We start from the raw sequence: 72089 nt of genomic DNA on the forward strand, positions 1-72089 counted from the left end.
GCAGTGTAAAGTTATAAAATTATCCCTACTACTTTTCTGAGACCACACAGATTTTTTGCCTCAGCACAGGAGCCAAACATGTCTGTGCCTGCACAAACTAATTTACTTTCAGGCTCACTAATTTAAGCTATATTTGTGCTGCTCTGTGTTATTCTTTTTTTGACTTTGCCCTGCTGCTAAGCCTTAACTCTGCATGTAAATTCCCTTTCTGGATACACTAATGAGAGGAGTCCCAGTGCAATACATGCTCTGTATGCCATTTCCTTTCTGTGAGTAGTGTGAATGAATGATGCAACACCAACTGGAGGCTGATTGTAATGCAAATCAAACTGAATAAAGTTGCATAAATAATTCAAAGACACAATGCACAGACCAAGCGAGTGCTAGACGAGGCAGTTACACTGTGGACAGAGAACAACAGAAAGCAAGGCAACAGAGGATGTAGACCAAGATGAGGTGAATATGGGATGCTGCACTAACAGCGGGGCGCTGTGCTTACAGGAATCATGAGTCAAAGAATCAAGGCTATGATGTTGTAGAATGATCTCCGACTCATGCTCCCTGAAAACATGGCTTCCCTGCTGAAACAATTACTATTGCGCCGTGAGTTTCCCCATTGCGAGCCCAGAAATTGCTGGATTTATGCCATTAGTGTGAATTATTTAGGGTTGGTAATTCATGTTATAAGGACCCTGTTTATGGTCCTGGCATGACATTAAACCTTGGTTGCCCAGCAAGGGGACAATGAAACTGCTGTGTCTCATTCCAGCAGATAGTGGTGAATTGTATCTAGAGGTTTTTTATACATTATATGGGCCAGAACTTCGGGTCCCCACGGGTGAGTACGCGCTGGGTACTCACGCGTAGGCCCAACGAAAGTGCTGGTTTTGTGCATGCACTGCGCATGTGCGGGAAACCGGAACTTCCGTTCCCTTAAAGGAAGGGGTTCACAGGTCGAACGCGTGCACCGGAGAGGCAGCGCGTATGCCTGGAACTTCCGTTTTTTTTGCAGGTTTCTTCGGGAGGGTAACTCTCCAGGAGCTACGCTTGTAAAAAGCAGCCGCAAGGCCTGCTTTTAACAAGGTAAGTGGTGAATTAAGTTAAATTAAAACATTTTTTCCACAGGTTTATTTTTAAATACTTTAAGAAAGGTAAGTTTATTTTTAGCCCCGTTAGAAACTGTAATTAATGTTTTCAAAAATTTAAATTAGTGTTTAAAATAGTTATATGTAATTTATAGTTATTTTAAAAATGTGATGTTTTTTAAAATTTATTTGAAGTTTTAGTGATGTTTTGGGACTGAATTGTATTCATAGATTTGACAGGTCTTCCTGTCAAATCTATGAATACAGATTCCCTGCTACCATTGGCTCCCCATGGCCCACGTGATCCCAGGGGACGCCCCTGGGATATGCAAGCACTGCGCGCCGGCAGTTGGAGCAGGCCCAGGATCAGGATCCCACGCGGGCCCACAGCACAACGGCCGGTGCGCTAGGTAAGTGCAGGTCGGAGGCTTGCACCTGCGGGAAGCCTCCGACCCGAATTTCTGAGCCAAGGTATCTGCTTTGAAAGTATTTTTGTGCCAGTCTTGCCATCAACACTCCTGTTAATGTCCGAAAGCGATAATTTTCAGGATACAAAGCTGTTTCCAAATTATGGGAGCAGCTCTGAGGAAATTTTGGGCTATGCTCTTTGCTTCAACCACTAACTCTGCGTGTTCCACAGCCTAACAACCCTCTGTGTAAAACAGTTTCTGCTGCTCTTTTGCATTTAATCTTATAACTTGAGCCCCTAGTTTTAGATGCTTCAACCATTAGAAACAACCTGTTTCTATCTACCCTGTTTCATTACTATATCAAATTACCCCATAAGCTACTTTGTTCTAATGAAAACAGCTCCAATTTTTCACTAATAAATAAAAACAGAAAATGCTGGCAATACTCAGCTGGTCAGGGAGCATCTGTGGAGAGAGAAACAGAGTTAACGTTTCAGGTCGATGACCTTTTGTCAAATTCTTTCGTCCAATTTTTCAAGTCGTCCATTGTATTTGCATTTCCTCATACCAGAGAGCATCCTAATGAATTTATGCTGTACCCAGTTTATTGCCTCAACATCCTTTCTATATTTCGGAGCCAAAAATGCACACAATACTTCAATTATGATCTTACTAAGGTTTTATATAGCTTTATATAGACTGGGAACAGTAGCATAGTGGTTATGTTACTGGACTAGCAATCCAGAGGCCTGGACTAATGATCCAGAGACATGAGTTCACAATCCCACCACCACAGCTCGGGAATTTAAATTAATTAAATAATTAAATAAATCTGGAATAATAAGCTAGTATCAGTAATGGTGACCATGAAACTATCGGATTGTCGTAAAAACCCATCTGGTTCACTAATGTCCTTTAGGGAAGGAAATCTGCGGTCCTTACCTGGTCTGGCCTATATGTAGGAACATAGGAACAGGAGTAGGTCATTGAGCACCTTAAGCCTGTTCTGTCATTCAATGAGATCATGGCTGAGCTGTGACCTAACTCCATATACCCGCCTTTGGCCCATATCCCTTAATACCTTTGGTTACAAAAATCTATCAATCTCCGACTTAAGATTAACAATTGAGCAATTGCCGTTTGTGAAAGAGAATTCCAAACTTCTACCATCCTTTGTGTGTAGAAGTGGTTCCTAATTTCACTCCTGAAAGGTCTGGCTCTAATTTTTAGATTATGCCCCCTAATCCTATAATCCCCAACTAGTGGAAATAGTTTCTCTCTATCTACCCTATCTGTTCCCCTTATTATCTTGAAAACTTCAATCAGATCACCCCTTAACCTTCTAAATTCTAGGGAATACAATCCTAATTTGTGTAATCTCTACTCGTAACTTAACCATGGAAGTCCTGGTATCATTCTGGTAAACCTACGCTGCATTCCCTCCAAGGTCAATATATCCTTCCTGAGGTGTGGTGCCCAGAACTGCTCATAGTACTCCAGGTGTGGTCTAACCAGGGTTTTGTATAGCTGCGGCATAACTTCTACCCCCTTGTATTCGAGTCCTCTAGATATAAAGGCCAGCATTCCATTAGCCTTTTTGATTATTTTCTCTACCTGTTCATGACATTTTAATGATCTATATACTTGGACACCCAAGTCTCTTTGGACCTCCACTCTTATAAAGTACCCTGTTCTATCCTTTTTAGGTCCAAAGTGGATGATCTCACATTTGCTTACATTGAAATCCATTTTCCACTGTTTTGCCCATTCACTTAATCTGTCGATATCCCTTTGTAATTTTATGCTTTCATCTACAATGCCTACAATGCTGCCTATCTTTGTGTCATCAGCAAATTTGGATATATGACTTTCTATGCCATCATCTAGGTCATTAATAAATACTGTGAATTGTTGAGGTCCCAACACAGATCCCTGCAGGACACCACTAGTCACATCCTGCCAGTTTGAGTACCTGCCCATTATCTCTACTGCCTGTCTCCTGCTGCTCATCCAATTTCCTAACCAGGTCAATAATTTGCCCTGGTGGGCTTCTACTTTAGTTAACAATCTCTTATATGGGACTTTATCAAATTCCTTCTGGAAGTCCATATAGATAACATCCATAGACATTCCCCTGTCCACTACTTCAGTCACATCCTCAAAAAATTCAATCAGGTTTGTCAGGCATGACCTCCCTTTCACAAATCCATGCTGGCTCTCTCTGATTATCTGAAAATTTTCGAGGTGTTCAGTCACCCTATCCTTAATTATAGACTCTAGCAATTTCCCGACAACAGGTGTTAGGCTAACTGGTCTATAATTCTCTAGTTTCCCTCTCTCGCCATTCTTAAATAATGGAGTGACATGCGTAATTTTCCAATCTAAAGGAATGGTTCCTGAATCGAGAGAACTTTGGACGATTATAGTTAGGGCATCTGCAATGTACTCACCTACTTCCTTTAAATCCCTGGGATGGAAACCATCTGGCTCTGGGGATTTGTCACTCTTTAGTGCCATTATTTTCTTCATTACTGTTATTTGACTTACTTTAATTTTATTGAGTCCCTGTCCCTGATTTAATATTAGTTTCCTTGGGATTTCTGGCATGCTATCCTCTTCCTCTACTGTAAATACTGACACAAAGTAATTATTCAATTTGTCCGCTATTTCCTTATTATCATTGACAATATCAAAGCTTTCAGTTTTTAAGGGGCCAAAATTGCTCCTGACAAACCTCTTTCTCCTAATATAATTCTAAAAATTATTTGTGCTGATTTTGATATCACTTGCAAATTTCTTTTCATACTCCCCATTTGTAGCTCTTACTATCTGTTTTGTGACCCTTTGCTGTTCTTTGTATCTTTCCCATTCGCCTGGGTCTGTGCTATTTTTTGCATTTTTGCACGCTTTTTCTTTCAGTTTTATGCTATCCGTTACCTCTTTAGTCGTCCATGACTGTTTTTTTTTGGAAAGTAGAGGTCTTGCCCGTCAGGGGTATAAACTGGTTCTGTATCATCTTAAATTCTTTTTTGAACATCTCCCACTGATCTTCTGTTGTTTTACCCATTAACAGATGTGACTCCAGACCCACAGCAATGTGGTTGACTCTTAACTGCCCTCTGAAATGGCCTAGCAAGCCACTCAGTTGTAACAAACCGCTACGAAAAGCAATAATAAGAATAAAATTGGACGGACCACCCGGCATCAACCCTGGCACCGGTTTTGGACATGACAATGGCACACCCAGCCCAGTTGACCCAGCTAAGTCCACGCCACTAACATTTGGGGACTTGTGCCAAAATTGGGAGAGCTGTCCCACAGACTAGTCAAGCAATAGCCTGACATCGTCATACTCACAGAATCATACCTTTCAGCCAATGTTCCAGACTTCTCTATCACCATCCTATCTTGTCTTGTCCCACCAGCAGCACAGATCCACCAGAGGTGGCAGCACAGTGGTATACAGTTGGGAGGGAGTGACCCTGGGAGTCCTCAACATTGACTTTGGACCCCATGAAGTCTCGTGGCTTCAGCTCAAGCATGGGCAAGGAAACCTTCTGCTGATTACCACCTACCACTCTCCCTCAACTGATGAATCAGTACTCCTCCATGTTGAATACCACTTGGAAGAAGCACTGAGGCTAGCAAGGGTACAGAATGTACTCTGGGTGGGGGACTTCAATGTCCATCACCAAGAGTGGCTCGATAGCACCACTACTGACCGAGCTGGCCGAGTCCTGAAGGACATAACTGCCAGAATGGGCCTGCGGCAGGTGGTGAGAGAACCAACATGAGGGAAAAACCTACTTGACCTGGTCCTCACCAATCTACCTGTCGCAAATGCATCTGTCCATGACAGCATTGGTAGCAGTGACCACTGCACAGTCCTTGTGGAGACGAAGTCCCATCTTCACTCTGAGGACACCATCCATCGTGTTGAGTGGCACTACCACCGTGCTAAATGGGATAGGTTCAGAACAGGTCTAGCAGCTCAAAACTGAGCATCCATGAGGCGCTGTGGGCCAGCAGCAGCAATCTATAACCTCATGGCCCAGCATATACCTCACACTACCAGTATCATTAAGACAGGGGACCATCCCTGGTTCACTGAGGAGTGCAGAAGAGGATGCCAAGAGCAGCACCAGGTGTAGCTAAAGATGAGGCACCAACCTGGGGAAGTTGCAACACAGGACTACATGCATGCTAAACAGTGGAAGCAGCCAGCTATAGACAGAGCTGAGCGATCCCACTATCAATGGATCAGATCAAAGCTCTGCGGTCCTGCCACATCCAGTCGTGAATGGTAGTGGATCATTAAACAACTAACGGGAGGAGACGGCTTCATGAATATCCCCATCCTCAATGATGGCGGAGCCCAGCACGCGAGTGCAAAAGACAAGGCTGAAATGTTTGCAACCATCTTCTGCTTGAAGTGCCAAGTGAATTATCCAACTTGGCCTGCTCCTGAGGTCCCCACCATCATAGAAGCCAGTCTTCAGCCAATTCGATTCACTCCACGTGATATCAAGAAACAGCTGAGTGCACTGGATACAGCAAAGATTTTGGGCCCCGCCAACATCCCAGCTGTCGTGCTGAAGACTTGTGCTCCAGAACTAGCCACACCTCTAGCCAAGCTGTTCCAACACTGGCATCTGCCCGACAATGTGGAAAACTGCCCAGGTATGTTCTGTTCGCAAAAAGCAGGACAAAACCAATCCGGCCAATTACCGCCCGATCAGTCTACTCTCAATCATCAACAAAAGTAATGGAAGATGTCATCAATATTGCTTTGAAGTGGCACTTACTCACCAATAACCTGCTCAGCAATGCTCAGTTTGGGTTCCACCAGGGCCACTCCGCTCCAGACCTCATTACAGCCTTGGTCCAAACATGGACAAAAGAGCTGAATTCCAGAGGTGAGGTGAGAGTACATGCTCTTGGCATCAAGGCAGCATTTGATCAAGTATGCCATCAAGGAGCCCTAGTAAAATTGAAGTCAATAGGAATCAGGGAAAAATCTCCACTGGCTGGAGTTACACCTCGCACAAAAGAAGATGGTTCTGGTTGTTGGAGGTCAATCATCTCAGCCCCAGGACATCGCTGCAGGAGTTCCTCAGGGCAGTGTCCTAGGCCCAACCATCTTTAGCTGCTTCATCAATAACCTTCCCTCCATCATAAGGTCAGAAGTGGGGATGTTCGCTGATGATTGTTCAGTTTTCAGTTCCATGCGCAACTCCTCAGATAATGAAGCAGTCCATGCCCGCATGCAGCAAGACCTGGACAACATTCAGGCTTGGGCTGATAAGTGGCAAGTAACACTCGCAACAAACAAGTGCCAGGCAATGACCATCCCCAACAAGCGATAGTCTAACCACTGCCCCTTGACATTCAACAGCATTACCATTGCTGAATCCCCCACCATCAACATCTTGGGGGACACCATTGACCAAAAACTTAACTGGACCAGCCACATAAATACTGTGGCCACAAAAGCAGGTCAAAGGCTGAGTATTCTGTGGCGAGTGTCTCACCTCCTGACTCCCCAAAGCCTTTCCACTACCTACAAGGCACAAATAAGGAGTGTGATGGAATACTCCCCACTTTCCTGGATGAGTGCAGCTCCAACACTCAAGAAACTCGACACCATCCAGGACAAAGCAGCCCGCTTGATTTGCACCCCATCCACCACCTTAAACATTCACTCCCTCCACCACCCATCGTCGCCGGGTCAATATCCTGGAACTGCGAGTACCTTCACCACATGGACTGCAGCGGTTCAAGAAGGCGGCTCACCATCACCTTCTCAAGGGCAATTAGGGATGGGCAATAAATGCTGGCCTTGCCAGCGACCTCCACATCCCAGGAACAAATTAAAAAAGAAATCCACCATTATATCTTGACTTTTATATTCTACTCCTCTTGCCATAAAACCAGTATTCCGTCAGTTTTGTTATGGTGTTATCCACTTGAGGTGTTGCTTTTAATGTTTTATGAACCTGAACCCCAAAAGCTTTCTGCTGTTCCACATCATTCAACCGTTCCCTATTCAAAGTTTACTTCTTACTTGTAATTTTTTTTAAGCAATACATATCACTTTACATTTGCTAACTTTGAATTTCATCTGTCACTTTTTTGCATGTTCCACCACTTTATCAATGTTCCCTTGCAACTTTCCTTGGACCTCAGGGTTATTTACTATGCCTCCTTTTTTAGTAACAGAAAGGGTAGACAGGGGTAATGAAGTGGATGTAATATATGTGGACTTTCAAAAGACCTTTGATAAGGTACCACATAATAGTCTCAAGACTATGTTCAGAGCATGTAGGTTCAGGGGACAAGTAGCAGAATGGATAATAAACTCACTACAAAACAGAAAACAGAAAACAGAGAGTAGGGGTAATAGATAGTTAATCAGATTGGCGGAAGGTGGGGAGTAATGTTTCGCAGGGTTCGGTGCTTGGACCATTGTGTTCACCATTTATATAAATGATTTGAACTCAGGAATTGAAAGTACAATATCAAAATTTGCAGGTGACACCAAATGGGGGTATAGTTCACACCGATAAAGACTACGACAAAATACAAGAAGACATTGACAAACTTGCAGAATGGGTGTGTAAATGGGCAAATGAATTTCAATGTAGGTAAGTGTGAGATGTTGTATTTTGATAGGTGGAATAAGGAGGCCACCTACTCCTTGGAAAACAAGAGCCTATATGGGGTAGAGGAGCAAAGGGATCTAGGGGTACAGAATCACAAATCATTAAAAGTAGCAACATAGCTTAACAAAGCCATAAAAAATGTAAACAAAGCACTAGGGCTTATTTCTAATGGAATAGAATTCAAAGACAGGGAAGTTATGTTAAACTTATTTAGAACTTTGGTTAGACCACATTTAGTACTATACACAGTTCCAGTCTCCCTATTCAGACCAGAGAGCAGCGAGGCGAGGAGGAGCCCGGTATAAAAACCGGCGTGAGTACCGAGGCCCGACCAGTTCGGACCAGGGAGCAGCGAGGCGAGGAGGAGCCCGGTATAAAAACCGGCGCGAGTACCGAGGCCCGACCAGTTCGGACCAGGGAGCAGCGAGGCGAGGAGGAGCCCGGTATAAAAAGCGGCGCGAGTACCGAGGCCCGACCAGTTCGGATCAGGGAGCAGCGTGGCGAGGAGGAGCCCGGTATAAAAACCGGCGCGAGTACCGAGGCCCGACCAGTTCGGACCAGGGAACAGCGAGGCTTACCAACTCAGCAGCAAGGAGAGAGGTAAAAAGTAATCAGAGTGTGACGTCACCAGGGAGCAGGTAAATGCTACTTGGTGAGTCTTTCTCTTCTCTTTTTTAAACTTTAACTCTGTGGTTTATAGCTGCTAAGTTCTTTTCTGGTGTAGCGGGGACTGTTGGTAAACCATACAAGCACCTTAGAGTTTATCTTTAATTGGTGATAGTGAATTAATTTAAATTAATTAAAGGGTAAGTCATGCCAGGAGAGCCCAGCCCCATGTCATGCTCCTCTTGCTCTATGTGGGAATTCAGGGACACTGCTGGTGTCCCTGATGACCACGTGTGCCAGAAATGCATCCAGCTGTGGCTACTATCAGACCGCATTTGTCGTAAGGGGAACAGATAGCCGTTTCTGTGGCCGTAGACGTGACTCCAGGATGGTTTGTTGCCTCCCTGGTGCCAGGGTCAAGGATGTCACTGAACGGCTGCAGGGCATTCTGAAGGTGGAGGGTGAAATGTCAGAGGTCGTGGTTCACATTGGGACCAATGACATGGGTAGGAAGAGGGATGAGGTCCTGCAGCAAGAATTTAGGGAGCTAGGTAGCAGATTAAAGAGCAGGACCTCAAAGGTTGTAATCTCTGGCTTACTCCCGGTGCCACGTGCTGGTGAGTATAGGAATAGGAGGATAGAGCAGATGAATGCGTGGCTAAAGAGTTGGTGCAGGAGGGAGGGCTTTAGTTTCCTGGATCACTGGGCCTGCTTCTGGGGAAGGTGGGACTTGTACAAGTCGGACGGGTTGTACCTGAACCAGAGCGGGACAAATATCCTTGCGGGGAGGTTTGCTAGCACTGTTCGGGGGGGTTTAAACTAAAATGGCAGGGGGTTGGGAACCTGAGCAGGGAGACAGAGGAAAGGGAAACAGAGATAAAAGCAAAAGATAGGAAGGAGAAAAACAAAAGTGGCAGTCAGAGAAATCAACGGTTTAAATCAAACATGGCCACAGTAAATAATAAATCTAATAGGTCTAAGAGCATTAAAAAAACAAGCCTGAAGGCTTTGTGTCTTAATGCGAGGAGCATTTGTAATAAGGTGGACGAATTGGCTGCGCAAATAGAGGTAAATTAATATGATTTGGTTGGGATTACGGAAACGTGGCTCAAGGGTGGCCAAGACTGGGAACTCAACATCCAGGGGTATTCAATATTCAGGAAAGATAGGCAAAAAGGAAAGGGAGGTGGGGTATCATTACTGGTTAAAGAAGGGATTAATACAATTGTAATGAAGGATATTAGCTCTGATGATGTGGAATCTGTATGGGTAGAATTGAGAAATACTAAGGGGAAAAAAACATTAGTGGGAGTGGTATATAGACCTCCCAACAGTAAGGCGGAGGTTGGGGACGGCATGAAAAGGGAAATTAAAGAAGCATGCAATAAGGGCACAGAGTCATCATGGGTGACTTTAATCTACATATCGATTGGGCCAACCAAATTAGTAACAATACTGTGGAGGAGGAATTCCTGGAGTGTTTACGGGATGATTTCCTGGACCAATATGTCGAGGAACCAACCAGAGATCAGGCCATCTTAGACTGGGTATTATGTAGCAAGAAAGGATAAATTAGCAATCTTGTTTAACAAGGCCCCTTGGGTTGGAGCGATCATAATATGATCGAATTCTTCATTAAGATGGAGAATGAAGTAGTTGACTCAGATACTAGGGTCCTCAATTTAAATAAAGGAAACTACGATGGTCTGAGGAGCGAGTTGGGTAGGATTGATTGGGGAATGACACTCAAAGTGTTGATGGTGGATAGGCAATGGCAAACATTCAAAGACCGAATGGATGAGCTACAGAATTTGTTCATCCCAGTTTGGCATAAAAATAAAACAAAAAAGGTGACTCAACCGTGGCTAACAAGGGAAATTAAGGATAGCATAAGATCCAAGGAGACGACATATAAATTGGCCAGAAAAAGCAATAATCCTGATGATTGGGAGCAGTTTAGGATTCAACAAAGGAGGACAAAGGGATTAATTAAGAAAGGGAAAATAGAATATGAAAGTAAACTAGCAGGGAACATAAAAACTGACTGTAAAAGCTTTTATAGATATGTGAAGAGAAAAAGATTGGTGAAGTCAAGCGTAGGTCCCTTGCAGTCAGAATTGGGGAATTTATAATGGGAAACAAAGAAATGGCAGACCAACTAAATTCATACTATGGTTCTGTCTTCACAAAGGAGGACACAAATAACCTCCCAGAGATGCCGGGGAACATAGGGCCTGATGAAAGGGTGGAACTGAAAGAAATCAGTATTTGTAGGGAAATGGTGTTAGGAAAATTGAGGGGACTGAAGGCCGATAAATCCCCAGGGCCTGATAATCTACATCCCAGGGTACTTAAGGAAGTGGCCCTAGAAATAGTAGATGCATTGCTGGTCATCTTCCAGAACTTGATAGACTCTGGAACAGTACCCTTGGATTGGACGGTAGCTAATGTTACCCCACTATTCAAAAAAGTTGGTAGAGAAAAAGCGGGGAACTATAGACCGGTAAGCCTGACATCGGTAGTGGGGAAAACGCTAGAATCTATTATAAAAGATGTAATAGCAGAGCACTTGGTAAGCAGTGACAGGATCGGACAAAGTCAAAATGGATTTACAAAAGGTAAATCATGCTTGATTAATTTACTGGAATTTTTTGAGGATGTAACTGGTAAAATAGATAAGGGAGAACCAGTGGATGTGGTGTATTTGGACTTTCAGAAGGCTTTCGATAAGGTCCCACATAAGAGATTAGCATGCAAAATTAAGGCACATGGGATTCGGGGCAAGGTATTGACTTGGATAGAGAACTGGTTGGCGGACAGAAAGCAAAGAGTTGGAATAAACGGGTCGTTTTCCGAATGGCAGGCAGTGACTAGTGGGGTACCGCAAGGATCGATTCTAGGGCCCCAGCTGTTCACAATATATATTAATGATCTGGACGAGGGAATTGGATGTAATATCTCCAAATTTGCAGACGACACAAAGCTTGGTGGGAGGATAAGCTGTGAGGAGGATTTCGTGAAACTCCAGTATGATTTGGACAGATTGGGTGATTGGGCAGAAACATGGCAAATGCACTATAATGTGGATAAATGTGAGGTTATCCATTTTGGTGGCAAAAACAGGAAGGCAGATTATTACTTGAATGGCAATAGATTGGGAGAAGGGGAAGTGCAAAGAGACCTGGGTGTTCTTGTGCACCAGTCGCTGAAGGTAAGCATGCAGGTGCAGCAGGCGGTTAAGAAGGCAAATGGTATGTTGGCCTTCGTAGCAAGAGGGTTCGAGTACAGGAACAAGGATGTCTTGCTACAGTTGTACAGGGCCTTGGTGAGACCGCACCTTGAGTATTGTGTGCAGTTTTGGTCGCCTTACCTGAGGAAGGACGTTCTTGCCATGGAAGGAGTGCAGCGAAGGTTCACCAGGCTGATACCTGGGATGGCAGGAATGACATATGAGGAGAGATTGTGTCGATTGGGCTTATACTCACTGGAGTTTAGAAGATTGAGAGGGGATCTCATCGAAACCTATAAAATTCTGTCAGGCCTGGACAGACTAGATGCAGGAAGGATGTTTATGATGGCCGGGGAGTCCAGAACCAGGGGTCATAATCTTAGGATAAGGGGTAAGCCATTTAGGACAGAAATGAGGAGGAATTTCTTCACCCAGAGAGTGGTGAACCTGTGGAATTCTCTGCCACAGAGGGCGGTGGAGGCCAGTTCATTAAATATATTCAAAAAAGAGTTGGATATATTTCTTAAGGCTAAAGGGATCAAGGGATATGGGGAGAAGGCAGGGACAGGGTACTGAATTTGAATGATCAGCCATGATCTCATTGAATGGCAGAGCAGGCTCGAAGGGCCGAATGGCCTACTCCTGCTCCTATCTTCTATTACAAAAAGGATATGAACATTGGAGAAAGTGCAAAAAAGATTTATAAGGATGTTACCAGAACTAAGAGGGTACCATTATCAGGAACGATGAGCAGGCTGGAGCTCTTTTCTTTAGAAAATAGAAGACTAGGAGGGGACCTGATAGAGGTCTTTAAAATTATGAAGGGGTTCGATAGGGTAGACATAGAGAGGAAGTTGCCACTGCTAGGCAAGTCCAAAACTAGGGGCTATAAATACAAGATAGTCACTAATAAATCCAATAAGGAATTCAGGAGAAACTTCTTTACGCAGAGAGAGGTTAGAATGTGGAACTCGCTAACTCACGGAGTGGTTGAGGTGAATAGCATAGATGCATTTAAGGGGAAGCTAGCTAAGTACATGAGGGAAAAAGGAATAGAAGGATATGCTGATAGGGTGGGATGAATTAAGGTGGGAGGAGTAAGGTGTGGAGCATAAACACTGGCATAGACCAATTGGACTGAATGGCCTGTTTCCGTGCTGCAAAATTCTATGTATTTCTATGCAGTATCAGCTGTAAATTTGAACACCGCACTTTCCAGCCTTATATCTAAATCCGCTTCATCACAAAGATGCCTACTTCCACCTCCGTAACATCACCCACCTCCACCCCTAGCTGAGACTTTGGGTTGCTTATGTCTTTGTCACCTTCAGACTTAATTAGTGCAGTCGTGTCCTGGCTAACTGCCCATCCTGTAACTTCTGTAAACCTCGGGACCACTGCTGCCATTATCGCGTTCTTACTGTTACCTTCCCGGGATGTGCTGATAACTGGGAAAGTTGGGAAGTAAGTGGGACGGGGACCTCTGCTCCATTGACCCCACCAGCAAGAACCTGCAATGAGTGGGGTAAGGGTGGCCAGTGGCTATCCAGGTGGGGTGTGGAAGGAAAATTGAGGTTGAAGTAGTGAGGCACTGGTCTGATTTTATGCATGTTCTCTGCCACTATCTTGCCACCTTTGGGCTGGATTGTGGAGGAGAATCCAGTCCCTACATAAAAAAAATTCTGGCACTCAGTGCAACAGCAGGAACCTTCTAGACAAAAAACAGAAGATCTGTTCACTTATAATTGAAACTACCTATGCAGAGTGGTCATGCTTTAATTATACATTCCTGTCAGTGGTGGCACTGTAGAGCCTCAGTTTTACACCTCCCAGTACCTCAAGCTATACTGCAGAGAAGTTACTATGCTCCAAACAGCTCTACTTTTCTGCTTCTCAAATTCCCATATTTTACAGTTTAACTCTAGGTAATAACTTTCAATCATCAAAATATTATATAGAAATAATAAAGACAGAATATATGACTTTAAAAGGACTGAATTATGCCTGCATGTCTCGGTCGAATTATCCCTTCCGCCCTAACCCTACTTCATCTGAAGACAACGCTTCGTCTTGACCCCCTGTGATGGGCTAGTAACTTTGTAAAAAGAATTGCATCTTCTTCCTACTGTTTCTCCATTTCACAAATTTACCATACATTCCAGGTACTTTTTCACTGGATTTATTCAACATTAAACATATTTACAACATTGTGATCATTCCATTGTGCCATACAATCGTTACTTTACCAGTTTTAGCTATAGAAATTAAAGTCATCATTGAAGACATTAACAACATCGTTATTATTCTGTTATACTGTATAGTCATTTCTTTACTATTTATTAGCATCAGATATTAAAGTTCAATTTGTCTCCTGTGAAATATATTGAACTTCAATAACTGGTGAAAAAATGCCATCCTTAAATTTCTTTCTGAATAACAAATCCACAAAGCCTTATAATGCTCTTTAAACCTATGAAAGGGTGAGGAAAAAAATGAAACTGTGTGAAGCATGGGAACCAGGGTGGGACTGGGTGAAACAGATTTGAAAGCGAGTGCTGTAGTGTGTTATAGGCTGTCAATAGAAATTATATTGACCATGAGTGGAGCAGAATATAGATCTAAAAGGCCTGATCATTTCTGTTATCATTGTACATAAGCTTGTGTTTTCTTTATGGCTTCTATTTCTGGACCTAAATCTGGTCAGTTAATTCAGAATCTGAGCCCAGCTTCAGGGTGGTTTGTTGGTAATACTACCCAATGAAGTGGGTTGGAAAGAAAAAAAAGCATGTAGGCTCCAGTATTCCAGGATGGTGAGTCCTAAAGGGCTAAGAGGTCTCAGAAGGGGTTGAAAACTATAAGGCTGCTGCCTCCAGTTCATAGGTCATGCAAAGTCTGCTTATAGGAAGTGCAGCTAGATCATTGCAAGAAGGAATGGCTCATCAAAATACCCTGAAATTACGTTACGTTGGTGGCAGTGAGTGGAGAGATATCTTTCCTGACAGCTTGTATGACAGAACTCCAAGAAGTCAATGCAAAATTTCACAAAGGTTTAGCACTGTCATATGACGGGCTTTGTTACGGACCTGGTTGTCGGGATCTATATGTTCAGTGGTTGAGTTGCACATTCACCATCATGAAACAATAAAAATGGTAGCACCACAGAACTGTTTAATAGTAACCTGAACAGCACTGCAGAGGTGTTAAAACCAGCCTGGACAGTTCTACAGATTGTTCTGAATCAGCCTGGACATCACTATAAAGCAGTTCAATATCAGCCTTATTAGCACAACAGAGTTGTTTAAAACCAGCCTGACCAGCACTGCAGATCTGTTCAAAATCAGCCTGAACAGCAGTACTTTGCTGTTCAAAACCAGTCTGGACAGCACGACAGATCTGTTCAAATCAACTTAATTGCCACAACAGATTTGTTCAAAACCAGCCTGGAGAGCACCACAGTGTTGTTGAACTGCAGCCTGAACAGCACAAGGCAACTGTTTAAAACCAGCCTACAATGTACCACAAACCTGTAAATACCATGCTTAGTAGCAAAATGAAACTATTCAAAACAAACCCGCATGACACCAACCACCGTCATTTGTCATTGTATCATCATTTATAATTAATTTATTTAGGTGAAAATCCTACTATCAGAATATTATATCCAGTGTTTTTTGATATAGAAAGGAGATTAATGCATTAGTAGAATGAAGAGGAGGAGATGATTTTCAGGCTTTGGCCACTAAGCTATAGAAAACAGACTGCACAAATGAGAACATTTCCCCTCAGAAATTGATAATTGAAAGGAGATACAATTAAAGTAAAAAAATATAACGAGAAGAGCAGATAAAATGAACACTAATAAATACATGCCTTTCCATGTTAATGTACCATTTTTCAATGAGAAGACCGTCAGCTAGCCTGCTCGAAGACATTTGCCATTGTGACATTATGATGAGCCATTATGAGGTTCAGAATGTCAGTTGACTCAACATTAATCTAATTGTTCTCTGCCTTATTCTCAGGAAATGCCTCACCTCACCTTGCATTAAGCTAATTCAAGCCCACGTACCACAATTTCAGGCAAAGCAGGTTGGTATGCCAATGTATTACATTATTGGCCTACCAACTTTGAAGTTCACTTTTATTATCTCATTAATTTTTGACCACTTTTGGCGCCTGACCCTTTTTTTAAAACATGGATAATATATGCAAAACGTAATGTGTTTAGTTATTTTACAATGCTGTTGCTGAATATTAATATAATATATCCAAACAGAAAACATAATAATTTATTATATTTTCCAACTAAACTACAAAAAAAAAGGAAGACTTGCATTTATACAGTGCCTTTCATGACCACCGGATGTCCCAAAGCACTTTACAGCCAATGAAGAATAGTCACGGTTGTAATGGAGGAAACACGGCAGCCAATTTGCACACAGCAAGCTCCCACAAACAGTAATGTGATAATGAACAAATAATCTGTTTCTGTTAAGTTGATTGAGGGATAAATATTGGCCACAACACCAGTGTTAACTCCCCTGCTCTTCTTCAAAATGTGGAAAATGGTCCAGGTATGTCCTGTCCACAAAAAGCAGGACAAATCCAATCTGTCCAATTACTGCCCCATCAGTCTACTCTCAATCTTCAACAAAGTGATGGAAGGTGTCACTGACAGTGCTGTTAAGCAGCACTTACTCACCAATAACCTGCTCAATGATGCTCAGTTTGGGTTCCGCCAAGACCACTTGGCTCCCAACCTCATTACAGCCTTGCTCCAAACATGGACAAAGGAGCTGAATTCCAGAGGTGAGGTGAGAGTGACTGCCCTTGACATCAAGGCAGTACTTGACCGAGCATGACATCAAAGAGCCCTAGTAAAACTGAAGTCAATGGGAATCAGGGGGAAAATGTTCCAATGGCTGGAGTTATGCCTAGCACAAGGAAGATGGTTGTGGTGATTGAAGGTCAATCATCACAGCCCCAAGACATCGCTGCAGGAGTTCCTCAGGGCAGTGTCCTAGGCCCAATCATCTTCGGCTGCTTTATCAATGAACTTCCCTCCAATATAAGGTCAGAAATGGGGATGTTTGCTGATTACTGCACAATGCTCAGCGCCATTCGCAACTCCTCAGATAATGAAGCAGCCCATGCCCGTATGCAACAAGACCTGGATGATGTTCAGGCTTGGGCTGATAAGTGGCAGGTAACATTCGCACCACAGAAGTGCCAGGCAATGACTATCTGCAACAAGCAAGAGTCTAACCACCTCCCCATGACATTCAACTGCATTACCATCACCAAATCCCCCACCATCAACATCCTGGGGGTCACCATTGACCAGAAACTTAACTGGACCAGCCACATAAATACTATGGTAACAAGAGCAGGTCAGAGGCTAGGTATTCTGTGGCGAGTGTCTCACCTCCTGACTCCCCAAAGCCTTTCCACCATCTACAAGGTACAAGTAAGGAGTGTGATGGAATACTCTCCACTTGCCTGGATGAGTGCAGCTCCAACAACACTCAAGAAGCTCGACACCATCCAGGACAAAGCAGCCTGCTTGACTGGCACCCCATCCACCACCTTAAACATTCACTCCCTCCACCACCGTGGCTGCAGTGTGTACCCTCTACAAGATGCACTGCAGCAAATCGCCAAGGCTTCTTTGGCAGCACCTCCCAAACCTGCGACCTCTTCCGCCTAAAAGGACAAGGGCAGCAGGCGCATGGGAACACCACCACCTCCAAATGTGAAGGAATAAGCCATATAACCTATTCAGAAAAAGACACCATTCTATGAAAGAATTCTGGCCTTATTAAAACATGACAAACTGGGTCTGGAAATCTAGAAACCTAACGATGAAAAAGCTGTGATAGCATTCTGGCTATTGAGATAACCTTACTGAAACTGAAGGTTAAAGGCTCCTGACAGTCTGAACCTTTGGGAACAAGACAATAGTTCACCCTGTATAAGGTGTTCTAATTTACACCTTGTAAAGAAGCACATAAAAGTAACAAACATCTGCCTTCGTAAAATGATACCAAATAAAGCGCACCTGCTGTTACACCGCTTTTTATGATAAACTTAGAACACCTAGAGGAGAGACATGGTTCTGTAGTGCTACCAGCTGAGGTGACTAAGAGTTGCAGGGGTCAGCAGAAAAATGACTCGAGATAATTAGCTTACATCCGCAGAAAACCTTAAAGGAAATACCACTGGAAAAGGGTATCAATATTGAACTCTCAAATGGGATAGTAGACTCGCTTAAATGGGCAAAACGATGCTCAGCTTCAGAGCCAGCTCTGTAAGTCTCCAACTCTTTGTACCTCGGAGATCAAAGGTACTGTATTTGATTTTGGTTGATGTCCTGAATAAAACTTTAAGAACTGTAAAACTGTAGCAAAGTTAAGATTTGAGAGTAGATTCTCTGATAATAGAATTGTAAGCTTTCTTTTTCTGAACTGTTAATGTTGCGATTGACTCACCAACTGTAAATTATATGTCGGTCTTTAATAAATCTATTTATTTTTAGAATTGTCTCACATAATACTTCTGTATCAAACTCGCAAACTCAATCTCTGTACACTCTTTGGCGAGGAGTAGCAGAATTCTGGAGGAGTTTTCCAGACCCTCATAGATACATAGATACATAGAAGATAGGAGCAGGAGTAGGCCATTCGGCCCCTCAAGCCTGCTCTGCCATTCAATGAGATCATGGCTGATCATCCAAATTCAGTACCCTGTCCCTGCCTTCCCCCCATATCCCTTGATCCCGTTAGCCTTAATAAATATGTCCAACTCCTTCTTGAATATATTTAATGAATTGGCCTCTACTGCCTTCTGTGGTAGAGAATTCCACAGGTTCACCACTCTCTGGGTGAAGAAATTCCTCCTCATCTCTGTCCTAAATGGCTTACCCTTATCCTTAGACTGTGACCCCTGGTTCTGGACTCCCCGGCCATCGGGAACATCCTTCCAGCATCCAGTCTGTCTAGTCCTGTTAGAATTTTATAAGTTTGAATGAGATACCCTCTCATTCTTCTAAACTCCAGTGAGTATAAGCCCAATCGACCCAATCCCTCCTCATTCGTCATTCCTGCCATCCCAGGTATTAGTCTGGTGAATCTTCGCTGCACTCCATCCATAGCAAGAACATCCTTCCTCAGATAAGGCGACCAAATCTGCACACAAAACTCAAGGTGTGGTCTCACCAAGGCCCTGTACAACTGCAGCAAGACATCCTTATTCTTGTACTCGAACCCTCTCGCTATGAAGGCCAACATACCATTTGCCTTCTTAACCACCTGCTACACCTGCATGCTTACCTTCAGCAACTGGTGCACAAGGACACCCAGGTCTCGCTGCACTTCCCCTTCTCCCAATCTATTGCCATTCAGATAATAATCTGCCTTCCTGTTTTTGACACTAAAGTGGATAACCTTGCATTTATCCACAGTATACTGCATCTGCAATGCTTCTGCCCAATCATCCAACCTGTCCAAATCATACTGGAGTTTCTCAGCATCCTCGTCACAGCACACATGCCCACACAGCTTTGTGTCATCTGCAAACTTGGAGATATTACATCAAGTTCCCTCATCTAGATCATTTATATATATTGTGAATAGCTGGGGTCCTAGGACTGATCCCTGCAGTACCCCGCTAGTCACAGTCTGCCACTTGGAAAAAGAACCGTTTATTCCAACTCTTTGCTTCCTGTCTGCCAACCAGTTCTCTATCTAAGTCAGTACCTTGCCCCCAATCCCATGTGCCTTAACTTTACACGCTAATCTCTTATGCAGGACCTGATCAAAAGCCTTCTGAAAGTCCAAATACACCACATCCACTGGTTCTCCCTTATCTATTCTACCAGTTACATCCTCAAAAAATTCCAGTAGATTAGTCAAGCATGATTTACCTTTTGTGAACCCATGTTGACTTTGTCCGATCCTGTCACTGCTTACCAAGTGCTCTGCTATTACATAATTTATAATGGACTCTAGCATTTTCCCCACTACCGATGTCAGGCTTACCGGTCTATAATTCCCCGTTTTCTCTCTACCACCTTTTTTGAATAGTGGGGTAACATTAGCTACCCTCCAATCCATGGGAACTGTTCCAGAGTCTATCGAATTTTGGAAGATGATCAGCAATGCATCTACTATTTCTAGGGCCACTTCCTTAAGTACCCTAGGATGTAGATTATCAAGTCCTGGGGATTTATCGGCCTTCAATCCCGTCAAATTCCCTAACACCATTTACCTACAAATACTGATTTCTTTCAGTTCCTTCCTCTCATTAGACCCTATGTTCCCCGACATCTCTGGGAGGTTATTTGTGTCCTCATTTGTGAAGACAGGACCAAAGTATGTATTTAGTTGGTCTGCCATTTCTTTGTTCCCCATTATAAATTCCCCTGATTCTGACTGCAAGGGACATATGCTTGACTTCACCAATCTTTTTCTATTCACATATCTATAGAAGCTTTTACAGTCAGTTTTTATGTTCCCTCCAAGCTTACTCTCATAATTTCCCTTGTTAGCCATGGTTGAGTCACCTTTTCTGTTTCATTTTTATGCCAAACAGGGATGAACAAATTCTGTAGTTCATCCTTGCGATCTTTGAATGTTTGCCATTGCCTATCCACCGTCAACCCTTTGAATAACATTCCCCAATCAATACTACCCAACTCGCGCCTCATACCATCGCAGTTTCCTTTATTTAAATTCAGGACCCTAGTCTCTGACTCAACTATTTCACTCTCCATCTTAATGAAGAATTCTATCATATTATGATCGCTCCAACCCAAGGGGCCTCGCACAACAAGATTGCTAATTAATCCTTTCTCATTACATAATACCCAGTCTAAGATGGCCTGATCTCCAGTTGGTTCCTCGACATATTGGTACAGGAAACCATCCCGTATACACTCCAGGAATTCCTCCTCCACAGTATTGTTACTAATTTGGTTAGCCCAATCTATATGTAGATTAAAGTCACCCATGATAACTGCTGTGCCCTTATTGCACGCATCTCTAATTTCCCATTTAATGCCATCCCCAAACTTTGCATTACTGTTTGGAGGTCTGTATACCACTCCCACTAACGTTTTCTGCCCCTTGGTATTTCTCAGTTCTACCCATACAGATTCCACATCATCAGAGCTAATATCCTTCCTTTCAATTGTGTTAATCCCCTCTTTAACCAGCAATGCTACCCCACCTCCTTTTCCTTTTTGCCTATCTTTCCTGAATATTGAATACCCCTGGATGTTGAGTTCCCAGCCTTGGTCACCCTGGAGCCATGTTTCCGTAATCCCAATCATATCATTTCCGTTTACCTCTATTTGCGTAGCTAATTCATCCACCTTATTACGAATGCTCCTCGCATTAAGACACACGGCCTTCAGGCTTGTTTTTTTAACACTCTTACACCCTTTAAAATTATTATTTACTGTGGCCATGTTTGATTTAAACCCTTGATTTCTCTGACTGCCACCTTTGTTTTTGTCCTTCCTGTCCTTTGCTTCTATCCTTGTTTCCCTTTCCTCTGTCTCCCTGCTCAGGTTCCCAACCCCCTGCCATTTTAGTTTAAACCCTCCCCCAGAGCACTAGCAAACACTCCCCCTAGGACGTCGATCCCGGTCCTGCCCAGGTGCAAATTGTCCAGTTTGTACTGGTCCCACCTCCCCCAGAGCTGGTTCCAATGTCCCAGGAATTTGAATCCCTCCCTCGTGCACCATTCCTCTAGCCATGTATTCAGCTGAAATATCCTTCTATTTCTACTCTGACTAGCACGTGGCACTGGTAGCAATCCTGAGGTTACTACCTTTGAGGTCCTATTTTTTAATTTACCTCCAACTCCCTATATTCAGCTTTTAGGACCTCATCCCATTTTTTATCTATATCTTTGGTACCTATATGCACCATGACAACTGGCTGTTCACCCTCCCCTTCCAAAATGTCCTGCAGCCGTTCTGAGACATCCTTGACCCTTGCACCAGGGAGGCAACATACCATCCTGGAGTCATGTTTGCAGCTGCAGAAACACCTATCTATTCCCCTTACAATAGAATCCCCTATTACTACAGCTCTCCCACTTTTTTTCCTCCCGTCCTGTGCAGCAGAACCACCCACGGTGCCAGGAAGTTGGCTGCTGCTGCCTTCCTCTATAAGCCACCCACCCCAACAATATCCAAAGTGGTATATCTGTTTGAGAGGGGGATGGTCACAGGGGACCCCTGCACTACCTGCCTCCGCCTACTACTCTGCCTGGTGGTCACCCATTCTCCTCCTGCCTGTGCAGCCTTTACCTGTGGTGTGACCAACTCCCTAAACATGTTATCCACGACGTCCTCAGCATCGCAAATGCTCCAGTATGTATCCACTCGCAGCTCCAGCGCCACAATGTGGTCTGTCAGTAGCTGCAGCTGGATACACTTCCTGCACACATGGTCGTCAGGGACACAGGAAGTGTCCCTGATTTCCCACATAGTGCAGGAGGAGTATACCATGGGACCGAGCTGTCCTGCCATGACTTACCCTTTAATGAATTCATAATATCCAGAACGTTACAGTCTAGCTAAACTTATTAAAAGTGCTATCTGGAGGATGGTAACATTTTCAGGTTGTTCCTTTCCTTTAGGGAGAAATTATCTGGACCTTTAGACCCAATTAAGCTTCTTTAGGATTCGGCTTCCTCAAACTTTAGTTGAAAGTGAATGTCTAAGGAATACGCCTGATCCGGGGTAGCCCTAAAGGGGCTAGGACTAGTAATTATCCCTTCAGAAGTTCCCCTCAAAATCACACACCACCCTGACTTAGAAGTATATCGCCGATCCTTCATCGTCACTGGGTCAAACTCCTGGCACTCCCTACCTAACAGCACTGTGGGAGTACCTTCACCACATGGACTGCAGCAGTTCAAGAAGGCGGTTCACCACCACCTTCTCAAGGGCAACTAGGGATGGGCAATAAATGCTAGCCTTGCCAGCGACGCCCAGATGCCATGGACAAATAAAATAAAAATTGCTGTGAGATCTTTCACTTCCACCTAAGAGAGCAGAGAGGGCCTCGGTTTAACGTCTCACCCGAAAGACAGCACCTCCGACAGTGCAGCACACCCTCAGTACTGCACTGGATCATCAGCCTAAAGTTGTATACTCAAGTCTCTGGAGTTTGAGTGTATAAGTCACATAAGGGCCTAGAAATTCGATTGCGCTGGTTCCCGTTTTACAGATGCACAACAGGCACCTAAGGGTCCAATATGGCAGGTGGCATGCGCATATTCATTCCGTGCCAAATGTGTGCCATTCATCATATTGGATCGGGCTGCTCTATAGGCATCCAGGGCGCGCACCACAAGCATTAAAAACGCTCATTATATTATTTAAATATAGGTAGTGGTTATGTTACTGGAGTGGGACTTGAAACCCACGACCTTCTGACTCAGAGACAAGGGTGCTACCAACTGAGCCACAGCTGACACTTAGTATTATTATATAATTTTTACTTACTATTAATATGGTTTAAAATATTACAACATTTTTCAAAGTGGTTGAAGTAGTCCTAACATTTAATAAGGAAAATCAAGCAGCAAAGATAAAATGACAAAAAATGCACCAACATGTTACTTTACTAAGTCTGTAGGATAACCTGTGAATCTATGTTAAGTGCAGCTTTTATTTCATTTGGAAATTGACACTATTAACATCTCATTCAAAATAATTAATTCTGTTAGAGCTTCTATTACTGATTTTATTTATCAAAATGTTGCTAAACCACTGCTGTCAAGGTTCAGCTTGTGTCATTATTTAATGAGCAACAGCAATGCCCCATTACATTTTCCTGCAGTAACTATGGTGGGAAAATGAATAGTAAATAGACTAATGAGATTGTCAAGATAAGTTGGATTCTGTCAGTCTGAATGTATAAGCCACATATGGGCCTAGAAATTCAATTGCGCTGGTTCCTGTTTTACAGGCGTACAACAGGCACCTAAGGGTCCAATATGGCGGGTGGCATGCACATGTTCATTCCGCGCCAAAAGTGTGCCATTCATCATATTGGATCAGGCTGCTCCATAGGCATCCAGGGCGTGAACAGCAAGCATTAAAAACGCTCATTATATTATTTAAATATAGGTAGTGGTTATGTTACTGGACTAGTAATTCAGAGGCCTGGAATAATGATCCAGAGATATGAGTTCACGGCAGCTGGGGAATTTAAATTCAGTTAATTAAATCAATCTGGAATAAAAAAGCTAGTATCAGTAATGGTGACCACGAAACTACCGGATTGTCATAAAAACCCATCTGGTTCACTAATGTCCTTTAGGGAAGGAAATCTGCCGTCCTTATCTGGCCTCCAGACCCACAGCAATGTGGTTGACTCTTAACTGGCCTCTGAAATGGCCTAGCAAGCCACTCAGTTGTCCGGTATGAAAAACTGCAGCAGTTCAAGAAGGTGGCTCACCACCACCTTCTCAAGGTCAATTAGGGATAGCCAATAAATGGTGGCTGTGCCAGCGATGTCCACATCCCGTGAATCAATTGAAAAAAAGTCTCTCAGCGAGATACTATGATCGCACAGCTTTTGGAGGAACAGGGCATCTCAGACAACAGCTTCCTGATTTACGCATTTAACTGCGCATGTGCGATTGCAGAACTCTGACAAAAGGTCATCAACCTGTAACGTTAACTCTGTTTCTCTCTCCACAGATGCTGCCTGACCTGCTGAGTATTTTCAGCATTTACTGTTTTTATTTCAGTTTCCTATAATTTTTGTAGGTGTTTTTTGTTCTAGTTTAGCTCAATTTTGGAATAATAAAGCTTTATTGCTTTAATGGTAGTGTTTCTGGCAGGTGAAAACCTCCAAACAAGCTGTCCTAGGGAGATTTTGAATCTCAAGTTGGTGAGATAAGAGTGACAAGATTTTTCCTTATTCAGACAGCTATGTTTGTCTTAAATCAGTCCAAATGTCTACTCTGAATTGCTTTTGTTATTGGTTTCATATAATCATGTTTTCCTTTACAGCTCAGAAATTCCATTTTACCTTTATCTTTACATTAGGAAATACACTCTTTTGTTTTCTTCTGTGAGAAATAAATATTGCAGGATTTTTCATTACTCCAAATCATATTTGGATTGATTTTCAGAAGTTAGTGTTGTGTCGGTCACGTTACTTTCGTGCTGTGCTTTCTTATGACTTTGCTTACAGTTGTTATTTTCAGTTCCCTTGCAGTGACTTCCTAAAATACTCAAGGACACTCTTAACTTCTGTACTATTTATGCAACAGAAATGGTGACACAAATGCTCTAAGTACGCACCATTTGTCTCATTCCCTGATTGGTTATTAATATCTCTCAAATTCTATATTTCCGGAGAGAAGAGGAATTAATTGACAAAGAAATCTGTATGTATCAAACCTAGACCATGGCTCACTATACGGCACAAGTTTGATATAATCTTTATTCATTTGTTTCCTTCACAATATTTGTCTGACACAGTGATGTTAACTATGCAACTTTCAAAAGCATTTAAAATTATGCGTGTCTTATTTGATTCAGGCTAGGTACAAGATAAGATCACCATTGGAAAGTTTAAATCAAATAACATCCTGTGGGTTAAATTGGGTAACACCCGTAAATGGACGCAGGTATCACGATGTGCGATTAACCCGCGCCCATTCACTGTAATGCAGGCAGGACACCAACTTTGTGTTGCTTGCTCATTTGCGTGATTGATGCATGCAGCCAGTGCTCCCCACGATGTTTATTGGCTGCATGCATTAGCAGGGAGCCCAAAATCATTAGTACCTAGCACTGCTTAAAGCTAGCCTGCACCTCTTAAAGGGGAGGTGCATTGTGGCCGCTGGTGGTGCTGAGATCATTCTGAATATTGTGCTGTGGAAGTATTAACAATGGCTGACCATGGGGAAGAGCATGGACAAGGATATTTGGATGCTGTATTGGTGGTCTTGATGGAAGAGGTGGAAAGGAGAGATGTCCTGTACCCTCAGGTGGGTCAGAGGCCCTCCAGACACATGCTCAGAAGGCAGTGGCAAGAGATAGCCGTGAAGGTCAATGCCAGGAGTGTAGCTGCAAGGACCTGGATGCAGTGCAGGAAGACGTTTAATGATCTCACATGAGTTGTCAAGGTCAGTGATTGCATCTCCAAATGCCATAACCCAGCAACTCCACCACTAGCCTCATCCACTGCTCAATTCACTACACCCCCATCATTCACCTACCAGCAAACTCTATCAATCAGGACTCATACCTAACATTTATATGCTTTACCGCATGCTCACACACTGTTGCAAACCTCACATCCACATCTCACAGCTTGCACACACTGGCAGCTATTCATCCATGACAGCCACATTACCCAAACATATTGCACAACACTCACTGACACACTTCCCTTTCTCTTGCAGGAGAAGGTGGTGCACAACAGTGGCAGCAGGAATTAATGGGAAGGGGAGAGGAGTGCCTGCATGTTTTAACCCCCATGGATGAGACAGTGCTGGCAATTATGGGAAGGGCCATTGCTGAGGCCATGGCCATTAGCGGAGCTGAAGCGATTGAAAATGAGGGTATCCGCATACTTAATTCTCCTAATCTCATCTCACTTCTCCCTCATCCCTCAATCTGTTCTGATTTACAAGCTGCAGATGATGTAAGCATACACTTCTTACTTTGTCCTCTCCCCTCACTAAAATTCAATCTTTGTCCCTTTTTCATTTTGGATACTCAAGAACTGGAAGCTGCCCAGGCAGTGGAGGAAGAGCAAGAAGAAAGTGAAGATGAAGGGACACTCACTCAATTTCACAGTCGCAGCCACCGGCTCAGTTACTGACACTGCGCATATTTTAGAGGAAGGAAATAGGACGGATCTGCACGTGGTGAGACACCAGGCAAAAGTGCACTGAAGCCAAGGCTGGGGAAAAATATAGCACAGGTGCCAGCTCGGCGGAGGGTGAGGTCACACACGAGTTCTGCCACAGAGGGCACAGATGAGGACTTTGTTGGGCCAGGCTGCAGAAGAAGGCTGATGGGTGTATGCAGCCAAATGCTTGGTGGACTGGAAAGCCTGCATTCAATATCAAGGAGCATGGTGGTGACCAGCACCAACTTGGTGCAGGGCTTGGAGACAATCCTTTCCAACACAGAATGGGTGGTCACCTCCATCAACACACCTGTTGAGCCAATCATGATGCAGTGTCTGATGGTCGATGCCTCAGCTTCCATTGCAGCACAAGCAACATCCACCCAATGCCTGAGTGCTGCAGTGGAAGCTCAGACTACTATCATGTAATCTCAGCTTGCTGCCATGGAAGCTCAGACTGCTGTCATCATGGCTCTGAATACCAGTGTTCAAAGGGGCTTCCAGGGCATCACAGCAGTCCATCAATCTATTCTCCAACAGATTACTAGGATTGCTGAGGAGCTGCCCCGGGAGAGTGGCAGTGGCTCCATGGAGTACGAGCCTTCTGCCCTCTCTCAGGATCACAGCATTCATGCTCCCATCCCTGCCACTCCAGCAATGCCCTTGCTGTTGCCTATCAGCCAGCCAGCCCAGATTGCTGCCACCCATGCTGAGATGGTGCAGTCCGAAGCCAGGCCTTCTAGGCCCGGATATCCTTGAGGTTGCCATCCGAGGCCATCTGCAGTCTTCTCCACTGAAAGTCAGCAGCCTTCCACCAACCATCCTGTAGCCACTGGGGAAGCAACTTGAAGGAGCACAGGGTTAGGCAAAGGCACATCAAAGAGCCACTAAGGGAATGCACAAGGGTGAATTGTTTATTTTTTGTCTGCACTATGGCATGATTTAATTTCTAATTTGGATTGGAATGTGTATTTTGTGCTGGCTTTTATTTTTGCATTGTGGGAAACATAATGATGTGATGGTCAGTGACAGAGCGATGATAAGGGCCTAGAAATTGAGTTTGCCTCCGCCAGGGCTGTAGCGCCCGAAATTTAGCGCCAGCGTTAATTGCCGCTGCGCCCGCCAAAAATTCAGCTGCGCCGCGCCCAGACGGCTGCGGGCGCTAATGGAGGGTGTCAGCGCCTCGCAATGGGCGCTGAATGCAGGATTGCGGCGCTAATCCCCCGCTGCGGCACCCGATGCGGTGCGGCAGGCTGGGGTACTGCAGGCCTCCTCCTTCTGTTAAGGAGGAGCTGCCTGCAGCCGACCACTGGCTGGTGGAATCGCACGAAAAATGAGCCCGGCACCTCGGAGAAGTGCCGGGCTCGAGGCCCACACACACCTGTGCCGTGGGGGGGTGGTGGAGGAGTCCGGGGAGGGAGGTGCGGGCAGGCGGCCGCCGGGAAAGCGGCCGGCCGCCGCGCCACCTTAATGCGCCGGCGCTAAGTCCAGCAAGAAACTTTTGAAAAATCGTTGGTTGCGGCTGCCACGGGCGAGGCGGCCGCAACTGAATTTCGGCATCCGGCCGCGTTACCATGGCAACCGGGACGCTGCACACACCGATGACGTCATCGGTGCCGGCGCAGCGCTACCGGCTAACGCCGATGGAAGGGCCCAAATCAATTTCCGAAGCGGCTATAATTCCGGCGCAAGGCCCTCTAGCGCCTCTAATTGGGCGCTAACCCCACTCAATTTCTAGGCCAAGGAGTGTGGGACTGTTGATGAATGGAGAATTGGGGTTGAGGTTACTTGTATCACTCATTAATTATTTGTTCATGTAGAGCCCGGGCAGAAAGGGGCTGTCTAGCCTGGTGCCTCCCTTTCTCTTCCTCCTCTTCCACCTCCTACTCTTCCACCTCCTCCTCCTCCGCCTTCTTTTCCTCGTGTTCCTGCTCCTCAACTTCTCTCCTGATAGGTGGTGGCAAGGGTCGTTCCCTCATGATGGCAAGGTTGTGCAGCATATCACCACAAATCTTGAGACCCGCTCAGCAGAGTACTGCAGGGCTCCTCCAGGCAACAGAATTGTTGTATGAGGATGCCAATTGTCTACTCTATAACATTTCTTGTGGCATCATGGCTCATGTTGTATACTTGCTGTGCACGTATACATGGGTTCTGGAACGGAGTCATGAGCCATGTCAAGAGTGGATGACCCTTGTTGCCCAGTAGCCACCCTTATATTTGCTGCAGTGGATGAAATACAGCTGGCACAGCGGACTGCCGCAGAATGAACTAATCATGACTGCTGCCGGGATACCGAGCATTGACCTTCATGATGCGTTGCCTTTGGTCACACACCAGTGGCACATTGAGAGAGTGGAATACCTTTCAATTCAGGTAAATGGCCAAGTTCACATGAGGCTGTAGGGGGTGGCGTGCACCCAGTCAGCTCTGCCCCGACTGTCTCTGAGCGGTTGGAATCGCTCCCACACCCCTGGGTTCTAGACACCGAACTTAGGTACAGGCGGCGATACAGAAATAGAGTAGACAACTGGTTTGGTGCAAGAAAACCGTATTATTATTAAAGGCGCAATAAAATCACAACACTGAAAATCACTAGAATAATTACAGGCATATAAAAGTACACTTATTTGGGAATGGGGAACACACGGCACAATGAGGGAACAATCACATTAATAATCCCCCTACCATTGTCCCACCCGCAATACCTAACTAGATTGAGCTACGAGGGGCCAGGGATTTATGCTCACCAATGGGGTTCCTTTTTACGGTTCGAAACCTGTCGATTAAGCCGGTTGTGGTTTTGGGGTTCACTCTTTGTGTCCTTTGGGGCCTGTCGTCGTCACATGGTCCCAGGGTGCGGTGGTGGAGTTGTCTTAGTAAAGTACCCTCTTTTCCTCCATTAGAGATAGGGAGTAAAGTCTTTGTTGGGTACTTTACCTTGCAGAATGGTTGTTCTTCTGGTGGTGGTCTGGTCATCGAAGGTTTTGTTGCAGTTGGGGTTCGGTTGGCGGTCTATGGTGTTGGCTTGAGTTAGTTACGGCAGTGCTCATAGTCGTCAGCTGCTCCTTCTACCCATGCATCGAACGTCAGCTTACCGGGGTGTGTGCCCGTTCGTCCCCAACACTCCTTTACGCTGCCCTTCTCTGCTTATCGGCCTTGCCGTTCCTCTTGTCTCACCTGCCCACTTGCGGCCCCGTGTGTCCTGTATGTGTTGAGTCAGGTCCCGTTCTCCTCCCGTGTTTGGCTCCCGGTGTTGTAATGGGCGCCCTCGGTGTCGAGCAGCGCGGGATGGGAGGAGAGGAAGAAGAGAACTTGGCTACCAGTGGGCCTACAATTATACCGGTTCTTCACCCCTTATCTGCGCACCAAATCAGGTCAGTTCTTTGTTTAATTTTGGCGGGCTCGTCTAAAGTGATTACAGTCATTCACCTTAACGGCTTTTGGGGCGGTTGTCTCCTTGCTTAACGCCTTCAATATCCTGGCTGTTTGTCATTTATGAAGTTTAATCATCTTTTCCTGGCTTGGTGGCTCCTTTGAGCTGTTACCGATTATTTATGCAGAAAGTTAATGGCCTCAAGATTACGTCTATCCTGAGTTAAACTGTTTCAAGATGAAGGATGCATATTCTGTGTTTATCTAGCTGTCTGGCTTTAGAAATGACAAAGTCTTTCACACAGATCCATGCATGTTAGGTTTCGTTTCAAGATTTGAATGGGCCTGCTTTTGCAGGGCCTTGCTTTTTAAAATCCTGCAGGCTTCTTTCACGAGGTTTCAGAAGCCATTTTCTTTTGGGTACCCTTTTTAATAACTTGTCCATTCAGGGTCCCTTTTATTGATAACTTTTGGGGAATGTGGGATTTTTGAGAACCCTACACTCCCCCCTGTTGATACTAAACTCGTTTTAAGTATCATCCTTTCAAGGTGAGCAAAGTTCCCGACCCTCCATAGTCAACCTTCCCCTGTAATTACCTAACTATGATCCCATGACACATGCATTTTCCATTCTGTAAAAATGTAGTGTACATTAGCATACATAGACAGAATACAGTCGTTTACACACATCCAAGCATGGAGGGGGTTCAACACCCCTGCACCACTTGGTACACTAACATCTTTATTAAAATAACGCGTCGAAAGTCTTTATTAAAAACAAAAAAACACAAAAAAATAACAATCTTTATTCAGAAACACAAAAAATTCAAACAGGTGTATCTCCCTCCACCTTAACATAGTGCTCCTTTGGTTTCGGAATTCTAGTATTTGGCTTTTTCCCTTGCACTGAGTGCACACTAGGTACAATACTATTCCCAGCTGGCAAACCACGAGGATGTGGAAAGCCAGTCTAATCCATGAAGGGACCTCGATATTTTCAAAAATGTCCCACCAGGATGGAACCACAATATCCAATATTTTGGCCCCTATCTCTACTGTCTTCTGCTCCAGAGTGTAGAAATGTTTCTGTAAGACTATTACTGCTTTTAGTATTTTGGTAAGATGTTCTGGGAGAGGGGGGATTTCGTAGCTGAAATGTGCTATATATTTCTGCAGGTTGGTGAAATTCTCTTTTAGACCGTTTATCTGTGTCTGCAGTTCTATGTCATCCAGACTGTTGATGACAGAGGACCCTGTGTTAAACGCTGTGAAAGCATCATTCCAGGCACCCCTTCTTTGTCTCCCCTTATTTCCAAAATACTCATTGTGTGTGGTGTTAGGTTCTGTTTTGTCTACATTGGCAAAATCAAACTCGTAGAATTTCCTAAACATCTCTTTTAACAGGGCCTGGTATAGCTGTTCTGTCTCTTTGGGGCACCACTCAGGTAAGTGTACTTCGGTGTGGTTTAAAATCACGGAAGCTACCGCGTAGTGTACCCCCTGGTATAGCACCTGATCCGTCGGCACTAGTACCAGCCCATTCCCTGGTCCCTTGGTGGTGGCAGGGCACCCCTCTCTGTGTATCCTTGCTGCCTGGGTTGTGGGCAGGGGCTTTCGGGGGCGGGTCACAAGTTCAGTGGCATTCACTGGGATCGCGCACGCCTGCAGCCTGGAATCCCACTCCACCCCCTGCCCGACATCTTGCCATTGCCGGTGGAAAATGATGGATATGCCTGTGGGGCAGACCTTCTCTGACCCCCACATACAGGCATAATCCCCATATCCAGTTCCCACCACTTGTCCCAGCACACACTCAATCCCTCGTGAGTCCCTGTAATCGTCCGATGGGTATTGTTCCCCAATCGTTCCCACTCGACTGCGGGGTTTCCCATATCCTTGCTCAGTTTTGTGAGCCACCACCACCTATCCAAAGGAATCTGTCCCTTGCATGTTAAACATACACGTTTCCCTACGGTGACACTGACCCTTGTAGCAACGACCTGTACCCTGGGGCACAGGAGGGAGGCTTCCCTGTACGTGAACCCGGTCTGGCTGGAGTACTGGGTCGAATTGGACCCCAACCACCTGGCCACCTTCCCTCGTGGAAGTAAATGGCGAGCTCCTCCACACCCCGTTCGCTACCAGTAACGATCAGTGCTCTCTCTCCTGTGCACCCATAAATGTGGGAGTCCTCCACGTCACCTCGCTTTCCAATGCTCATTCCTATCAGGGCAAGTAGGAGTACACCCCACCTCATCTTGAAATCCTCTCCTGCAAAGAGACACAAAAGCATATAGCCAGGTCCCGAGGAGATTCTCTGGCTTGGTTGAAGCATAGTCGGGTCTTGCGACCTCGATTCAATACAGACACTCATAACAATACTACTACTTATATAAAACTACCAATCACCTTGTTTAAACTTAAACTAAACACCCAAACTTAACAATATCAAAACTTAAAAATTACGTAAAACTATGTACATCCACCGCCCGCCTCTGGGCGGCCAGCCTAATTCCTGCTCGGGCTGCGGCACACCGCTCCCTTCGGTGTGGCCACACTGTCCTGTACTTTCGGTCCCTCACAGCCTGTGGCTGCTGGCTGGGGACCTCTGTCCTTAGATTTACCCCTGACTCGAGAGGCTGCCCCTTTAAAATGGGGAGCCGGTGACCACGGTTTCCTTGGCTGGGGCGTCTGTGGGGACCTTCTGGGGACTTTGGCGGGTGGGGTTTTTCTGGCTGGTGGGCCTTTAACACGAGCCACTGCCCCCTCCTGTGCGGTCTGTGCACTTACCACTACTGCTGGCTGGGGATCTTCATCCTCAGGCTTTACCTCTTCTGAACCTGGGCTAGGGGCAGGTAACTCTTCGCAGCCTGGTGCTGCAGGCTGAGGGTCCTCGCCCTCAAGTCCCACCTCCTCTAAACCTGGGTCAGGGGCGGGGTCTTCGCCCTCGGGTCCCACCTCCTCTAAACCTGGGTCAGGGGCGGGGTCCTCGCCCTCGAGTCCCACCTCATCCGAATCCCAGAAGGGTGGGGGAGTGTCCCAATCGGTGGGCGGAATGGCCCCTCCCCTTAAACAAGCCACTGCACCTGCCTGTGCAGTCTGTGAACCTGCTCCTGCTGCAGGCTGAGGATTTCTATCCTCAGACCTTACCCCAACTGGCTGTTCTCTTTTCTCGGGCTTAAACAATTTGCATTGATTAATATGGAACCATTTGGTGCGCCGAGGCATCTTCATGGCATATACCATGGGGCTTGCCTTGTCTACAATGCTGTAGGGCCCCATGTATAACGGTTCTAGACTTCCTACCCGAGCAAAATTCCTCACCATGACCTGATCCCTATTTCCCACTCGTGGTGTTTTTGGGGTTCTAACAGCAATCAGTTACTCCAATGCTGCTTTCCCATGTTCCCAGCCGCCTGCCCGTGGACCTGCTTAAGGTGCTCAAAGAGGTTCCTGGCGAACCTGTCCTGGTTTACCTCCCTGAGCTGACCTCCTGTGAGCACCGGGGCTAGTACATGGGTGGGGGTCCGCATAACCCTGCCAGTCATCAGCTCGTGCGGGGAGTACCCTGTGCTTTTTGACTGGCTGGCTCGGATCCCCATCAGGACCAATGGTAGGACCTCTGCCCATTTACTAGGCGAGTCCACCATCTCTTTCCTCAGCCTTTCCTTCAAGGTCCTGTTCATTCTCTCCACAATCCCTGAGGACTGCGGGTTGTGTGCAACATGCCACTTCCCCTCGATGCCGAGCAGCATAAGGGTATTCTGCATTACCTGCCCAGTAAAGTGACTCCCTTGGTCGGACTCCACATACTGTGGTAGCCCCCATCACGAGAACACTTCCCGGGCCAGGATCCTGGCTGTACCCAGAGCTGTGGCTGTTCTGCAGGGGAAGGCTTCTACCCATTTCGTGAACACATCTACCAGGACTAGGCAGTACTTATAACCTCCCTGGGCGGTGGGCAGGGGCCCGATGTAGTCGACCTGTATTGACTGCCATGGGCCCTCTACCCTCCTGATGTGTCCCATAGGTACCTTCCTTTTGTGGGGGTCAGGGTTGTTAGCAGCACACATCAGACAGCTGGCGCAGAACTTGCGGATGTCTTCCCTGTGTCCTGGCCACCATCCCGCCTGTTGCACCCGCTGCCAGGTGGTCTCAGGCCTGGGATGCCCTGCTCCTGGACCCTCATGGGCCAGTTGAAGGAATTCCCTCCGGTGCTGCTGTGGTACTACCCATTGTTCTCCCCTAAACAGCATGCCTTCTTCCACAGAGAGGGTTGCTGTGCCGTAAGGGCCCTCTACCCTTTTTCCCTCAGTCACTGCACTGAGGACTGCCTTGAGGACGGGGTCTTGGGCTTGGACCGTCTTAAGGTCTGGGGCTAAAGCTACCCCTGCATTCCCTTGTGTCCCATCCCTACACCTGACTGCTGCTACAGGACTGGACCCATATGGGTCCCAGAAAGTGCCTGTGCAGGCACCCTCCTTAGCTAGCATGTCAGCCTGCTGGTTGCCATGGCCGCGGGGTTCTGTGGAGGAATGGGCTTTCACCTTATGGATGAAAACCTCCCCTTCCTCCCCCACTGCTGCTAAGATTTTCTCCAGCAGGGGTTTCACTGTGAGGGGTCTCCCGTCGGCGGAGGTGTATCTGCGGCGAGACCAGATGGCCAGGTACTCTGTATACGAATTGCATGTGAACATACTGTCCGAGCAAATCATGTACGGGGTGGGGAAGATTTCGGGGTGTGTAACAACGTACACTACCGCGGACAGTTCAGCCTGCTGGGCGCTCATGGTGTTGGGGAGCTTAATTGCCAGGGCAATGTGTGCCGCTGGGTCATAAACTCCACACCCTGTGAGTCGCTCACCAGCAGATACCATGCTGGAGCCGTCCACATAGATTTTGCGGCCTGTGGGGTGTATCCCAGCTCGCAAACCTATGTCCACTTCCCAAACCCCCTCTATGGAACACCGGTGGGCTGTTCCAGGATATACCAAGTTGGCTGCAAGCTTTGGCTCGCAGAGCCCTTTTACCTTTCGGTCCATCTGTGAGAGGAGCAGGGTCCAGCGAGCAATGCGGGCACTGCTCACCATTCCATCCTTGATCCTCCCATGCAAGAGCATCTGGGTGGGTGTGTGATGGGTGAGGAGGGTAATGGGAGAGGTGCCTGTAAAGATCAGTGATCTTTTCACAGCCCAATGTGTGGCCAAGAGGTGCCTCTCACAATTGGAGTAGCTCTTCTCCACATGTGTGAGTATCCTGGAGGAGTAGACCACCGGCCTCAGCCTGCCATGCCGCTCTTGGAGCAGCACAGCACTCACGATGTCCCCGCTGGCTGCCACCTCCAGGAAGAACTCTTTTCCCCCATCTGTGGCCCCTAGAGCTGGTGCGGTCTGCAGGTCTTTCTTGAGCCTGACAAATGCTGCCTGGCAACCCTCATCCCAGGCCCACTCCACTCCCTTGTGTAGGAGTCGGAGCAGAGGGGCTGCTGTGGCTGCATAGTCCTCAATAAAGTCTCTGCAGTACCTGGTTAGCCCTAGAAACGACCTCACACCCGTGACTGTGTTGGGGACTGGTAACTCCTGTAGCTTCCCTCCTAGCCTTATCTATGGCCCTTTCCCCAGCGCGTACGGTCAGGCCCAGGAATTTCACCTCTCGCTGGCCGATCTGCGCTTTCTTTGGGTTTACTTTAAAACCCTCCTGCCTGAGCAACTCCAGCAGTTCGGCCAGTAGTGGGCCATGCTCCTCTCTCGAATCGGTGAAGAGGAGCAGGTCATCCACATACTATACCAGCTTCCTGGGCTGGCTGAAGCCCTTTAAACTGTTTGCCATGCACTGATGGAAGATGCTGGGGCTATTGTGGAAGCCCTGAAGCAAACAGTTCCATGTGTACTGTTGCCCTTTAAAGGTAAAGGCAAACTTGTACTGGTCCTCCCTCCTTAAAGGGTTGGACCAAAACCCATTGGAAATATCCAGCACTGTGAAAGTGGTCGCGGATGCTGGGATATTTCCTATCAGGTCGGCAACTGCTGCGACCGTGGGTGCACAGGCTGGGATGTTGCTGTTGAGCACCCGATAGTCCACTGTGGCCCTCCAGGAGTTGTCCGGCTTTCTAACCGGCCACAGTGGAGAGTTTACGTGGGTGGCTATCAGCCTCAGGACCCCCTGCTGTACTAAGGAGGACATGGCTGCTTCCATGTCTGGCTCCGCTTCCCTGGGGAAGTTGTACTGTTTCTGTGGTTGGGCCATGGGGTCCCCATCTATGCTGACCTCAAACCCGTTGACCCTCCCACAGTCGTGCTTGTGTGTGGCAAATGCGGCTAGGTGGGCTTGCACAAATGCCTGGAACTCTTTTGGGGTATTGCTGAGCATGAGCTTGAGGTTATAACCCTCTTTAGGCTTCATGGTGCACAGGGTCCCCTTCCCTTCTTTCCCTGTGATGACTACTACTCCGCCTTCCTTTCCTGTACTTGCCCCCCATAGGCAATGGTTTCTTAAATCCATCAGGATCCCATGGTCTACAATAAAGCCGGCTCCCAGGATCCCTTTTCCACCCTCCTGTTCCCACTTCATTAGGATACAGGTCCACTAGAGAGGAGCGTACCTAAACGAATGGAGGGCAGGATGGAAAATGAGCCGGCCTGTTCTCTGCCTGTGAATCCCGCCAGACTGTATGGGATCCCGCTAGATAGAGGTGAGGTGGTGCGGTTAGCTGAATGGACCACGGTGCATGATGCCCCGTGTCCAACAGATAGGTCCCCTTTACCTTTTCTACCTCCATCTCCACGAGGGGTCTATTCCATACATCATACCGAAGGGAACACAGGTAAACAGGTTGTGCTGGCTCTAGTCAGGGCTGTGGGTTGGATGGGGCTGATGGGATCAGAGCACCGGTAGCGGCTGCTACCCTCCCCTGGCCAGTCAATAGGGACCTCATGGTGTCCAAAAATGACTCGACCGCGGCGGGAGGGATTCCTGTCTGTCTTTTGGGCTGGGGCTGTGGAATTCTTTCCCTTGTTATCCTTCCAAGAGTTTTTGCACTCCTTCCTCCAGTGTCCATCCTTCCCACACCCGTAACAATTGAGTTTAGTGCTAGAAGGGTTATTCCCTTCCTGATGCCACTCCTTCCTACCCTGTCCAGATTTTACCTCATGCACCTTCCCCTTAGGTGGGTGTGCATCGGTTCCCCTACCATTCTTATAGGCTAGGGGCAACTGTCTGATCACCATAAGTTCGGTGGTCAGGGGATTCCTAGAGTCGAACCAGACTTCCGCCTTGGCCCGGACCTGTGGCAAGCTGTTTGCCACCAGGCAACGGAGCCAGTGAGCCAGCTGATCCCGGTTCAGGAATGCCCGGTTAGGTGCCCCAGGACAGGCACTCCTATACACCGGCCATAACCTGTCCGCGAAAGCCTGCGGGGCTTCCCCTGTGAGCTGCAGTCTTCTCCACACGGGAAAAAGGACTTCCCTCATTCATCCCCATGGCCTCCAGAACTTCATCCCTGAGCTCCTCATACTCGCCCTGCCCCCTCTTACACTCGTCAGAGAGGGATTGGAGGAGCTTACCCTCCAAAGAGAACAGCAGCATTTTGGCCTGCTCAGCATCATCGCACTCGTTGACGCTGGCTGCCTGTTCCACTTCCCTGAAGTGGACCGAGGGGTCCCCTTTTTCGGTGAGCTTTGGGATAGCCCTAAGCTGTTGGGTGCTATAGGGTAATACGAACTGGTTTTGGAAGGGTCCCTCGTTCTCGCCATTAACAGGTGGGCCGAACCTCCGATGCCGGGCTGGGCACATCGGCCCCGGTTCCAGCCTCTCTTGCGGGGGTTGTTCCACCTCCGCTTCTACCCCTGACTTCACCCCCCCTTGCTGCCAGATCTCGCTAAAACCTGGCGCTACGGGTGGTGGTCATGGGACCTCCTGTTCCTCAACCGGGTCGTCCCTTGGCACTACCTGTGGTGTCTGAACCGTTCTCCACTTGTTCCCTGTAAAATCCGCCTGGGCTTATGAAGCACACCATGCCCTTTGCCTTCCTTAGGGCCAGGCTCAGATTCTCTCTTTGTTCCTTGCAGGGGCCATGATCTGCATCTTCAAACCCCTGTTCGCTCGCTCACTTATAGGCTGCCTTTACGTTTTTCACTTTCTCCTCCTGCTCTCTTACTTGTCTTGCTAGGCGGGCGTTCTTTTCCCGCAACCTCAACTCACTGCTCTTGGCTTCGGTGACCTGGCACTGTAGGTATTCCAACCTGGCCTTATGTTCTCCCATTAATTGTACCCTTTCCTGGTTTAGGGCCTGCAAAGATACCAGTAACTTCTCCCCTGCTAGAGCCTTGTCCTGGACCTCCAGGGCTGACTCCCGTATCTTGGCTGCCTATGCTGCAACGAGCCTGTCCAAAAGCTGGACCTGCTTCTTGAAGCACATCAGCCAGACTGCCTTCTCTAGGGATTTCTTGTGCTCCTTCCTTTCTGTCCACTTAGCTGCGGCATCTACCGGACGCCCAGCCTTTAACAGATTGGTGATCCACTTCTTCGTGATATTCTCCTTGCTGAACACATAATCAGAAATCCTTTCCTCCATCATGGTTTGCTCTTCCGAACCATTGTCTACTGTATTGCACCCCTGTTGCCGGTGTCCTGCTGCGGACGCCATTTTTGTAGGGGGTGGCGTGCGCCCAGTCAGCTCTGCCCCTGACTGTCTCTGAGCGGTTCAAATCGCTCCCACACCCCTGGGTTCTAGACACCGGACTTAGGTACAGGCGGCGATACAGAAATAGAGTAGACAACTGGTTTGGTGCAAGAAAACCATATTTTTATTAAAGGCACAATAAAATCACAACACTGAAAATTGCTAGAATAATTACAGGCATATAAAAGTACACTTATTTGGGAATAGGGAACACACGGCACAACGAGGGAACAATCACATTAATAATCCCCCTACCCTTGTCCCACCCCCAATACCTAACTAGATTGAGCTACGAGGGGCCAGGGATTTATGCTCACCAATGGGGTTCCTTTTTACGGTTCGAAACCTGTCGATTAAGCCGGTTGTGGTTTTGGGGTTTGCTCTTGTGTCCTTTGGGGCCTGCCGTCATCACGTGGTACCAGGGCGTGGCGGTGGAGTCGTCAGAGTAAAGTACCCTCTTTTCCTCCATTAGAGATCGGGAGTAAAGTCTTTGTTGGGTACTTTACCTTGCAGAATGGTTGTTCTTCTGGTGGTGGTCTGGTCATCGAAGGCTTTGTTGCGGTTGGGGTTCGGTTGGCGGTCTATGGTGTTGGCTTGAGTTTGTTACCGCGGTGCTTGTGGTCGCCAGCTGCTCCTTCTACCCATGCATCGAACGTCAGCTTACCGGGGTGTGTGCCTGCTTGTCCCCAATGCTCCTTTACGCTGCCCTTCTCTGCTTATCGGCCTTGCCGTTCGTCTCGTCTCGCCTGCCTGCTTGCGGCCCCGTGTGTCCTGTGTGTGTTGAGTTGGGTCCCGTTCTCCTCCTGCGTTTGGCCCCCGGTGTTGTAATGGCCGTCCTCGGTGTTGAGCAGCACGGGAAGGGAGGAGAGGAAGAAGAGAACTTGGCTACCGGTGGGCCTACAATTATACTGGTTCTTCAACCCTTATCTGCGCACCAAATCAGGTCAGTTCTTTGTTTAATTTTGGCGGGCTCATCTAAAGTGATTACAGTCATTCACCTTAACGGCTTTTGGGGTGGTTGTCTCCTTGCTTAACGGCTTCAGTATCCTGGCTGTTTGTCATTTATGAAGTTTAATCGTCTTTTCCTAGCTTGGTAGCTCCTTTGAGCTGTCACCGATTATTTATGCAGAAAGTTAATGGCCTCAAGATTACGTCTATCCTGAGTTAAACTGTTTCAAGATGAAGGATGCATATTCTGTGTTTATCTAGCTGTCTGGCTTTAGAAATGAAAAAATCTTTCACACAGATCCATGCATGTTAGGTTTCGTTTCAAGTTTTGAATGGGCCTGCTTTTGCAGGGCCTTGCTTTTTAAAATCCTGCAGGCTTCTGTCACAAGGTTTCAGAAGCCATTTTCTTTTGGGTACCCTTTTTAATAACTTGTCCATTCAGGGTCCCTTTTATTGATAACTTTTGGGGAATGTGGGAATTTTGAGAACCCTACAAGGCGCACACAAAGCGATGTGTGTGCAGTCAATGGCACCCTGCTCCATGGGGAAGCCTACAATCCTTGCAAACCCTGGTGCCTGCTCCATCTGCTTCTCTCTGGCAGGAGGGAATGAGATGAAGTTGGCTCTCTTTGCATAGAGAGACTCAGTAACTTTCCTTGTGCAACAGTGCACTGCAAACTGCGAGATAGTGCTTATATCACCAGCAGCAACCTGGAAGGAGCCAGATGCATAAAGGTTCAGAGCCACGGTCACCTTCACAGCCACAGGCAATGCAATCCTGCCCCTGTTCTGAGCTTGGAGTTGAGGCTGCAGCAGTTGGCAGATTTCAGTCACTACCTCGTTAGTGAAGCACAGACGTCTCAAGCATTGGTCGTTGCTGAAATTCAGGTAAGAGAATTATTCCCTAAAAACCCCCTGTGGATATGGCCTCCTGCTGTGACCCCTTCTCCCCTTCCTCATCCAGCCTCTGCTCATTCTCCTAGTCATGGCCAATGCCAAAAGAAAGCTCTACTTGGTCACCCATGTCTGGAAGCAACTGTTTGTCCACAATTCACCAAATTCACCAAAAAAGTACTTCAGCACCAGCCAGACTACTCCTGTAGATTATTGAAACTTTAAACAATTAAAAAAGACCCAAAATGCGTAGAATTTCAGCAACAGCCAGAGGAAAAAAACTAGAAACTAACCTGTAAGTAGTTGATGATCCCTTTAAATAGTGCTGGTGGAGGGTCCTTATTGCCGTTTAACATCATGTTCTGCTGTGTGAAGTTAAGAGAGGGCATAGGCTGGAGCGTGGTGCTCCAAAACAGAGCCCCACCCCCCACCAAATTTATCAGAAAATTTTAGAAGCATTCTGCAAGTATGCCAGCATTTGTTGAGAGACCAGATAGCCTAAAAATTCAATGCCGGATGCTGGAAGTGCGTCGGCCACCATATTGGATCGCATGCCCCAAGGCATCCAAGACATGCACCGGACGCATGCAAAAACATCATTGTAATATTGAAACAGGGGTGCACTGCTGGTTATGGACCCTTTTCTGAAATTGGTCTGCCCCAAGATCCTGCTAGAGCACTATTTAAAGGTGTCATCCCCTCAATAAGAACATAAGAATTAGAAGCAGGAGTAGGCCATACGGCCCTTCGAGCCTGCTTCGCCACTCAATAAAATCATGGCTGATCTGCGACCGCGACCCTATTTTCCCGCCCGATCCCCATATCCCCTGATTTCCCTGGAGTCCAAAAATCTATCTATCTCAGCCTTGAATATACTAAATGGCTCAACATCCAGAGCCCTTTGGGATAGAGAATTCTAAAGATTCACAACCCCCTGAGTGAAGAAATTCCTCCCCCTCTCAGTCTTAAATAGACAGCCCTTTATCATGAGGCTATGCCCCCTAGTTCTGGACTCTCCAGCCAGAGGAAACAACCTCTCAGCATCTACCCTGTCAATCCCCCTTAGAATCTTATATGTTTCAATGGGATCACCTCTCATTCATCTAAACTATTCAATCTCTTCTCATAAGACAACCCTCTCATCCCAGGAATCAACATAGTGAACCTTTGTTGCACTGCCTCTAAGACATGTATCTCCTTTCTCAGATAAAGAGATCAAAACTGGGCACAGTACTCCAGGTGTGGTCTCACCAAAACCCTGTACAATTGTAGAAAGACTTCCTTACTCTTGTACTCCAACCCCCTTGACATTAAAGGCCAAAATGCAATTTGCCTTCCTAATTTCTTGCTGTACCTGCATGCTAACTTTTCCTGTACGAGGACACCTAAATCTCTCTGAAAACCAACCTTTAATAATTTCTCACCATTTAAAAACTGTTCTGTTTTTCTATTCTTCCTACCAAAGTGAATAACCTGACATTTCTCCACATTATACTCTATCTACCACCTTATTGCCCTCTTACTTAACCTGTCTGACATGAATCAGTCATTCATGAAAGAAAGACTTCTGAAATAATACTGAGCAGCCTACGGGTGGCGCTGTCCAGGGAGAGTATAACTACTCAGGCACGGGCCCAGCTTGCACAGGACATTCTTAACAGGAACTAGTGAAGGACACAACTAGACCTCCATGTTGTAAAACAGTTGATTAAAGCTTTGTTTAACGCTTAGTCCAAGTGCCTAGTAGTTTTCTTACGTCACTGTCTATATCTCTTTGCAGGCTCTTTGCATCTTCCTCACAGCTTTGTATCATCAGAAAACTTGGATACATTGCACTTGGCCCCCTTATCTAAGTCATTAATATAGATTGTAAATAGCTGAGGCCCAAGCACTGATCCTTGCAGCACTTCACTAGTTACAGCTTTCCAACTGGAAAATTACCTGTTTATCCCTACTTTCTGTTTTCTGTCTGTTAACCAATCCATGCTCATATATTACCCTCCAACCCCTTGAGCCCTAATCTTGCATAGCAACCTTTTATGTGGCACCTTATTGAATGCCTTTTAGAAATCCAAATATACTACATCTACTGGTTGCCCTTTATCTACCCTGCTAGGTACATCCTCAAAAATCACTAATAAATTTGTTAAACACAATTTAATAAACTGAGGGCACTCCATGCAGGTTAGTTGCTGATTTGTCCTGTTAGACTGCTGGCCAATTTCTGGGCCTTTATTTAGCAATTTTCTCCATTGCACAACTGAATTCTGAGTACTGGGAAGAAATGTTTAATTTCCTTCATGGGTGTTCTGTTAGGTCTCCCTTTGGAGCTGGAGGAGGAGTGGAGAAAAGACAACTGGAGTAAGCAGAATCAGCATGAAGAAGAGTGGAGCAAAGTATTAGGAGAGAGCACAAGGTTTTTCACACAAAGCAGGCTTGTGAGGGTGCAAGTGGCCATAGACTGTGACGGAATAAGCCATATTCCAAGAGAGACACACTCATATGAATAGATTTCTGACATTATTAATACATGATATACTGGGTTTAAAAATCTAACGCCTCGGCGACACAAGCTGTGTCAATACAGGCTTCTGAGATGGGATGGTTTGAAAACACAAGCTGTAAAAACCACACAATCTTTGAAATGGGAATTGATTGTTAATGCTAAAACAATGGCCCTATTGAAATAGCAGTTTGGTGCTTCCAGAAGGTCTGGAGTTTGGGAGAAACACAATGGAATGACTCAAGTAAAGTGTTAAAAACTAACACTCAGGGAAACAGAAACTTAGAATATTAAAAAACCATGTGCCTTTGTAAAAGTAACATCAAATGAAAGACAGGAAACATAAGATTAAATATGCAACCAATTGAGATAGCTAGAAATGCATGAAACACCCTGGTTAAAGTGGTTTTGATTTACATATTGTAAATATGATACCTACAGAACACTTTAAAGATATGACTTCAATAGATGCACCAAGCAATCACATTGTTTTTGTATTGAACTTGGAACACCACAGAGTCACAACGTCTGCTAATAAACAGTTAAGCCAATATTACAAATTGAATGGAAAACCCTCAATAAGAATGGCATCAAATAAAGACTACTGTCATATTGTTTTATGATAAGTTTTTGGAACACCTAAAGGCAGAGACATAATTATGCATGCAGCAGCTAAATTGACAGTAAGAATAGAAAAAAGTCAACAGAGAGATGTCTTGAGATAATTAGCTTACATCAGCAGAAAACTTCAAAGGATAAACCACTAAAAAAAGGTATAAAATAGAGCTTTTTCAGATAGACAGTCAGAAGTTGCTGGAAGGGCAAGCACTTCTCAACTTCACAGGCACGCTCTAAGTTTTTAACTTTGAATATTGGGTAATCAAGGTATTTGATTTTGGTGGATATTCTGGATCAAGAATAAGTAGAAGTGTGGAAATGTAACGAAGTTAAGATTTGAGAATAAGTATCTCTGAGAATAAGATTGTGTAAGCTAATTGTTTTTGAACTGTTAATGTTGCGACTGACTCAACAGCTGTTAACTGAATGTCGGCTCTTAAATAAATCTATATATTTTTAGAATTGTCTCACAGAGTATTTCTGTATCAACCTCGCAAACTCAATTTCTGTACACTCTTTTGTAAGGAGTTGCAGAATTCTGGGGGGTATTCTGGACCCTAATAATATCCGGAAGATTACCGTCTAGTTAAACTTATTAAAAGTGCTATCCGGAGGACAGTAACATCTTCACGTTGTTCCTTTCCTTTAGGGAGAGATAGTCTGAACCTTTAAGCGTCTTATAGAATTCGGCTATCTTTAACTTTAGTTGAAGGTGAATGCCTGGGGAATACGCCTGATCTGGGGTAGCCTGAAAAAGGCTAGGACTTGTAATTATCCCTTCAGATGGCATTCACATTGCCCTGTGTGCTGCCATCAGCTGCCTGGCATCTTCCGGAATAGAAAGAGGCACTGCTTCCTTAACGTGCAGTTCATTTATGACCACAGGCAGTAGATAATGTCGGTCTGTGCCCGGTTCCTGACAGCAGCCATGATTCATTTATCCTTCACCAGTCCTCTATTGCACCATCATCATCCAACCAGACCATCAGGTTACAGGCTGGCTACTTGGCGATAAGGATTAACCCTTCTAGACATAGCTCATGACTTCTGTCAGGAACCTAGGCACAGGTGGAGGCCAGGTCTACAATGAGAACCATGCCTCCACCAGAAATCTCATTGAGCAGACCATCAGCATACTCAAACAATTGTTCCACTGTCTGGACCACTCTGGAGGAGCTCTGCAGTACACTCCTGACAGTGGCTCCAAATTTGTGGTGATGTGCTGCATGCGGCATAATTTTGTAATCCAGATGAATCAACCCTTACCACCCCCTGGGTAGGAAGAGGTGAGGAGGAGGAGGAGGAGGAAGAACAGGAGCAGCATCGCCCACCAGTTCCGTTAGCACCCAGAGCTCTTAGAGTACAACTGATAGAAGGGCAAGTCAGCTGAAACCATCCCATCCCCAATACACCAATAGTTCCACCATACATATAACCATGCCCATCACAAGCAGCATCTGGAGGCCCTCCTGCTGTGCAACCTCATGGGAGTCACCCTCCGGTTATTAAAAATATTAACACTAACACCAAAGGGCCAACCCTAGTTCAATATAGCATGCAGAATGGTGTTTCAGGAGCAGCACCCGCCATATCTTAGAATGAGATATGGACCTAGTGAAGTGACTGCACACAAACCGCCAGTGGAAAGGCATGACTTTGGACAAATATGTTTCCAAGATCTTTACTGTTCTTATTTTCCCAGTGATATTAAATGAGAATAGTTGGCAGTTACTTTTTATCTTTTACAGAGAATAAAAGAGCTCAGATGAGTTAAGAAATGTCCTTGCTTGTCAAGTAGAGCTGGAAAATAATTTATCCTGATCTTTGAACATTACAACAAGTCAAGAAACCAATTCACTAAGTATTCTCCAGCAGCAGATGTTAGCATTCATCAATTGAAACAAGGACTGTTCTGAGACATTAAAGCCTCAAGAAAACAGTTGCTGTGATTATCAATCTGATTTTGCCATCTCACTGTTACCTCATCTGCATTTAAACAGCATTCATAAAGACTGAATTTGTGTTCCCTTTATACCACAAATTTACTTTAATCGAGAGATAGATTGCTGCAGGATGGGTTTGGGAGCAATGACAGAAAGAATAATCATCAAAGAGTCTCAGGCACACATCGGGCTGGTCTTCTGCATGAATAAGCTGGAATTTCTGATAGTCTCCGCAGTGACTTTACTTTAACAGAAGGTGGGACGCTCTATTCTTACAGTTAACATTCCCAGCCTGCAATATCCTTTCAAATCCTAGAATCAAGATTTTCATGCACCAGACAAAATAATTCTTGTGCATATTGTCTGTTTAGTTACAAGGGATCTGGTGCGTTCCAAATAGTTCAGGTATGAATGTTTTCCTTCATGACACTACAATAATTCCCCCAAAAAATCAGCAACTGTTGGTTAGAATATCCTTGATTAAAGAAAAAAGTTGTGGAGGTGCGATACCTTTTGTAATGGCTATAATTGTATTCAGTATTTTTTTAGGAACTCCTTTGATTTTCCTTCAGGGCATAGAATTACTGAGAAATTACACCACAGAAACAAGCCGTTCTCAGGAAGTGGGTCGGTCAGTAACAGCTTTTAAGTAAGCTGCCTGCCTCTATTTTTATAGAATTTTTATTTTTAACCCATTTCGGCTCGGTTTCCTGGGCCAGTAGGTAAAAGGAGGTGAGAAAGGCTGAATCCATAAGGTAAGTGCATTTGCAGCACTGCTTGTGGGCCAGGAGGAGCATGAGTGCTTCTTCCAGGCCAGACAAGCTCTGTGCCCACCAGCAATCGCTGACTCCCCCGATCTCTCCCCTCACCTCTAAGCTCTCCTCCATCCCCGTGATCTCTCCCCTGACCACAATCATAGAAACATAGAAGATAGGAGCAGGAGTAAGCCATTCGGCCCCTCGAGCCTGCTCCGCCATTCAATGAGATCATGGCTGATCATCCAAATTCAGTACCCTGTTTCTGCCTTCTCCCCATATCCCTTGATCCCTTTAGCCTTAAGAAATATATCCAACTCCTTCCTGAATATATTTAATGAACTGGCCTCCACCGCCCTCTGTGGCAGCGAATTCCACAGGTTCACCACTCTCTGGGTGAAGAAATTCCTCCTCATCTCAGTCCTAAATGGCTTACCCCTTATCCTTAGACTATGACCCCTGGTTCTGGACCCCCCGGCCATCGGGAACATCCTTCCTGCATCTAGTCTGTCCAGGCCTGACAGAATTTTATAGGTTTCGATGAGATCCCCTCTCAATCTTCTAAACTCCAGTGAGTATAAGCCCAATCGACACAATCTCTCCTCATATGTCATTCCTGCCATCCCAGGTATCAGTCTGGTGAATCTTCGCTGCACTCCTTCCATGGCAAGCACATCCTTCCTCAGATAAGGCGACCAAAACTGCACACAATACTCAAGGTGCGGTCTCATCAAGGCCCTGTACAACTGCAGCAAGACATCCTTGTTCCTGTATTCGAACCCTCTTGCTACGAAGGCCAACATACCATTTGCCTTCTTAACCGCCTGCTGCACCTGCATGCTTACCTTCAGCGACTGGTGCACAAGAACACCCAGGTCTCTTTGCACTTCCCCTTCTCCCAATCTATTGCCATTCAAATAATAATCTGCCTTCCTGTTTTTGCCACCAAAATGGATAACCTCACATTTATCCACATTATAGTGCATTTGCCATGTTTCTGCCCAATCACCCAACCTGTCCAAATTGTACTGGAGTTTCACGACATCCTCCTCACAGCATACCCTCCCACCCAGCTTTGTGTCGTCTGCAAATTTGGAGATACTACATCCAATTCCCTCGTCCAGATCATTAATATATATTGTGAACAGCTGGGGTCCTAGGACCGATCGTTGTGGTACCCCACTAGTCACTGCCTGCCACTCGGAAAATGACCCATTTATTCCAACTCTTTGCTTTCTATCTGCCAATCAGTTCTCTATCCAAGTCAATACCTTGCCCCCAATTCCATGTGCCTTAATTTTGCATGCTAATCTCTTATGCGGGATCTCTGTCGGTCACGATCTGCACCACTGACCACATGACCACTCCGACCATGCTCTCCAACCCCCTCCCCCCGATGCAATCTCTCACCCCTCCCCCGACGGCATCTCTCCCTGCCTCCCTACCTGCTCTCTGCTCCTCGGCTGTGGCCTTGCGTGCAGGCTTTCCTGCCTGACAAGCAGCCAGCCTGTCAATCAGGCTGGCTATCTGGTGGGACACCTGCAGAAAAATTGTAAGAGACGTCTGTAACATTTGCATATTGAATTATCATTGGCCCGCAGGCATCTGTACGGAATACCTATTATATTCACATGTGATCACATGCTGAGTTGTCATTGGCCTGCAGGCATCTGTAAGGACTACTATTGTTTGAAGACCCAGGCTAGGGGTCCTAATGCCAAGCTTTCCCCACTGTGCTGTTATGAGTAAGATCACAGACCTAATGCTTAACAAAAGAGTTAAACTGTAATACTCTGTTGTCCCGCAATTTATTATTTTTGTACAAAGTTTGCAAAACAAGACATGGTATCAGAACAGGGATTTGAAATGGACATCGTTGGAGCTCCCTTGCCTCGAATCGATTGGGGATCTTTGAACTTACCTGTAGAATGGTGCAAGTTCAAGCAACACGTGGAGTTGATGTTCTTGGGTCCGCTGTAAAGCAAAAGGGAGGAAGAAAGATGCAGCTACCTACTCCTGTGGATCGCTGAAAAAGGGAGAGACATTTTTAACACATGGTCTCTCACCGCGGATGAAGCAAAGGTACTGAAAAGTTATTTTGGCCGTTTTGAATCATATGTGATACCCAAGACAAATACGATATTCGCTAGGTACAAGTTTCAGGAGAAAGTACAAGGAGCTAGTGAGTCATTTGAACAGTTTGTGACAGAGTTAAAACTGCTGGTAAAAGACTGTGAATATGCAGATAAAGAGGAGATGGTCAGAGACTGCATCATGTTTGGAGTACATTCAGCTAAAGTGAGAGAGAAACTTTTGAATGTTGGGTCCGGGCTAAAGCTGGACAAAGCTATGGACATAGCGAGATCGCACGAGATAGCCCAAGCACAGTTGAAAACCATAACTGGTGCCATGAGCAGCTCGCGTGAACAGACAGTGCACACAGTTAATAGACACACACCAAAGAACAACGCCCAGAGAGCGTGTTTCAGAATAGAAAGAACAGCGAGAGTTCTAAAAATGAGCGGCACAGACATAAAACGCTTTAAAAACTGTGGATATTGTGGAAACAAGGTGCATGAGGAAAAGGAGCACTGCCCTGCCAAAGAAAGGCAATGTGCTAAATGTGGTAAATGGAACCACCTTGCTAACGTTTGCAGGACTGTTTTTGGAGGAGCAGTACACACAGTGAGTGACAGCCAAATGTCAGATAGAGAGCCAAATGCAGAGGAATTGTTTATTGATTCTGTGTCACAGAAAAAACAGATTTCAGAGACTGAACAAGCCTTTGCAGATATTGAGATAGGAAAACAGGGCACAGAGCTTAGGTTTAAACTAGACACTGGAGCTCAGGTTAATGTAATTCCTCTGAGTGAGTATCACAGCTTGAAGGATGAGTGTGAGCTACAGCCCACCTCATGTAGACTGACCAGCTATGGGGGTGAGCAGCTCATTGTAAAAGGTACATGCGTGATGAAATGCAAGTACAAAGAAAGCGACATGATGTTGGACTTTTACATTGTTGACACTCGAGAACCTCCAGTGCTAGGTCTAAAGGCATGGTTAGACATGGACCTCGTCAAGCTAGTGCTATCATTGACAGCACCCGTTGAGAAACAGACAGTCATGGAGGAGTTTGCTGATGTTTTCAAAGGAATCGGACTATTCCCAGGTGAATGCGCTATTCACCTTGACCCAGCAGCAACCCCTGTGGTTTGCCCACCAAGAAAGATACCCCTTGCTCTACGTAGTCACCTGAAGGAGGAGCTGCAGAGCATGGAGTATACAGAAATCATTGTCCAGGAAACAGAACCAACAGAGTGGGTCAACGTGTTAGTAATGGTTGAGAAACCATGTACAGGCAAGTTCAGAGTCTGTCTCGACCCCAGAGATTTCAACAAGGCTATCAAATGCCCTCACTACCCTCTACCAATGCTAGATGACATCACACCCAAGCTAGTGGGAGCACGTTACTTCAGTGTAATGGACGCATGATCAGGATACTGGACTATCAAGCTCACGGAAGAGTCATCTAAGCTAACAACGTTCAACACACCATTTGGACACTACCGATTTCTGCGTTTACCATTTGGTCTTATCTCAGCTCAGGATGAATTCCAGCAGAAGATCGACGAAACGTATGAAGGCCTCGATGGAGTAGTCGCAACCATAGATGACATCCTCATCTATGGCAGGAATAGAGAGGAACATGACAGGAACCTCCATGCGATGCTACAAAAATCACGGGAGAAAGGTATCTGGCTCAACCCCGAGAAAAGCATAATCGGATCCACCGAGATCAGTTATTTCGGGCATCGCCTCTCAACTGATGGCATTAAGCCAGATCCAGAGAAAATCTCCGCCATCAAGAAGATGGAGTCACCGAAGAACCACACAGAGCTAGAGACAATACTAGGCATGGTTAACTACTTAGCCAAGTTTGCCCCAAGCCTCTTCGAAATCAACGCACCCATGCATCAGTTGCTCAAACAATCCAATGAGTTCCTGTGGGACAAACAACATGACACAGCATTTCAGAAAATGAAAGACCTAATCACCAGAGAACCAGGACCAGTTTTTGCCTACTTTGACCCCAACAAACAGCTCAGACTACAAGTGGACACGTCAAAGTATGGACTAGGTGCAGTATTACTGCAAGAAGGAAAGCCCATCGGCTACGCTTCCAGATCTCTCACAGACAGTGAAATCAACTATGCTCAAATCGAGAAAGCGCTATATGCAATTCTGTTTGGATGTAAGCGTTTCCAGCAGTACGTCTATGGCTGACAAGTCATTGTGGAATCCGACCACAAGCCCCTCGAGTCAATCATGAGGAAACCACTAGCCGCAGCCCCACCAAGGCTACAGAGAATGATCCTTCAGCTACAGAAGTATGACTTCACAATCATTCACCGTCCAGGCAAAGATATTCCTGTCGCAGACACGCTCTCCAGCAAGTTTCTTAGCTACCAGGACAGCAGCCTCAGTGAAGGCATGGATGTGCAGGTGCACATGGTGTACAACAGCTTACCTGTGAGTGACTCAAAACTGAAAGAGATCTGAGCAGGAACAGAGAAAGATGCACAACTCACACTGCTGAGCAAAATCATACATGAAGGATGGCCGGAGGGAAGGAGGAAATGCCCTCAGAGCATATCTGAATTCTGGAACCACAGAGCCGAACTGTCACAAATCAACAGAAACATCTTCAAAGGGGAGAAAATCATCATTCCTACCAGCCTCAGAGAAGAGATGTTGACAAAAATTCATGCTGGACATATGTGTAGTGTATGTAACCTGTACCACCTTAAGAGGATACCTTAAGGTGATGGACTACTTTTTGATGGCTCCTGTACATTGTAGTACCGGTGGTGACCACACCGGTATATAAACCCTGTGGAGCAAAGTGTATTCTAGTTCAGCCCTGACCCTCAATTACTAAAGACCTGTTTAATTATTTCTGTAGTCTGTGTCCAGTTATTCAGCATAACTACATTTGGAAACACAGACTCAACAGTGGCGACGAGTCTGATCTTACCTAGTGGCAGTTGCATCAAAGGAAGCTTCGCCTCTGAAACGGGCGTCGATCAAGGACATCCACCCTCAACATCCTGCTGGGCACTGCATAGCACGGGAGGCAATCGGGAACCTGGGTTGGGTTCTGGCCACGAAGTCAAACATCAGTGAACATCCCTTCGACGACAACGGCGGGTAAGCCCGATCGAGTGGCACGGGGGGGAAGTCGGCCGAGTTGTCAGTAAGAGAAGGGGAGGGAAACGACGAAAAGGGCAGAGAACACGACCGCAGCCGGTGTCAGGGGCTGGACTGCAATCGGGGCAGAAACGCACAGCAGCCAGAAAAGCGTTTATGTCCACAAGGACCGCGGGAGCGGCAGGGAACAAGAGCAGCAGCGTAGGGGAAAATAAAGGACCACTGGGAGGCGAGAACGGCAACAGCGTGGTAATCGCCATTTTGAGTCGGCGAGGGAAGAAGACAAGCGCGGGAAAAGCCGCCAAGCGCGGGAAGCCGCCATTTTGAAAAAAATAAAATAAAATAATAATCATATCCGAAGGAAGGGAAACTCAACAAGGATGCCAAAAACGGGTAACATCACTGCTTTTGATAGCGATGTGGAAGATTGGGCCACTTATGTGGAACACGTCGAAGTTTACTGTACAACGAATGAGGTACCGGAGGATAAGAAAGCACTAACCCTATTAAACTCGATGGGTGCGAAGACGTACGGGTTATTAAGGAACCTTGTAACACCAGATAAACCGGTAGGAAAGAGTTTCGCAGATATTGTTACTATCCTGCAAGAGCATTTAAACCCCACGCCGCTGCTGATAGTGGAACGATTTAAATTCTACAAAAGAATTCAACTTAAAGAGGAAAGCAACACTGAATTCTTAATCGAACTGCGCAAGTTATCAAAGTACTGTCAGTTCGGTACAGGACTAGCAGACGCACTGAGAGATAAGTTTGTGTGTGGGCTCCTAAGGGAAGGAACCCAGAAGCGACTGCTAGAGGAAAAGGGTCTTACGCTGGACAAAGCTTTCAGCATTGCAGCATCGCACGAGGCAGCAGCACGAGGCGCTGCAGAGATACAGCAAAGGCCATTGGAATTCAGCACCAATGAAATGGCATTGGGCGCAGTAAAGTGCTATCATTGCGGAAGGACAACGCATGACCAGAACCAGTGCTGGTTCAAAGATAAAGAATGCAGGCAATGTGACAAATTTGGTCACATAGCGAGAGTATGCCGGTCAGGAAAGAAGACCAGCAGCAAAAAGTCACCACAGGAGAAGTACAAAAAAGTACACAAGGTGACAGAGAACAGTTCGGATGAACAGAAGATGGATTCAGACTCCAGCAGTAAGGAACTGGGTTGTCTATAAATACATAATGTGGGTAACACAGCAGACCACCAAACTATCTGGGTCATGCTTCGGATAGCAGGAGTCCAAGTGAAGATGGAATTGGACACTGGATCGGCATTGATGGTCATGAATAAGCAAGATTACAAAAGGTTATTCTCGCACATTCCCCTGAGGGATACAGAGATTGTATTGAAAACATACACGGGGCAAATAGTATACCCCATCGGAAAGATAAAAGTAAATGTGGTCTACAATGGTAAAGAAAGTCAGGAAATGTACTTGTATGTGTTACCTGATGGAGGTCCGCCACTACTGGGACGGGAATGGATCCGGAGAATAAATGTGGACTGGCATTCCATACGAGCATTGACTGTAGATTCCTGTAAAGAGGACAACGTCAAACCTAAATGACTGTCCAAAATATTGGACGATGCTAAGGAGGTGTTCCAACAGGGACTGGGAACACTGAAAGGAATTACGGCAAATATCAAGGTTGAAGAACATGCAAACCCAAAATTTTTCAAAGCCAGACCGGTACCTTATGCAATACGACCTGCTATGGAAGCAGAGCTGGAAGGGCTAGAACGTTCAGGAGTACTGTCAAAGGTGGACTGGAGTGAATGGGCCACACCCATTGTTCCTGTCATGAAGCGTTCGTTGAGCAACAAGCCGGGGGAACCTGGGAAGGTTCTCACCTGTGGCGATTTCAAGATCACTGTTAATCCGGTTCTTCACACGGTGCAATATCTGCTTCCGTGGATTGAAGATATCTTTGCTTCGCTGTCTGGTGGGAAACACTTCACCAAGATAGACCTGGCGCAGGCGTACCTACAGATGGAAGTTGATGAAGCGTCACGCCAGTATCTCACGATCAACACACATAAGGGCTTATATCGGTATAATAGACTGGTTTTTGGAGTGGCATCGGCTCCAGCGATTTGGCAAAGGGCCATGGAGCAGGTATTGCAGGGAATTCCAGGCACACAATGCTACCTGGACGACATTCTGATTACAGGAGATGACGATAAGGATCACCTCGCGAATTTGGAGCAGGTGCTCACCAGATTGAAAGAATATGGGCTCAGAGTTAATCGCCAGAAATGTGAGTTCTTTCAAAAGCGAATCTCTTACTGCGGCCACGCCATTGACCAGGAGGGGCTCCATAAGTCACCTGACAAGATCGAAGCTGTTGTGAAAGCTCCCACTCCGGAAAATGTATCCCAGTTGAGGTCGTTCCTTGGGTTGGTTAACTATTACCACAAGTTTCTTCCAAATTTATCCACGGTGTTACAGCCGCTGAACACTCTTTTGCAAATGGGAATACCATGGAAGTGGAGCAATGATTGTAAGCGGGCTTTTCAAAAAAGCAAGGCACTCATCACCTCTAAGGAAGTGTTGGCTCACTTTAACCCAACGCTGCCTATTCGCTTAGCTTGTGATGCTTCTACATATGGTATCGGGGCAGTGCTCTCACATAAGTTTCCAAATGGCTTGGAAAGGCCAGTCGCGTTCGCATCCAGATCATTGACCTCCGCAGAGCGCAACTATGCTCAGATAGATAGGGAGGCTCTCAGCCTCGTGTGGGGAGTTAAGAAATTTAACCATTACCTGCAAGGCCAAAAGTTTACGCTGCTGACAGATCACCAGCCGTTGGTTTCCATTTTTAACCCTAAGAAGGGTGTTCCGGTTATGACGGCGCAGAGGCTTCAGAGATGCTCCCTTTTCCTAGGGGCACATCAATATGATATCGAATTCAAAGGTACAAAGCAACATGGTAATGCTGATGGGCTGTCGCGCCTGCCACTACCTACAGCGGAAGAGGCACCGGCAGTTGACCCTGTCGAGATATTTCACTCGACCATCATCGAATGCTTACCAGTCACCAATGCGGGTATTGAGAGAGAGACACGAAATGACCCGACACTGTCTCGGGTCTACGATTTGACAGTGAAGGGATGGCCAGCACATGGCGACCCACTGTTACCAGCATTCACAGCCAGACGAGAACAGCTGTCCGTCTGTCAAGGAACATTGATGTATGGAACAAGGGTGAATATTCCTCCTAAATTAAGGGAGAGAGTTCTGAAGAAATTGCATGAAGGTCATCTGGGGGGAGTCAAGATGAAAAGCCTTGCTAGGGCTTATGTGTGGTGGCCAGGTATCGACAAACAAATAGAGGATCTGACTAAAAGCTGCTCAGGGTGCCAAAAAGTTCAGAACGCACCTCCAATTGCACCGCTGCATCCGTGGGAATGGCCTTCAACCCCAAGGCAACGTGTGCATATCGACTTTGCAGGTCCATTCATGGATTCCATGTTTTTGATAGCAGTAGACGCACATTCTAAATGGCCAGAAGTGATTAAGATGTCGACCACTACCTCTGAAAAGACGATTGCAGTTCTAAGAACCATATTTGCAAGGAATGGGTTGCCGGAACAAATATGTTCAGACAACGGACCACAGTTCGTGTCAGAGGAATTCCAGAAATTCATGAAAAAGAATGGGGTGAAACACTATACATCTGCCCCATATCATCCGTCTGCAAATGGGTTGGCCGAGAGATTTGTACAAACGTTCAAAAAGGCGATAAAGGCCATGAGCGAAGACCATATTCCACTACAACACAAGGTGGACAATTTCCTGATGGCATATCGAAACGCCACGCATGCAGTGACAAATCAAAGCCCTGCCATAATGTTCTATAACAGGAGGTTGCGGTCCTGGTTGGATTTGTTAAAACCCAATGTGCGACGAGAAGTCGAAAACAAGCAATTCCAGCATGTAAATAACAAGGCCACTCGGAGTTTCGAAATAGGACAACCAGTGTTGGCCAGGGACTATAGGAATGATAAATGGCAATCCAGAACAATTCGTGCCCGACAAGGACCCTTGATGTACACGGTAGACATTGGAGAGAACATAATACGGCGTCATGCTGACCAACTTGTGGAATCGAGAGCAAGGGTCGACCCCATGTCTACGGCAGAGACACCAGTTGAAGACGTTATTGAGCCTGTAGCATCTACCTCAGACTCGAACGTACATGATGATGTTCAATCCATAGGAGATCACATGGATGAGTCACCCCAGCAACGAGAACCAGAGACCACTGAAAGGCGTTATCCGGCCCGGATCAGGAGGCCTCCTCAGAGACTGAATCTTTGAACAGTTTTGTGTGAAAGTTGTATATATGTTATCCATGTAATGTTTAAATTGGGGTGTACACTGTTAAGCTAAAAGGGGAGGAATTGTAGTGTATGTAACCTATACCACCTTAAGAGGATACCTTAAGGTGATGGACTACTTTTTGATGGCTCCTGTACATTGTAGTACCGGTGGTGACCACACCGGTATATAAACCCTGTGGAGCAAAGTGTATTCCAGTTCAGCCCTGACCCTCAATTACTAAAGACCTGTTTAATTATTTCTGTAGTCTGTGTCCAGTTATTCAGCATAACTACATTTGGAAACACAGACTCAACAATATGGGCATGGAAAAGTGCAAACAAGGAGCACGTGACATTATGTTTTGGCCCGGAATGTACAAACACATTGAGGACATTGTCGGAAAATGTTCCATTTGTCTAGAACACCGCCCATCAAATGTCAAAGAGCCCATGATACCTCACCGTATCCCAGACAGGCCCTGGCAGGTCACGGCAATGGATCTGTTCACATGTAACAATGAGGACTACATAGTAACTGTTGATTACTACAGCAGATTTTTGGAACTGGACAAGCTTCACAGCACCACATCAGCAGCTGTGATCCACAAGCTAAAGGCAGCCTTTGCCAGGCATGGCATGGTAGAGACTTTAGTCTCAGACAATGGCTCCCAATACAAATCAAAAGGGTTCGAGTCGTTTGCCAAGGCATGGGATTTCACACATGTCACATCAAGCCCACATTACCCTCAAATAATGGCCTTGCTGAAAAAACTGTCCAGATTGCAAAAACACTCATGGACAAAGCCAAAGCGGACAAAAGAGACCCCTACATCAGTCTCCTTGAGTACCGCAACACTCCGGTTGACAACTTCAAGTCACCAGCACAGCTGTTGATGAGCTGCAGACTTCACTCAATCCTTCCAAGCACCAACCAGCAACTGCAGCCAGAGGTCGTCAGCTGCAAGCAAGTGCATGCAAAACGTGTACAGAGACAGCAACACCAAAAGAGATACGATGCAGGTCAGCTAGACTACTGCTGCCGCTGCACAATGGAGAATCCATCAGAATCCAGGAGCATGACTACTGGAAGCCAGCAGTCATCATCCAGCCAGCTGACACTGAGCGATCGTATCATGTCTGCACCCCAGAAGGACAGGTGTACCGCCGCAATCGCAGGCACCTCCTGAACACCAAGGAACAACACCGTCATTCCGACAAGAGGATCAGTTCAACAGAGTGTGATGAACAGAGCAATACACAAAACATATCATACTTACCTGAACCTAAACCTGAACCTGAATTGTTGACCAATTCAGGAGCATGCTCAGTTTCATATCACACAAGGTCGGGACGAGAGGTCAAGCCTAGAATTATCCTTGACTTGTGAACTGTCAAAGGGTGTAGGCGGATCGCTGCCCTAAAAAAAAACTGTACATCGTTATCGAAACGTTGAGATGTTTTCAGTGCCAATTAAATGCTGAGTTGACTTATATGTTTATGCTACCGAGAACATTATGTCGAAGAAAGGTTTAAAAGTAATGCATATCATTTTTCTTTTAAAAGAAAGGGATGTAACATTTGCACATTGAATTATCATTGGCCCGCAGGCATCTGTAAGGAATAGCTATTATATTCCCATGTGATCACATGCTGAGTTGTCATTGGCCTGCAGGCATCTGTAAGGACTACTATTGTTTGAAGACCCAGGCTAGGGGTCCTAATGCCAGACTTTCCCCACTGTGCTGTTATGAGTAAGATCACAGACCTAATCTTCTCTATATATAAAACAGTATCGGCTGAAAATTCAGTAGCCTTAGCGCCTCATTTGAGGCGCTAGAGGGCCTTGCGCCGGAGTTATGGCCAGTAGTGAAATTCCCTGGGGCCCTAAATCGGCGTTGCTCCGGTAGCGCTGCGCCGGTACTGATGACGTCATCGGTGTGCGCAGCGTCCCGGTTGCCGTGGTAACCCGCCCGAACTCCGAAATTGAGTTGCGGCCGCCTCACCCGTGGCAGCCGCAACCAGCGTTTTGTCAGAGGTGCCTTACTGCAATTAGCGCCGGCGCATTAAAGGCCCCGCGGCGGCCGGCCGCTCTCCCGCCGGCCGCCTGCCCGCAGCTCCCTCCCCGGACTTCTCTCCCCCCCCCCCCCGGAACAGATGCAAGCCCGGCACTTATCTGAGGTGCTGGGCTCATTTTTAAGCAGATTTGAGCGGGCCGCGGCCGGGTGCAGGCAGCTCCTCCTTAATGGAAGGAGGAGGCCTGCACTTCCCCAGCCTGCCGCACCGCATTGGGTGCCGCAGCGCCGGAATTGCGGCGCGAAACGGCAGTTAGCGCCCTTTTCCAGGCGCTAAGACCCTTCAGTAGCGCCGGCAGCCGTTTGGGCGCGGCGCCACTGAATTTTTGGCGCGCGCAGGGGACTTAGCGCCGGCACTAATTTCCGGCGCTAAAGCCCTGGCTAAGCCAAAACCCAATTTCTAGGCCTATGTCTCTCTGTCTGTCTCTCTGTCTCTCTGTCTCTCTGTCTCTCTGTCTGTCTGTCTGTCTGTCCGGCTATACAATCAAAAGTTATAGAGCGTACCTACACATATCTTATAGCAAAAGTAAGCTCATCATTAGGGGACTCGTGTAGACATATTTACTTTTTGGTCGGACAAAAATTGTGCCAACGGTATCCAAAAAACGTTCAAAATTCCGCTCATTATCCGCTCATTAGCATCGAGTGGGGGCGGGTTCATTGTGTGTGTGGGCGGGCCATCCTAGAATTGAGTGACATGATGATTGACCAATCCTACAGTTCAGTGACCTGACGGTTGACCAATCGGTGCGTGTGTGGGCGGGCCTTATCATTCTGAACTGAGGTGAGTGTCAGCCATCTTGATTCATAAATTCTTCATTTCTTTTTTCCACTTTCTGCGTGTTTCTTTTCAAATGTACATTTCCAGCAAAAAAAAGTTGCTTTTAAAACACAAATTGTTTTTTAAAAAAGTTAATTAATTTGTAAATCTTTTCTCTAACCTCTATAATTTTCCTACCTTTCACCGTTTTTCCAGGCCTCGAAGCCTGGTCCTCTGTTGCCCAGCCACGCCCGAGCTAAGCACCTCCCATTGCGCTCAACAAGCGGCCTGCGATCGCTGCCATCTTTGTGAAGGCTGGAGGGGGTGGGCCTGAGCCGAGCGTCGCCACCGCTGCCATCTTAGTAAAGGTGGGCGGGGTGGGAGTCAGCACGCCCCTCAACTTTGGCCCAGAGCGCGACTTGAGTCCGGCCAGGCCTCACTCGGTAGGTTGCGCACCGGCCGGCTCTGAGGCACTGATCAGCGGCGGCGTTTCTATCTCTGGTCTTGAAGCCAGCTCGGGCGGGGGGCCGGTGCTCGGGAGGGCGGGAGCGTGCGGCTCGGGACAGCGTGAGCACGGTGCTCAGGGAGGGCGGGAGCGCGGGGCTCAGGGAGGGCGGGAGCGCGGGGCTCGGGGAGGGAGGGAGCGCGGGGCTCGGGAGAGCGGGAAGGGGGCGAAGGGTTACCCCGGCAATCGGGCCCGGCCCTCACAGCGGCCACGGGCCACTCGCCCTCTCTCTCTCCTTCCCTCTGTCTCTCTTCCCCCTGCTCCCTCTCCCCCCCTGCTCCCTCTCCACCTCCCTCTCCCCCCCTCTCCCTCTCCCCTCTCTCCATCCCCCCTCTCTCCCCCCTCTCGCCCTCCCCCCCTCCGCCCTCCCCCTCCCACCTCTCCCCCTCCCCCTCCCCCCTCTCCCCCTCCCCCTCTCCCTCCCTCCTCTCCCTCCCCACTCTCCCTCCCCCTTTCCCTTCAACCTCCTCCCCCCCTTGCACTCCCCCCCTCCCCCTTCCCCTCCCCCTTCCCCTCCCCCCTTCCCCTCCCCATCCCCACTCTCTCCCTCCCCCTCCCTCTCCCCCTCCCCCTTCCACTCCCCCCTCCACCCTCCCCCTCTCCCCCTCCTCCCTTTACCCCCCTCCCCCTACCCACCTCCCCCTTCCCCATCCCCCCTCCCACTACCCCACCTCCCCATCCCCCCTTCCCCCTCCCCCTCCCCCCTCCCCCTACCACACCAGCCCCCCTACCCCCTCCCCTACCCCCATTCCCATACCCCCTTCCCCTACCCCCCTTCTCCCCTCCCCCTAACACCCCTCTCTCTTTTCCCCCCAGTCGCTCTCTCTCTTCCCCCAGTCACTCTCTCTCTTCCCCTGCAGTCGCTCCCTCTCTTCCCCCCAGTCGCTCTCTCTCTTCCCCCTAGTCGCTCTCTCTCTTCCCCCCAGTCGCCCTGTCTCTTCCCCCCAGTCGCCCTGTCTCTTCCCCCCAGTCGCCCTCTCTCTTCCCCCCAGTCGCTCTCTCTCATCCCCCCAGTCGCTCTCTCTCATCCCCCCAGTCGCCCTCTCTCTTCCCCCCGTCGCTCTCTCTCTTCCCCCCAGTCGCTCTCTCTCTTCCCCCCCAGTCGCTCTCTCTCTTCCCCCCAGTCGCTCTCTCTCTTCCCCCCAGTCGCCCTCTCTCTTCCCCCCAGTCGCTCTCTCTCTTCCCCTCAGTTGCTCTCTCTCTTCTCCCCAGTCGCTCTCTCTCTCTCTTCCAACAACAACATGCCCTCAAAAAAGCCTCGGCACCGCCGGGCACTCCAGCTAGTGCTTAATAAAAGAGTTAAACTGTAATACTCCGTTGTCCTGCAATTTATTATTTTTATACAAAGTGTGCAAAACAAGACAACGTCCTGCAATTAATATATTCAGGGCGAGCAGGAAACCCGTATGTAGTGTATGTAACTTGTACTACCTTAAGAGGATACCTTAAAGTGATGGACTACTTTTTAATGGCTCCTGTACATTGTAGTACCGGTGGTGACCACACCGGTATATAAACCCTGCGGAGCAAGTGTACCTCAATTCCCGCCTTGACCCTCAATCACTAAAGACCTGTTTACTTACTTCTGTTGCCTGTGTCCTGTTATTCATTATAACTGCACTTGTAAACACAGACTCAACAGTGGCGACGAGTCTGATCATACCTCGCGGCAGTTTTGCATCACCTCCCCCAGTACTGATTCTGGGGTCCATTCCAAGGAGGCTTCATCCTCAGAGAACGGGCGTCGGAAAAGGGCATCCGCCCTCAACATCCTGCAGAGCACTGCATCGCACGGGAGGCCACCGAGAACCCAGTTTGGTTTTCTGGCCATGAAGTCCAACATCAGCAACAGGCAGTGATCATCCCTTCTTCGACAGCAGCGGGTAAGCCCGATTGAGCGGCACGGGGGGGAAGTCGGCCGAGTTGTCAGAGGGAGAAGGGGAGGAAAACAAAGAGAAAGGGCGGAGGACACTACTGCAGCCAGTGTCAGGGGCCGGACTGCAATCAGGGCAGAGATGCGCAGCAGCCAGAAAGGTGCTTTATTGCCACAAGGACCGCGGGAGCGGCAGGGCAGCAGCGCAACAGCGCAGAAGAAGCGCTGAAAAGCAGGTTTAAAATAATCTGCAATCGGGGCAGAGACATGCAGCAGCCAGAAAGGCGCTTTATTGCCTCAAGGACCGCGGGAGCGGCGGGGCAACAAGAGCAGCAGCGCAAGGAAGCGTATACACGGGAAAAGAAAGGCAGGAAGGACAGCTGGGAGGCGTGGACAGCAACAGCGCGGGAATCGCCATCTTGAGTCGGCGGGGCAAGAAGGCAAGCGCGGGAAAAGCCGCCAAGCGTGGGAAAAGCCGCCATCTTTAATTTAAAGAAAAAGTCATCATATTAAATAATATCCGAAGGGAAAGAAGAAACTCAGCAAGGATGCCGAAAACGGGTAACATCACTGCCTTCGACAACGATGTGGAAGATTGGGCCACTTATGTGGAACACATCGAAGTTTACTATTGTACGAATGATGTACCGGATGATAAGAGAGCACTAACCCTATTAAACTCGATGGGTGCGAAGACGTACGGGTTATTAAGGAACCTGGTAACCCCAGACAAACCAGTAGAAAAGAGTTTTGCGGATATTGTTACTATCCTGCAAGGGCATTTAAACCCCACACCGCTGTTGATAGCAGAACGGTTTAAATTCTACAGAAGAATTCAACATAAAGAAGAAAGCAACGCTGAATTCCTAACAGAACTGCGCAAGTTAGCAAAGTACTGCCAGTTCGGAACAGGACTAGCAGACGCACTGAGAGGTAAGTTTGTGTGTGGGCTCCTAAGGGAAGGAACCCAGAAGCGACTGCTAGAGGAAAAGGATCTTACGCTGGACAAAGCTTTCAGCATTGCAGCATCCCACGAGGCAGCAGCATGGGGCGCTGCAGAGATACAGCAAAGGCCACTGGAATTCAGCACCAATGAAATGGCATTGGGCGCAGTAAAGTGCTATCGTTGCGGAAGGACAACGCATGACCAGAACCAGTGCTGGTTCAAAAACAAAGAATGCAGGCAATGTGGCAAACTTGGTCACATAGCGAGAGTATGCCGGTCAGGAAAGAAGACCAGCAGCAAAAAGTCACCACAGGAGAAGTACAAAAAAGTACACAAGGTGACAGAGAACAGTTCGGATGAACAGAAGACGGATTCAGACTCCAGCAGCAAGGAACTGGGTTGTCTGAAAATACATAATGTGGGTAACACAGCAGACCACCAAACTATCTGGGTCATGCTCCAGATAGCAGGAGTCCAAGTGAAGATGGAGCTAGACACAGGGTCGGCATTAATGGTCATAAATAAGCAAGACTACAAAAGGTTATTCTCGCATTTTCACCTGAGGGATACGAAGATTGTATTGAAAACATACACGGGGCAAAAAGTATACCCCAAAGGAAAAATAAAAGTAAATGTGGTCTACAATGGTAAAGAAAGTCAGAAAATGGACTTGTACGTGTTACCTGATGGAGGTCCGCCACTACTAGGACGGGAATGGATCAGGCGAATAAAATTGGACTGGCATTCCATAAAAGCACTGACTGTGGATGCCTGTAAGGAGGACGATGTCAAACCTAAATGACTGTCCAAAATCTTAGACGATGCTAGGGAGGTGTTCCAACAGGGACTGGGAACACTGAAAGGAATTACTGCAACCATCAAGGTTGAAGAACAAGCAAACCCCAAATTTTTCAAAGCCAGACCAGTGCCGTATGCAATACGACCTGCTGTGGAAGCAGAGCTGGAAGGGCTAGAACGTTCAGGGGTACTGTCGAAGGTGGACTGGAGCGAATGGGCTACACCCATTGTTCCTGTCATGAAGCGTTCATTGAGCAACAAGCCTGGGGAACCTGGGAAGTTTCGCATCTGTGGCGATTTCAAGATCACTGTTAATCCAGTTCTTCACACGGTGCAATATCCGCTTCCGCGGATCGAAGATATCTTCGCTTCGCTGTCTGGCAGAAAGCACTTCACCAAGATAGACCTGGCGCAGGTGTACCTACAGATGGAAGTTGATGAAGCGTCACGACAGTATCTCACGATCCACACACATAAGGGCTTATATCAGTATAATAGGCTGGTTTTTGGAGTGGCATCGGCTCCAGCAATTTGGCAAAGGGCCATGGAGCAGGTATTGCAGGGAATCCCAGGCACACAATGCTACCTGGATGACATCCTGATTACAGGAGATAATGATAATGATCACCTCGCGAATTTGGAGCAGGTGCTCATCAGATTGAAAGAATATGGGCTAAGAGCTAATCGCCAGAAATGCGAGTTCTTTCAAAATCGAATCTCGTACTGCGGCCACGTCATTGACCAGGAGGGGCTCCATAAGTCCCCTGACAAGATCGAAGCTGTAGTCAAGGCTCCAGCACCGGAAAATGTATCCCAGTTGAGGTCGTTCCTCGAGTTGGTTAACTATTACCACAAGTTTCTTCCAAATTTATCCATGGTGTTACACCCACTACACACTCTTTTGCAAACGGGAATACCATGGAAGTGGAGCGATGATTGTAAGCGGGCTTTTCAAAAGAGCAAGGCATTGATCACCTCTAAGGAAGTGTTGGCTCACTTTAACCCAACGCTACCTATTCGCTTAGCTTGTGATGCATCTTCATATGGTATCGGGGCAGTGCTCTCACATAAGTTTCCAGATGGCTCGGAAAGGCCAGTCGCTTTTGCATCCAGATCATTGACCTCCGCTGAGCACAATTATGCTCAGATAGATAGGGAGGCTCTCAGCCTCGTGTGGGGAGTTAAGAAATTTAACCATTACCTGCACGGCCAAAAGTTTACGCTGCTGACAGATCACCAGCCGTTGGTTTCCATTTTTAACCCTAAGAAGGGTGTTCCGGTAATGACGGCGCAGAGGCTTCAGAGATGGTCCCTTTTCCTAGGGGCACATCAGTATGATATTGAGTTCAAAGGTACAAAGCAGCATGGTAATGCTGATGGGCTGTCGCGCCTGCCACTACCTACAGCGGAAGAGGCACCGGCAGTTGACCCTGTCGAGATATTTCACTCGACCATCATCGAATGCTTACCAGTCACCAATGCGAGTATTGAGAGAGAGACCCGAAATGACCCGACACTGTCTCAGGTCTACGATTTGACAGTGAAGGGATGGCCAGCACATGGCGACCCACTGTTACCAGCATTCTCAGCCAGACGAGAACAGCTGTCCGTATGTCAAGGAATATTGATGTATGGAACAAGCGTGATTAATCCACCTAAATTAAGGGAGAGAGTTCTAAAAGAATTGCACGAAGGTCATCTGGGGGGAGTCAAGATGAAAAGCCTTGCTAGGGCTTATGTGTGGTGGCCAGGTATAGACAAACAAATAGAGGATCTGACTAAAAGCTGCTCAGGGTGCCAAAAAGTTCAGAACGCACCTCCAATTGCACCGCTGCATCCGTGGGAATGGCCTTCAGCCCCATGGCAATGTGTGCATATCGACTTTGCAGGTCCATTCATGGATTCCATGTTTTTGATAGCAGTAAACGCACATTCTAAATGGCCAGAAGTGATTAAGATGTCGACCACTACCTCTGAGAAGACGATTGCAGTTCTAAGAACCATATTTGCAAGGAATGGATTGCCAGAGCAAATATGTTCAGACAACGGACCACAGTTCGTGTCAGAAGAATTCCAGAAATTCATGAAAAAGAATGGGGTGAAACACTATACATCTGCCCCATATCATCCGGCTACAAATGGGTTGGCCGAGAGATTTGTACAAACGTTCAAAAAGGCGATAAAGGCCATGAGTGAAGATCATATTCCACTGCAACACAAGGTGGACAATTTCCTAATGGCGTATCGAAACGCCACGCATGCAGTGACAAATCAAAGCCCTGCCATAATGTTCTATAACAGAAGGTTGCGGTCCCAGTTGGATTTGTTAAAACCCAATGTGCGACGGGAAGTCAAAAACAAGCAATTCCAGCATGTAAATAAAAAGGCCACTCGTAGTTTTGAAATAGGACAACCAGTGATGGCCAGGGACTATAGGGATGATAAATGGCAACCTGGAACAATTTGTGCATGACAGGGACCTTTGATGTACACGGTAGACGTTGGAAAGAACGTAATACGACGTCATGCTGACCAACTTGTGGAATCGAGAACAAGGGTCGACCCCATGTCTACGGCAGAGACACCAGTTGAAGAACTTATTGAGCCTGTAGCATCTACCTCAGACTCGAACGTATTGGATGATGTTGAATCCATAGGAGATCAATTGGATGAGTCACCCCAGCAACAGGAACCAGAGATCCCTGAAAAGTGTTATCCGGGCCAGATCAGGAGGCCTCCTCAGAGACTGAATCTTTGAACAGTTCTTGTGTGTAAATTGTATATATGTATATTATTCATGTAGTGTATTAATTGGGGTGTCCACTGTTAAGCTAAAAGGGGAGGAATTGTAGTGTATGTAACCTGTACTACCTTAAGAGGATACCTTAAAGTGATGGACTACTTTTTAATGGCTCCTGTACATTGTAGTACCGGTGGTGACCACACCGGTATATAAACCCTGCGGAGCAAGTGTACCTCAGTTCCCGCCTTGACCCTCAATCACTAAAGACCTGTTTACTTACTTCTGTTGTCTGTGTCCTGTTATTCATTATAACTGCACTTGTAAACACAGACTCAACACCGTACTTCCGGGTTTCCTGTCCATAACTCCTCCTCCTCCTCCCCCCACCCCTCGCTCCGAACGTGCCTCCCTGTAAATATTGGGGACCTAATCTCATATCTAAAACCCCTTGTTTAGATCGCTCAATCAAGTGAAACAATCTGTTCCATCCCTTCATAATTTTAAACACCTCTTTCAAATCGCCCCAGTAATCTGGTCTGTTTTAATGAAAACAGCCACAAGAATTAATACAAATACTGTATATATATATTATTCTTTTAGTCATAATACCCTAGCGCCAATATAGTTCTGCTGTACAATTCCTGTTGTTCAACAAACAATGCTATCAAAAAAAAAGCAACAAATCCTATTCTCCCTTTGAATTTGTGTATTTCTGAACTAATCTCACCATAAATGTACTTCTGCCAGGAAGTGATTGCAGAATGATGATTATGCCGATTGGTTTAGTATCTGTCTACTTTCCCTGCAATGTTTTCCTCATAAGATATGTTTCATTGAACCCATGTTACGGTGATGTAAAAAGAATACCAAATAAGGCAATTGAGGTTGAGTAAACTGGTTGACAAACCACAAATCTATTACTTCCCATGTTAGATGGAATATTTTGCTGATCGTTAATGCTGGTCTGCATTACTCTACTTTAAATCTGTTGAAGATATTCCCATTGTAATCACAAATCTTTACCTTAACACTATTTGTGTTGCAAACACAAATGTTTAACAACATTTGGAACTGTTTTCAACAAAGTTAGAAACGTCAAAGTGCCAACTTATGTCATATGTGTGGAATGATCTGCATACACTTTAGTTTACCTACAGTGCAGTTCAGAAAGATTGTTCAGTCACTGACTGATCATTTTGTTCAAGGTGTTGTCATTTGAATGTCCAACAATACAATTAATCATCCTCTCTTGTTGGCTGCTGGGATTTGACAAGGACTTCCTTTCACCTTGAAGAACTGCAAATTGAGTTTCACCTCATAGTGCTCCCTGAGAATAAAACCGGTTGCTAATATACCCTTCTGAGAGATGCAGACCCATCCTTTCTGTCTTTCATGATGGATGATGGTTAAAAAAGAGATGCGTCTGTGACTTTTTTTAGCAACAATGCTGCCTGTATTGAACACGCTCGCTGAAATTGTTTTCTCATTGTGTTGCTTTTATTATGGAAGTTTGAGAGTAATCTCATTTTTAAATGCAGTAGCATACAACAAAGTACTTTCACTGTCATTCAGAGCTGAAAATCTTCAGCTGTTTGTCCTCTGGAGACTTACAGAAGCATAATAACAACATATTACATTTAAATTGAAAATGTATGAACATTTTGGGGGAGAAATTCCCCTAGAGGGCCATTTGGGGCGCTAAGTCAAAAATGTTTGAAAAGTTAGCGCCAGGCGCTAACCTTTTCAAACATTTGAGAAATTCCCATTTTTTGCTCCAAGGGGGAAGTGGAGCGATAAATCAAGGGCTCCTATTGCCTCTTGGAGTGCAAGAAATGGGGAATGTCCCGATCCGGGACGATGTGCTCAGCACTGCAGGCTTTATAAATCTAGGCATCTTACTATTTGAAGATGAGATGACAAAAGAAGTGGGGTGAGAAATTAGGCTTGTTAGTGCCCATTTTTTGGGTGCTATGAGTGCCCTGAGAGCTCCAAAATGGCATTCATGCACACATGCATGTGCACTTGTGGAACGTATTGCGCCGGATGCCATATTGGTGAAGACATTAGTGCGCACTCAATGAATGTCTGCCAGAAGTCTGCCGAGCAGACTAATCATGACGTCAATCAGCGTGCAACTCTGATTTGATGCCAGCAGTGCCAGTTTGTTGCTCAAAGCTCAAGATAATGCCCTCACTTAACCTCACACAGCTGAACACATGCTCAGCATTAGGAAGGACCCCCCCCCCCCCACCACCAGTGCGATTTAAAGGGATCATCAACTACGTACAGGTTAGATTGCTGGTTGATTTCTTCTGGCTGTTGGTACGATTCTACAATTCTTTGGTGCTTTCTATAGTTGTTTCAAGTTGCAAATGTCTACAGGGAGCAGTGTTGAAGGACTTTTTGCAGACTTCAAGGCTTCTGCACAAACCAGTTGCTCCCATACTTGGGTCCGCTAGTAGGCCTTCCCCTTGGAATAGCATGACTTGGATAATAAAGATGGTGGAGGAGGAGGAGGTAAAAGGGCTCTCAGCAGGGGTGCCTTTGTTGTGTCTTGTGCATAGTGGTATATCCGGTTTAATTCTTAGTATAATTTTTTGTAGCAGTTTTGGTACAACTGAGTGGCTTGCTAGGCTATTTCAGAGGGCAGTTAAGAGTCAAACAGATTGCTGTGGATCTGGAGTTACATATAGGCCAGACCAGGTAAGGATGGCAGATTTCCTTCCCTAAGACCTTAGTAAACCAGGTAGGTTTTTATGACAGTCCGGTAGTTTCATGGTCATCATTACTGATACTAGCTTTTTATTCCAGATTTATTTAATTAACTGGTTTTAAATTCCCCAGCTACCATGGTGGGTTTTGAACTCATGTCTCTGGATCATTAGTCCAGGTCTGCTGGATTACTAAGCCATTAACATAGCCACTATGCTACTTTTCCCATTGACCACTCATGTGAGGTCATTGAACTTCTTGTGGCACTGAATCCAGGCTTGACTTCTAGCATTGACCCCCATGGCTATCTGCACCATTGCCTTTTGACCGTGCATCTAGAGGACTTCCTTCCCCCCCCTCCTGCAGATACAGGACATCTCTCCTCCACTAAGACCTCCAGTGCAACATCCAAAAACCTTGGAGCACACACTCTCCCCTGTTGTGCCATTCCTCACTCTTTCCCAGGTCAGATTCTCTTCAACAGCGACTCCCAGCACCTGTTCCAGCCACAATGCACCTCCCCTTTAAGAGGTGCAGATTAGCTTTAAGTAATGCAGGCTAGCTTTAAGTGGTGCTAGCCACTCATGATATTGGCTCACTGCTGATGCGTCCAGCCAATAGGCAGCACAGTTAGTGTTGGCTGGATGTTGGGATCATTCAAATAAGCAGGCAGCATGAAGTTGACGTGGCATTGTAATCAACTGGCATGGGAAAATCGCGCATCGCGATCCCCACGCCCATTTTCAGGGGCTGTCCAATTTAGCCCCTGTGGAATTTAAAAATTACCAGCAAGGTGTCAAAGATGAATAATGGCTTGAGAAACAGGTAGAATGGTATCAATAATCTGCCTCCCAATATAAATTCATTCCCGGTTCCATTCCTATTCATGTTCGTGTGACTGGCTAATGTTTGTGCGATTTGTATTTTCCTTGGTAGCTTCTTTAATCCTTCATATGCTGTCTGAACATTTTAATGCAACTTACTGTAGGGGCCAGTTAGTGACCCAAGTTGTATCTCAGGCACCAGAAGAGCCTGACTAGTGAAATTACAGTCAGCAGGAGGCCTGAACTCTAAATAACATCTTTACTCATGTGTTTGCATATCTTTCCAAGCTGTCATGTGAAAAGAAAACTTCAAAACAGTAACAGATGCACTTGACATTAATGTTCACACTTATCAAGTCTGGCTTCTCTGTAGGAAATTTCCTTATTGCAGCCTGTACTCAGCATTAGCACTGTGGAGTGATTTTGCATTCTCTACCAGCTCTGTTAATAAGTACATCACTTTCTCCATCATCAGACACAAAAGTGTCAAAATTAAGTTCACCATCTGGTCTCTTTCTTCTAACTTATCCTATGTTTCACTAGCAACTCCATCTCTTTCCAATCTATTTGAATTTCCATTATCAAAAAAGAGAGCATATCTGTAGAAGTTATAGATTCTTTTTATTTGCTGGGATCGCTAATTGGTTAGGGTTGCTAAGCAACCGCACAGCTTTGCAGAGGTAAGATTATGTTTTAAAGTACTGAGACAGAAAGAAATATGTTAACTGTTAGCTTGTGAGTAATGAAAAAAAGGTTAGTCATTTCAAGCCAGAAGAGCAACATCCAGAGGAAATCTGGCTAGGGTTTCTACCACAGAGAAAAAATAGGCATTGCACCCATGTGGGGTGATTTTGCGACCTACATCATATTGTGCTGAATAACCCCATTCTGGAACCTCTGTTCCAGAATGAGGGTCCTTTTGTTAATAATTTCCTAGTCACTAGACAGGAAACTCATGGAACATATAAAACCAACCATATTTGTGCAGTTTCCTTTTTTTATGGTTGAGGTCATCACTGACTCCACAAAGTATACAAAGGTTAAAGTTTACTTTCCCTTTTTTTGTGTTCTTCAGATTGAGGGATGTTTATGCTGGGGAACAGAACACTTCATTTGAGGCACTGAATATCAGCATTAAGCACCCCCAGGTTAGGTATTCCACAACCAGATATGGAGCAAAACTCCCCCCGCTCTGCCCCAACAAGCTTATCTTCAAAAAAGCACACTCTCCTGCAATATTTTTAGCACTTTCTATTTCCCATACCAACCATCCTTAGGTCTGATTGAATGACATTGCCAGATAATGCCAAACTAGGAGCAGATTTGTGCTGTAGGCCCATGATTGGGACTGCCCAAATTCATTTCACACAGGACTCTTACAGCCAGTACACAGAGGAGACTTTCATTCAATCAGTCTGGGTAGCTTTTGAACCCATTTCGCAGAGGTGAAAAGCCAGTGTTGAACTCATTGTGCCACCCAGCACCCTTCTGCAATATTTTTTATCATGCAAAATAAAATTCACACTACCTCTATTGAAACAGATGCATTATTTCAAATATATATTACCTATGGAAAGTTTATTACAGTGCAAATATGATTGCCGACATGTGATCAAGTGAACAACATGCTTTTGGAATGTCTTCCAAAAGGTTTTGCAAGTAGGTCAATTGTACTTAATTTGTATTAGTTCATTGTGGGTTACATTGTGTTTAACACGTAGTTGATTTTAATCATTTCTTGGTGCTAAGCCTCGATAAACAGATTGGAGTAGTAAGTGCTGTTTATGTTCCAGACCATCTGTGTACTGACAGAAGCTGGAGTTCAAGTGTATGCCATTATTATCAAAACAGTAACAACTCATCTACTTCAGCACAACGCGAGATTATTCCATCAGTAATCTTCAGTTTATTTTGCTCCAAATGATAGCAGCTTATCGGAATGAATTACACCGCAGTTGCACATTTAAAAAAATATTATAAAGGAACCGTGGGAGACCTCTTCAGCCTCTTAAAGCAACACTTGCTCAACTATCCCTTCACTGAACTATCTAGTTAAGGGAGGCTGCAACTCAACTTTGTGTAATATGACTGTCCAGCTCCCCTCACAGCAATTACTTACATGCATAACCCTAACACCCCTTCCTCCACTTTAACAGCTGTGGTAAACCACTGTTATCGTTCACAACCGTTCACTATTGTTACACTGTTGTTATCACTGTTTACACTGTTGTTATCACTACACAAGGTTACCTCTTGCCACGCACGCTGTTATACCTAGGCATACCTCAGCTGACTCCGCCCATGGCTCCGCCTGCTTGCCCAGGTATAAAGGTGACCGCTTGGCTAGTATTCTTCCTTGTTGGAACCGATCACCCACGAGGGTGGGCTCTGTTATTTAGCCAATAAAAACCTATAGTTACTATCTTAACTCGTCGCTTTTCATGGAATGAATTGATAGGTATATCAGCAGCCTCATACTCCCACAACATTTACTTTACCTTTCCCATGCCACAACTGCTAGCCTTCCCCTCATTCACTCCATCTTCTTGCAGAACAAATTGGCAGGTCACCAGAGGGGTATCACCACCTTTAAACCTTTCATCCTCTTCGAGGACAAGGCCATGGCGCCTGTAGGGAGGCACTAAGCTATGGTCATGGGAGATGGTGACATCAGAGGCATCTTGCCAATGCCAGGTTGCTAACTGAACACCTA

The sequence above is a fragment of the Somniosus microcephalus genome, chromosome 7, assembly GCF_052327205.1.
Source record: "Somniosus microcephalus isolate GS21.2 chromosome 7, FLI_Smic_1.0, whole genome shotgun sequence".
NCBI lineage: Eukaryota > Metazoa > Chordata > Chondrichthyes > Squaliformes > Somniosidae > Somniosus > Somniosus microcephalus.